The sequence below is a fragment of the Nycticebus coucang genome, chromosome 20, assembly GCF_027406575.1.
Source record: "Nycticebus coucang isolate mNycCou1 chromosome 20, mNycCou1.pri, whole genome shotgun sequence".
Taxonomy (NCBI): domain Eukaryota; kingdom Metazoa; phylum Chordata; class Mammalia; order Primates; family Lorisidae; genus Nycticebus; species Nycticebus coucang.
In genome coordinates this window covers 16,122,725-16,194,813 of record NC_069799.1, presented here as the reverse complement: position 1 = coordinate 16,194,813, position 72,089 = coordinate 16,122,725, and the positions used below count along the sequence as shown (strand labels likewise).

Below are 72,089 nucleotides of genomic sequence, written 5' to 3'. Positions count from 1 at the left end.
CTATCAGAACCTCTGGGACACCGCAAAGGCAGTTCTAAGAGGGAAATTTATAGCACTGGAAGCCTTCCTCAAGAGAACGGAAAGAGAGGAAGTTAACAACTTAATGGGACATCTCACGCAACTGGAAAAGGAAGAACATTCCAACTCCAAACCCAGTAGAAGAAAAGAAATAACCAAAATTAGAGCAGAATTAAATGAAATTGAAAACAAAAGAATAATACAACAGATTAATAAATCAAAAAGCTGGTTTTTTGAAAAGGTCAATAAAATAGATAAACCTCTGGCCAACCTAATCAGAAAAAAAAGAGTAAAATCTCTAATATCATCAATCAGAAACAACAAAGACGAAATAACCACAGACTCATCAGAAATTCAAAAAATCCTTAATGAATATTATAAGAAACTTTATTCTCAGAAATATGAAAATCTGAAGGAAATAGATCGATACTTGGAAGCACGCCACCTTCCAAGACTTAACCAGAATCAAGTGGAAATGTTGAACAGACCCATATCAACTTCAGAAATAGCATCAACTATACAAAACCTCCCTAAAAAGAAAAGCCCGGGGCCAGATGGTTTTACATCAGAATACTACCAAACCTTTAAAGAGGAATTAGTACCTATATTACTCAACCTGTTCCAAAAGGTAGAAAAAGAAGGAAGACTACTCAACACGTTCTATGAAGCAAACATCACCCTGATCCCCAAACCAGGAAAAGACTCAACAAGAAAAGAAAATTATAGACCAATATCACTAATGAATATAGATGCAAAAATATTCAACAAGATCCTAACAAACAGAATCCAGCAACACATCAAACAAATTATACATCATGACCAAGTTGGTTTTATCCCAGGGTCTTAAGGCTGGTTCAATATACATAAATCTATAAATGTAATTCAGCACATAAACAAATTAAAAAACAAAGACCATATGATTCTCTCAATTGATGCAGAAAAAGCTTTTGATAATATCCAGCATCCCTTCATGATCAGAACACTCAAGAAAATTGGTCTAGAAGGGACTTTTCTTAAACTGATAGAGGCTATCTACAGCATACCCACAGCCAATATCATATTGAATGGAGTTAAATTGGAATCATTTCCACTCAGATCAGGAACCAGACAAGGCTGCCCATTGTCTCCATTGCTTTTCAACATTGTAATGGAAGTTTTAGCCGCCGCAATTAGGGAAGAAAATGCGATCAAGGGTATCCATTTAAGGTCAGAAGAGATCAAACTCTTGCTCTTCGCAGATGATATGATTGTATATCTGGAAAACACTAGGGACTCTACTACAAAACTCCTAGAAGTGATCAAGGAATACAGCAGCGTCTCAGGTTACAAAATCAACATTCATAAATCGGTAGCCTTTATGTACACCAACAACAGTCAAATTGAAAGAGCAGTTAAGGACTCTATCCCATTCACAGTAGTGCCTAAGAAGATGAAATATTTGGGAATTTACCTAACAATAGAATGAAAGATCTCTATAAAGAGAACTATGAAACTCTAAGAAAAGAAATAGCTGAAAATGTTAACAAATGGAAAAACATTCCATGCTCATGGCTGGGAAGAATCAACATTATCAAAATGTCCATACTACCCAAAGCAATATATAATTTCAACGCACTCCCTATTAAAGCTCCACTGTCATATTTTAAAGATCTTGAAAAAACATTACTTCGTTTTATATGGAATCAGAAAAAACCTCGAATAGCCAAGACATTATTCAGAAATAAAAACAAAACAGGAGGAATCACACTACCAGACCTCAGACTTTACTACAAATCGATAGTGATCAAAACAACATGGTATTGGCACAAAAACAGAGAAGTAGATATCTGGAACAGACTAGAGAACCAAGAGATGAATCCAGCTACTTACCGCTATTTGATTTTTGACAAGCCAATTAAAAACATTCAGTGGGGAAAAGATTCCCTATTTAACAAATGGTGGTGGGTGAACTGGCTGGCAACCTGCAGAAGACTGAAATTGGACCCACACTTTTCACCATTATCTAAGATAGACTCTCATTGGATTAAAGATTTAAACTTAAAACATGAAACTATAAAAATACTAGAGGAGAATGCAGGGAAAACCCTTGAAGAAATTGGTCTGGGTGAGTTTTTCATGAGGAGAACCCCCCGGGAAATTGAAGCAGCTTCAAAAATACACTACTGGGACTTGATCAAACTAAAAAGCTTCTGCACAGCTAAGAACACAGTAAGCAGAGCAAGCAGACAGCCCTCAGAATGGGAGAAGATATTTGCAGGGTATATCTCTGACAAAGGTTTAATAACCAGAATCCACAGAGAACTCAAACGCATCAGCAAGAAAAAAACAAGGGATCCCATCGCAGGCTGGGCAAGGGATTTGAACAGAAACTTCTCTGAAGAAGACAGGCGCAAGGTCTTCAGACATATGAAAAAATGCTCATCATCTTTAATCATCAGAGAAATGCAAATCAAAACTACTTGAGATATCATCTAACTCCAATGAGACTAGCCTATATCACAAAATCTCAAGACCAGAGACGTTGGCGTGGATGCGGAGAAAAGGGAACACTTCTGCACTGCTGGTGGGTATGCAAATTAATACATTCCTTTTGGAAAGATATATGGGGAACACTCAGAGATCTAAAAATAGATCTGCCATTCAATCCTGTAATTCTTCTGCTGGGCATATACCTAGAAGACCAAAAATCAGAACATAACAAAGATATTTGTACCAGAATGTTTATTGCAGCCCGATTCATAATAGCTAAGTCATGGAAAAAGCCCAAGTGCCCATCGATCCACGAATGGATTAATAAATTGTGGTATATGTATACCATGGAATACTATGCAGCCTTAAAGACAGATGGAGACTTTACCTCTTTCATGTTTACATGGATGGAGCTTTAACATATTCTTAGTAAAGTATCCCAAGAATGGAAGAAAAAGTACCCAATGTACACAGGCCTACTGTGAAACTAATTTGGGACTCTCACATGAAAGCTATAACCCAGCTACAACTTAAGAATAGGGGGAATTGGGAAAGGGGAAGGGGCTGGGTAGAGGGAAGGGGATCGGTGGGATCACACATGTGGTGCATCTTACAGGGGTATTTGCGAAACTCGTTAAATGTAGAATGTAAATGTTTTGGCACGGTAACTGAGATAACGCCGGAAAGGCTATGTTAACCACTGTGATAAAAATGTGTCAAATGGTTTATGAAGCGAGTGTATGATGCCCCATGATCATATCAATGTATACAGTTATGATTTAATAAAAATAAAATAAAATAAAAATAAAATAAAATAAAAAAAAAGAAAGGTATCGGTGTTTGTTAAAAGCTTTGCCACATTCTTGACATCTGTAGGGTTTCTCTCCAGAGTGAATTCTTTGATGTGCAGAAAGTTATGCTTGTTGATGAAAGGCTTTGCCACATTTTTGAAATTTGTAGGGTTTCTCTCCAGAGTGAGTTTTTTGATGTCTAGAGAGGAGTGAGTAATATTTAAAGCCTTTGCCACACTTTTGACATTTGTAGCTTTTCTCTTCAGAATCAATTTGTTTATGGCCAGAAATTTGTGAGTATGCTTTGTAAGTTTGTCACATTCCTTATATTTGTAGGGTTTTTTCCCAGTATTCAAAATCTTATGGTTACAATGCTTTAATTTATGGCTAAGATATTTGCCATCATTTTCATACTTGTTGAGTTTCTCTTCAGTATGGAGTCCTGAAAAAGATTGGAAGACTTGGCTACCTTCTTTGCATTTGTATTGTTTTTCTCCAGTATGAGTTATCTTATGGTCTGTGTTGTGTGAGCAGAGCTTAGATGCTTTCCCATACTTTTCACATTTAAAAGTTTTCTCTAAGGTACATATCATCTAACGGCTATTTAGATTTGACAATTGTCTGAAGACATTCAAACAATTACTACATTGGAAGACTTTGCCATGGGTAGCTGTTACACATTCGTCAAGTCCACAGTAACATACTTTCTGCTGCTTACACTCATACACATCTTCCAAGTCTTTTGTAAAGTTTAAAATCCCAGGGCCACAGGTTTGATATCTGCTCAGGATCCTCTTTGGAAATAAAATATTTGTGCCCAGCTCTTGCAAATTTCTTGGGTAGAAATATTAGATACAGCTGAAAGAAATGTAAACAATAACAATTTTAGCCACTAGCTTTTTATCAGAATCCAGTAAATATACATTACAAATTTTATCTGCAAAATCATGTCAAGAACATTAAAAGATGCCATAATACAGTAGAGAGGAGCTAATTATCTTAAAGATAAATAAATGTTACATATATACACTGCATTTTGGAGAATTCTAAAAATCAGGTAAGAATATGCAGCACAACAGGTAAGCAGAAGTCGTAAAGATAAAGTAGAAGCAGGACAGTGGATTATGTTTTTAATCGTAGAACTCAGCGACACTGAGGTGAATGGATCACTTGAGCACAGGTGTTTGAGATCAACCTGGGCAATAGTGAGATCCTATCTGGTTCGGCACCTGTAGCTCAAGTGACAAAGGCGCCAGCCACGTACACTGAAGATATAAGTTTCAAATCCAGCCCCAGCATACCAAACAACAATGACAACCAAAAAATAGCTGGGCGTTATGGCGGGCGAATGTAATCCTAGCCACTATTGGCGGTAGCAAGAGAATTGCTTAAGCCCAAGAGTTGGAGTTTGCTGTAACCTGTGATGCCATGATACTCTACCCAGGGCGACAGCTTCAGACTCTGTCTCAAAAAAAAAGAAATAAAAAATATTTAGACCCCCAACTCTACCATAAATAGAAAAATTGGTCCAGCATGTTGGCACATGCCTCTAGTCCCAGGAACTCATGAGGCTGAGGTAAGATCTCTTGTGCCCAGAAGACTGAGGATGCTGTGAGCTATGACAACTCAGCACTCTTCCCAGGGTTACAATTACTCAGGCTGAAATAAATGAATAAATAAATCAATACAAACATACATACATTCATAAAGTGTGTATGGGCATATACACATATGTATTTCCAAAATAAAAGGAAAAATCGTCAATAATAATAATAATAATGAAAGAGCAAAGGAAAATAATAAGAAAAGTTTGTCACATTTACCCCAACCACAGAATTTATGACATCATTTTTTTTTTTTAAATCATAACTGTGTACATTAGTGCAAACAAGGGGTACAATGTGCTGGTTTCATATACAATCTGAAATATTCTCATCAAACTGGCATCTTAATAGAGAATGGTGAAAATGGAAGTAATCTTCCAAATCCCAGCTTTGTCCTCAAAAAGAAAAGAGTAACACGTGTGTTAATCCTTCTTGCTTTTGAAGGTGTTTCCAAAGAAAGGTTGTTGAATCCCATCGGTGACATGGCTGAAAGAAATGGTGCTATAGTTTATAAGACAGACTAGGGGTGCTTAATTCAAAGGCAAAATATTATTATAGCAACAGAGAGACTCCAACGTAACAGACAGATTAAGGTATAGCAAGTGATGAGAAACTCTGAGGAGGACGTGTGGAAAATGCTTCCACTACAGTAATAACCACACATTTCCAAAGACAAAACATTATCCAAATGTACAATTCCCCCCTTCTTACTCCAATGTGTGTCAGTCTTGCAGGATACAGCCATATCACAAACTTTGTGAAAGGTGGCTTTTCTAATCCTCAAATTCAATGTGAAAGGGGTGTTGTCTATGGCTCAGTGGGTAGGGTGCCGGCCCCATATTCGGAAGGTGTTGGATTCAAACCCGGCCCTGGCCATAATCCAAGAAAAAAATAGCCAGGTGTTGTGGCAGGAGCCTGTAGCCAAGGCTACTAGGGAGGCTGAGGCAAGAGAATCGCCTAAGCCCAGAAGTTGGAGGTTGCTGTGAGCTGCAACACCAAAGCATTCTACTGAGGTCGATAAAGTGACACTCTGTCTCTACAAAAATGAAAAAGTAAAAGAAAGAAAGAAACTTTATAACATATACAAAATGTTGAGGGGACATAACCCAAAGAATCACACACACACAAAAAAAAAACACACATCTAGAATAAACCACAAAAAATAGAGATTTCTAATTTACTCTACACTTTTATCTGAATATGCTAAATGCATCAAATAGGAATGATACCAACAACTTAGTAAAATCAGAAAAATTAAGGTATCAAACACAATGAAAATGACTGAGCAGTCTCAAATGTAAGTAAAAAGGTATAAAGTATAAAGAAGTCTCACCATACTTCAGCTAGGAGAAACAAACAGTCCCACAAAAGGATAGATGAAGATCAAGGATTTGAAAGTTACATACACAAGGTCGGCACCTGTGGCTCAGTGAGTAGGGCAACCCCATGTACTGAGGTTGGTGGGTTTGAAACTGGCCCCGGCCAAAGTAAAACAAAAATAAGCCTGGCGTTGTGGTAGGTGCTTGTAGTCCAAGCTACTCAGGAGGCTAAAGCAAGAGAATCGCCTAAGCCCAGGAGGTAAAGGTTGCTGTGAGTTGTGATGCCACAGCACTCTACTAAGGATAATAAAGTGAGACTCTCTCTCTAAAAAAAAAAAAAAAAAAACAAAGAAAGAAAGTCACACACAACAAGAGAATTTTAAAAGCAGCAAGAGAAAATAGATCTGTTATCACTAAGGATGCTATTGTCAGATTACTAGTTGATTAATCAACACGAACCTTCCGCATCAAAAAAGAGTTGGCAATATAGTAAAAGTGCCAAAAATAAATAAATAAATAAATAAGTGAAAGCACATACATGATAACTAAGAAAATGCCACGAAGGCTACGTTGAACAGTTTGATGAGAATATTTCAGATTGTATATGAAACTAGCACATTGTACCCCTAGAATGCATTAATGTACAGAGGTATGATTTAACAATAAAAAAAAATAGGATTAAAAAAAAACTTTTTATGAGACAGGTAGTCATAACTGGTAGTTACTATGAGTGTTCATATATGATCGTTTTCTAAATGATTTGTTATACAAATATTAATTAAATGACATGTTTATTCTTTCAAAGGGATAAATACATTTTGTTTAGGTGTAAAGTGTAAGTGCTTTATCATTTTCTTATCTCCTATAAATGTAAACACTGAAAAAATAAAGATAAAATATTTGTGGAGAAAGAAAAAAAAATTGGGATTCTTCAACTGGCAATCTAATGCCCTTGTGAAATAGAGAAAGGACATTTTAGAATATCCTGAAATAATAATCTCAATCAGATTTTCTTGCAGAAAAATCAGAATCTTTAAAAAGTAATTAATGTTGGAACATTCCTAACTCCTCCACTAGCAAAACTACTGAAATCAAATTTGGTGCTAGAAATCACACTTAAAGGTATGAGTAACAATCTCGGCTACAAAATTTCTGAAATTTCCATTAATCTAGTGAAGGATATAAATCAGCTAAAAAGGGGAAGATTAATGGCAAAATAAAACAACTCCAATTTTTCTTTTCTGTACCAAGATATCCTAACGTTTTCCATAGAAACAAGAACCTGATACTCAGTCAATGAATAAACTTAAAAAAACGTTCTGCAAAGAGAGAATATAAATTGTTTAGTGTAGAACTGAAACTGTGTATATAAGTTGTCCTAACCCGGGAAGATCAAGTTTCTGTAGGTCTGTAACATGACTTCTCGATACAAATGCTGCTGAGCAGGGTCCAGGCAGGCCCACTCATCCAGAGAGAATTTAATAGACACATCCTTAAATGTCAACACTCCCTGAAACACAAACATATTTATTAAAAAAACACAGGCATATAGAATTTCACTTTTTTTTTTTATTTGAGACAGAGTCTCAGGCTATCACCCTGGGTAAAGTGCTGTGGTATCACAGCTCACAGAAACCTTAAACTCTTGGGCTTAAGTGATTTTCTTGCCTCAACTTACTAGCTGGGACTACAGGTGTCCTTCACAAGGCCCAGCTAATTTTTTTTGTTGCCATTGTCATTGTTGCTTAGCTGGCTGCGGTGGGGTTCAAATCCACCATCAAGAATGTACATGGCCAGCCCCTTACCACTGTGCTACAGGCACCAAGCCATGAATTTCACCTTAGGGTAAGTGAGTGAAGAGAACTCTTGCTGACTTATAAGAGTAAATGCAATTACCTAACAAGTACAGAAGAACTATATGCCTTCGTGTGTTACCTAACACTGAAGACAGGTGGTGGAATGGCATCCACAAAACTAATGTATAGATTGTACACTTTTGGCTGACACAGTAGAAATAAAAGGCCACCAATACCAACATGCAGAATTTTGTGCTTATTTACACCATATGTTATAATCTGTGTATGTTTCTTATAAGACAATGTCAAGGTGAGATAAATGGTAACTCTAAACTTTTAATGCGTATAAGAAAAAACTGAAGATGTTGAAAAAATGTAGAATGTTATTCAGACAATATGGGGTGAAGATTCCATTTCTAAACTTCCAACTAGCTCAACAGTAATGACAATGCTTCAGTCCCATGATGATATTTTGTCAAACACACAGTGAACTGCAGACACTGGTTTATCCCATTTGATTCCTGAACCAGTAAACAAAGATGACAACCTTTACTTTCCAAAGAAAGGTATGTGGAAGAGAAACCTAGAAGAAAGGGATGCTTCCTAAATAAATGTTTTGATTTGTTCACATGAGTTGATAATCTCCCCCAAGTACTTATTAACAATAGAGAAGATATACTGAACTCTACAATGGAATAGATATCTAAGAGCACCATAAATGAGGGAATAAAATTAACATCAACTGTAACAGGACAAAAAATTAGTATCAGGTGCTGATTAACAAGTAAACCCAACATCACTGCTGTGATAATACTGGCCAGAAAAAGTCAATCATAATGTGATAAAAACTAGTTGAGAAAAACCTAGTTTTGGCAAAATTCCAGTTACAGATATCTGGCATGTCTTCTAATCTCTAATTGTGTCTTTAAATACCTTTCTTTACCATCCCAGAAAGCAACTCTTTTCTAATTATTCTGTTCTTGAGAATTTTGAATTACTCTAACCAGTTAATGCCATCTTCTATAAAAGTGCATGAACGTCATCCTATTTTACATAGAACTGGTGGAGCTTCCAGATGGAAGCTAAACAGTACATATTCCCCTTCGTTGCTGTAATCCAATGACCCAACCTCATCCAGAATGAAAATTTTGGGCATCCACATTTTCCCATTTTCAACAGAGAGAAATGGAACATTTTCACTATTTCAGGAAACAAACTTAAAGTGAGAATATTTTAGGGCATATGGGGAGCCTGGATGGAGAATGGAAAGAAGACTCTGCCATATGAAGAGGAGAAGGAGTTTTGGAGTCTCATGACTATTAAAAGAAAAGAGGGAAAGAATATGTAAAACAAACTCATTCAGCAGGAACATCACATGTGAAGACGTAAAGGATTGCAAAGTTTGATAACATAATATTGCAGGAGAAAAAGTGGGCACAGCCCAGCGCCTTAGACTCAGTTACCAGAGAAGCAATCAGTTTTTTCTTTTTCTCCTTTTTCCCTTGATTTCCTTCTCCTTTTCTTTCTTTTTTTATAATTTTGCTGTTGTTGTTGTTGCAGTTTGGCCAATGTTGGGTTCAAACCCGCCACCCTCGGTATATGGGGCTGGCGCCCTATTCACTAAGCCACAGACACTGCCCCCACTTGATTTCCTTCTCAGATGAGATTATCTGGACACATTACTCCTGTACTTTTACGATACGCCTTTAAAGGCATCAGCACAAACTCTTCACCTGCTACTATTACATCCATAGGCACAGGGACCTTGAAGTCCAGAAAAAAATTTTACTCTTTACTATTCTTGATCAAGCGAGAGAGTCAGGAAGAAGGATGTTCCATATAAAGACCAAAGTGTGAGTTTCTAATTTCTTGGCCTGCAGTGCCATCCCCTGCCAGCAATTTCTGCTATGGAAATGGGAATATGAACTCCCTGACAATTTTCTGGAAAAAAATAAACTCGACTGTCTTAAATTATCTGGAAACCCTCATGCTTGCCAATGGCCTTTGTTTAGTATCACAGGGGGCGATATGAATGACACCAGACACACTAATAGAATCTGTTGGCAGGCAGAATCACAGATGATGGTATTTCTTCAAACTGGTCAAGGAATCTTCCTGGTAAACGGGGCTGAGAAACACTTAGCTAAGCATTGCCAATCAGGCTTTAGTATGCACCCAAGGTATTTCTCAGTATGCCCCCTCTAAGTGTCTGATTTAATAATAGCAGCAGTTACTGTATCTTCAAACAAATAATCAGTTTTATTTCACAGTGCCTATTTTTGTCCTTCCTTAAGAATTTAAGAAAGGCCAGCCAGATGATTCAAGCCTGTAGTCCCAGCACTCTTTGGGGCCCAAGGCAGGTGGCTTGTCTGAGCTCAGGAGTACCAGACCAGCCTGAACAAGACTGAGACCCTTGGGTAGCACGTGCGGCTCAAAGAAGTAGTGTTCTAGCCCCATATACCACAGGTAGTGGATTCAAACCCAGCCCTGGTCAAAAACTGCAAAAAAAAAAAAAAAAAGACTGAGACCCTGACTCCATAATTGCTGGGCATTATGGCAGGTGCCTGTAGTCCCAGCTACTTAAGAGGATGAGGCCAGAGGATGGCTTGAGCCTAGGAATTTTAGTTTGCTGTGAGCGAAGATATCACAGCACTCTATGGAGAATGACTAAGTGAGATTCTGCCTCATAAAAGAATAAATTGCAGGAAGGGTTTTGAGACATTCTGTATAACATTAACATTGCACAACTCCCCACGAAGAAAAATAGTGACCAGTTAACCCCCATTTCTGTTTTGGTCTAGCTGATGTCAGCCAGACAGCCAGATGGCAAGAAACCATTTCAATGAGACATAGTTTTCCAAGCTCCTTTCCCCTTTTACCACCTTCTAATCAGCCCAGGAACATGAGGTGCTCTTTGCAACATTAGTCAGCCATCTCCTCACGTAGCTCTTGAATAAACTGCTTGTTCTTCAACAAAAAACTGCTTACTCACCAACTCTTGCATTGGGGCTTTGGCATTTCAGGAGGGAATAGTCAATCTTGGCTTTGGTTAAAAATTTGCAGGTTTTGAGTGAGTCTAGCAAGTGGCTTCTTTAACAATTCCCCTATTGCTGCTGTTACTTTGTCTGGGACTAAAGCAGCACTCAGCTAGAGAGGAAACACGGCACAGAGTCCCTTCTGCCCAACACTTTCTAACAAAACAAATAACTTTCGTACAAGGAAGACCACCAATCTCAATCTTGAAACAGAATATAGTTTACTGACACTTTAAAGTCTCCAGTGGTCAAAGAAGGCAGCAGTGTCTGAGGAAGGACCTGGACTCAGAATTTGGACATGCTGGCTGAGCGTGGTAGCTCACGCCTATAGTCCCAGTGCTGTGGGAGGCCGAGGCGGGTGGATTGTCTGAGCTCAGAGGTTCAAGACCAGTATGAGCAGCAGTGAGCCAAAGTAAAACCCCGTCTCTACTAACAACATCCAAAAAAAACAGCCAGCACCGCCAGAGGAAGAAGAAAATGAATAAGAAAAGAGTACTACAAACAAAGAATGAACAAGCAAACTGAAAATAAAAATAAAAATAAATTTAAAAAGAATTTGGACATGCCGATTTAGGTCTTGCAATGGTGGGATGCAGCTAGTGCCCTATGTACATTCATGAGAATTAGAGAAACAGAAAAATAGGAATGAGGAAATTCTCAGGTATACTCAATGTATATTTGTCTTCCAGGATCAGTTCCTTGCCTTCTAGTCTCAAGATCTGTTTTAGGTATGAAGATATCAGGATAAGACAAACACACAATGCGTGATTGCTGCCCTATAAAAGTAGAATGTAAAAATTTACAGGTTGTATTCAAAAGTCACCATATGTAAGGAAAACTGAAAATTGTAGCTAAATATACTTTTACAAAATAGTCATTATAAAATATTAGAAAGAGATGGAAAGACACAGAATAATCTGTAAATATTTTGTAAATTTTGTTGTAAATGAAAGTATGTATAGCTGGATCCAGTGGATCACGACTGTAATCCCATCACTTCAGAGGCTGAAGCGTGTAGATTCACTGAGCTCACACTTTGGAGACCGGCCTGAGCCAGAGCGAGACCTCATCTCTGAACAATAGTTGGGCACTGTAGCATGCACCTCATGTCCTAGCTGCTTAGAGGCTGAGGCAAAGAATCATTTGAGCCCAAGACTTTGAAATTGCTGTGAGATGTGAAGCCATGGCACTCTAACCGGTAACAAAGTGAGACTCGGTTTAAAAACAAAAGGTGAATGGCTCAACATTTTACCCTACCCCAGGAATGTCCCACCTGAGAAAGGTAAATGACCCCACCCCAATCCTTACTACAGATGTCCAACCCAGGAAAGGGAATGTCCCAACCCCAACTTCTTCACCTCTAACCCCCTCCCTCCTTCACCATTACTCACATTTAGATTTCTTCCATGTTGGAAATCCTACCCAACCCGCACCCAAGAGGAATAAAGTCAATTTAATTGGAAAAAATAAATAGTACATTTAGCTACAATTTTCCTTTTTCCTTATGTATAGTGACTGTAGTGGCAAATTTTGACACAACACAGACTATAACTACTCAAGAAGGGTGATTGAAAATTGGCAGCTGGCCCTTTGTACCTTCATTATTTGGGACAGCATGTGCTCTGCTGAGAGAGGATACCCAGGAAGGGTGAGGTCTAGGAGGACAGAGATCTTGTTAAGGAGACCCCAAGGATTTCTAGGTAATTGCCCCAGAAAGCCCCTCTCCCAGAAAGCCCCTTCCTGTTTTCAACAGACCAAGACTAGCTGTCTCACTCCTAAAGTTACAGTTCCTTTCCAAGAACAGAGAGTTGCCCTCTGAACAACAGGGAGTTTCCTACCAGACATCTCCTTATTTCCGAGTTGCAAAACTTACCTCATCTCCCTGTCCCTATTACTCGCTGAAAATTTCAAACTTATGGCCTGCCCCTAATGGCTCTTCCCACCAGAACAGTAACTCCTTATTGGCTATTCTACTGTCCCGTCACCATTCTGAGTCTTCCCCTAACTGAACCTATATAAAAGTGCACTTTTTTTGGTCACTCTCTTTTCTCTCCTTCTTGGTGCTGCTCTGCAGCATCCCTTGCCAATAAAGACCTTTCGTACAAATCTTGGTGGTCTATGAGATCTCTACCAGTTGAGTGCTGCCCTTTCAAGAATATACTTGTGGGGTCCAGCCCATGGTGACTAACGTCTTAGCAATTTATAGAAACTTAACTTCCTGGGACCCGGAAATTTCCACTTCTGTGAAATCCTGTAGTGCTATCAGGGCAGGAACAGCTTCTCTCACTTGATTCAAACTAATCAATGAGAAAGGAACCCATGGGCAGGAAGTTTTTGGCTGGGGATGAAAAGAAGGGAGAACATCTTGGGGAGTGTGGCCATTTGGAATTCTTCTGACTTTCCCTCTGCCAGCTGAAATAAATCATTTCATCTTAGAAACATGGTGTTTGGGTGCTCTTTCTCCCAATTGGGCCTCCCTGTGTGGATGCCTTGGGTAGGCAGAGAAAGGACTTCTTTGGCAGGTTTCCAAGGAGTCAAAAACTGGGAGGAACTGGTACCTGCACTGGGAGACATCTAAGACAAGGTAGGACAGATACCAGATTCCCAACATTTGGGTGGAATCTGGTGAGAGGTGTATGAGAGTGTGTGGATGTGCTGTGACTGGAATGAACTCTAAGAGTGGCGGTGGACCTCCCCTCACAGGGCCTACAGGAGTGTTGATTCCGCCTCCTATACCTAAGTGGCAGTTTGAGTGGGAAATCAAGGAGCCCCGGTTAGGAAAATGATCATAATTGTGTGCATGTCAGTATTTGGAGACTGACAGAGACGGGTAACAATAGGTGGGGTTTACCATCCCTTCTTCACAGGGAAAGACAATTGTGTCACTGGCCCCTTTTTCCCTGCTCTAAAATCATCCCCTGGCTATTCTGAGAGAAACTGGAAGTTCTAGATTTTCTGCTTTCCATCTCAGACACAGGCCTAGTCCTTGGCAGCCATGTGGCCATATGAGACTTAGGGGTACATCAAAAGACATCAGAAAGGATGACTGTGTTGTGATTTTGTTACTGGAATTTCTTTATTCAGTGAGTCCTTGATCTCAGGGATTTGAGAATTGAGCCCACAGGCCACAGATTAGTGGTAAAATAGAATTTTGTTGGATGAAGGAGCATGCAGAGGAAGTGGAGAGCACCAGAGAGAGGTGTTCTGTCAGAGGTCAGAGGTCTCCTGCCTGGCCCTAAGAGATATTTGGCCAGTGCCTGGTAGATGGAAAAAATAAATTTACATTTTTTGGGAACTGAGTCTTTGTCAAAGTATAAGATTCTTGCCTTTTAAACCTTCTAATTATCAGTCTAGCCAAGCAAATAATTGACTTCATAGAAAACTGTGGTCCTGTTTTGTGAAAAGTGAGTTTTTGAGAGTGAGAGACATTAGATGTAAAGGAAAATGGCATCATTTAAAAAAAGGATATTGTGTGGTAAATTTTGTCCTGAAATAGAATGGTTATATCAGAAGGTGATAGGCAGGGCAATCCAGAAGGTTCATGTTTGTAGATTGTCTGTACAGGTTAAATGAAACTCATAAAATGGCATTTGTGAAGGTATTTACATGTGATCCAGTTGACTGTATATTTCCTTTAGAATCTTTTGGCTTGTAATCTTACTTGAACAAATAAACGTTTTAAGCCTTTGATATGTGAGAAACCTTCCAAAATAAAAACCCTAAATTCAGTCTTTTTGATATATCAAGACCACTGAAAATCTGAGAAAGGCATATTAGGCTTAATTTGCTTGTTCAAATGTATAGGAAACATTGTCAAATCTCAAATAGTGGTTATTTTTTTACAAATTATGGGCATATGTATTTTCTAATATTTTAAAATATTGGTCTGTGTTAGTGTATATGATCAATAATAGTTTGAATTCAACTCAGAAAGTACTGTTTTATTGTTTTTTACAGACAGAGTCTCACTTTATTGCCCTGGGTAGAGTGCCGTGGTTTTACAGCTCACAGCAACCTTCAACTCCTGGGCTTAGGAGATTCTCTTGCTTCAGCCTCCCAAGTAGCTGAAAGTATAAAAGGCCACCACAACACCCAGCTATTTTTTTGTTGCAGTTTGCCCAGGCCCAGCCCAAACCTGCCATTCTTGGCATATGGGGCTGGTGCCCTACCCACTGAGCCACAGGGGTTGCCCACAGAAAGTATTTTTTATAACTGCCTGAGTCCAAACTTTGTCCTTCAAAAGAAATATTAGGAGAGGCTGATAAAGTCTCTCAAACTCAAATTTCTGATGTCTTTGGAAGTTAAATACCTTCGGCCTAAAATCCTAGAATCCTAATGCTAGAATTTTAATTAAAAAGCAAACATGTTGGGGCAGCACCTGTAGCACAGTGAGTAGGTCGCTGGGCCCCATACACTGAGGGTGACGGGTTCGAACTCAGCCTCAGCCAAACTGCAACCAAAAAATAGCTGGCCGTTGGGGTGGGCACCTGTAGTCCCAACTACTCAGGAGGCTGAGGCAGGAGAATCGCGTGAGCCCAAGGGATGCAGTTTGCTGTGAGGTGTGATGCCACAGCACTCTACCAAGGAGTGAGATGCTGTCTCTAAAAAAAAAAAAACACAGAAAGCCAATATATCCATGAGTATTGCTAATCTAACTTTTAACAGAACAGAAATCAGTTACACGGAGGAACGGGGCTGATTTGTTAAGACTTTTTTGTTTGCAACACTGGTGATAAAGTCTGTGTTCTATTTTACAGAAGTCAAAAAAGCCATTTTCTGTCTCTTCAGCTATTTGTAGCTTTCAACCATGTATGTACTTATAGGTAGAATTTAAAACATTTATTTTTTTCTCTCTCAATTTCTCCAAATTTGAAAGCCATTTGTAAGTATTCTTAATTTCTAATAGTACAGTTATTTGCATAAGTTCAATAAGAATCTGTTTTGTTCTATAGGATGCAATGAAGGCACTGGTTATTTTACCAAGACTGTGACTGGAATAGCATTGTCAGAGGAGACCAAACTGCTAAGGAATTAAGGGTGACTTTACAAGACCAATAAAAAAAGCCCTTTGGAAAAACTGGCCAGATACCCTTCAATAACGTTTCCTGATCTGTGGTAAGTAAAGAAGGTTGCTTTCAGGTTCCGAAATCTGAATTTGCTTGGGGACCTCAAGAGAAGAGGAATTTACCAAATGCATACAGGTATCTAATGTAACAGATGAAACCTGGGCTCATGGAAGGCTTTCAAGTCTAACCTGAGATTTTTATAAAAGGTTTCAGGAAAGCCAATTTTAAAGGGAAGAAAAGCCTAGGTGGCTAATAATTATTCTTGCTGCACTTTATGCAAATACAGACCTAGTATACATAAGGTACAGTTTATTTTGGCAACTAAGTTAGTTCTGCTATAATTTGTCTTTAGTAAAGAGAGAAATTAAAGAGAGAGAAATGGTTCAAGAGAAAAAAACTGTATTAGATTCCAGCATTATCTGCAATAGCATCTCATAAACTGAGACATAGCTGTTTTACTAAACCGATCTGTTCAATGAAATTAAAAGACTGGGCAGAAAGTACAGAATTTTTTTTTGATACACAATCTCGCTGTCACTCTTGGTAGAGTACCATGCTGTCACAAGTCACAGCAACCTCAAAATCTTGGGCTTAGTTGATTCTTGGGCAACGCGTATAGAACAATACCTAGTATTTATATTTGCTCTGAAACTTTAAGGATCAAAAAAGGTCACTTGTTGGCTACACTGCAAAAATCTGTGCTGTATTAAATGTTATACACAGGAGATACCTCAGAAAAATTATAACTTGAATGAGAATTTCCCAGTATATGATGTGAGGATAAAACAACCACGTAAGTGTCTCCACACCCAACTGATGTTCACAAATATTCACTCAAAGTTTCCAGAACTTTGGATGAGTTCTGTATGGAGTCTTAAAACGAGGTATTATCTTAAGAACCGTGCTAATGGGCGGCACCTGTGGCTCAGTGAGTAGGGCACCAGCCCCATATGCCGAGGGTGGCGGGTTCAAACCCAGCCCCAGCCAATTGCAACAAAAAAATAGCCGGGCATTGTGGCGGGCGCCTGTAGTCCCAGCTGCTCGGGAGGCTGAGGCAAGAGAATCGCGTAAGCCCAAGAGTTAGAGGTTGCTGTGAGCCATGTGAGGCCATGGCACTCTACCGAGGGCGGTACAGTGAGACTCTGTCTCTACAAAAAAAAAAAAAAAACAGTGCTAAGTGTTTAGGAATATCCATGCTTTCATTGTGCAAACCTTAGCCTCAAAATCGAGAACTTGTAGATGTCTGTAGGTAACTGCTAAATGGTTTTATTCTCTTACACTGAACCCAATCTTGACTTTGTTCCTGTCAGTGTAAGGGAGCCAGAAGGCCACAAACATACAAAGTGGCTGAGGTGATGCAGAAGCCAGATGAAAGCCCTGAGAATTTCTGTGAAAGACTGTGTGAAACACAGACTGCCAAACCATTGTATGAAGTCACTAAGGGGGAAGAGATTCAATTGAGCAGACAGAAGGCCAGGAAGAGTAACAAGAAAGATCTCCTCTTGGGTAATTAACCATGTTTTGCTTAGCCTTTTGTGTCACTACATCCTTTCTCTCTGGGGGATCAAAGGGATCATGTCTAGGTCAAAGATCAGAACCTGGTCTCCCTGAAACCAAGGTAGAAGGGCCTTTATACCATCATCTTGACCACATGCATGGTAGCAAAGGTGGAAGAAATCCTTGCCTGGATTCATCACAGCTGGCTGAAGGGAGATTTAATCCCCCATCAGAAGCAAAGGTAACTGAAAATGGTCAATGTTGCCTTGTTCCAGCTACACACTGGTTAGTTGGCACACTGCTGAAACCTGAGGAAGCTCCTCGCAGGACTTGTCTTAATTGGACTTTGGGAAAAGGGTAGGATGGATGTAATCTGTGTAACCACATCATTGAGATAGGACAAAGGATGACTCCTTTATAGCTTCTACGAATGCAAAGTCCCCCAGGAGGGAGCTTGTGCTCACAATGAGATACAGTACTCTATGTGTAACACAGGGAAAAGTCAAAACTCGTACTTATATTCACCTATCACCATAGTACAATTAAGGCCTGGGAAGAGAACCCCAGAGGAGTCACAGTCCTGGAAATCTGAATGCTGGTCCAGACCAGAGAAACAGGAAAGCCCTGCCAGGTGACTCTGAAACTCTCTGTGAGGGTGCTATAGCAGAAGAAAGTGGGAAAGAAACTACAGAACAGATCAGAAATAATTCTATGCCTTAGATTTTGTAGAAAAATTATACAAAGTTGAAGGTGAAAATTGATTAATACTGGCTCCCACAGAAACAAGCTGCTATTAAGACCTCAAATCAACATATATATGGAGTCTCAAAAGGGAGGAATGAGAGAGGATACCCGGGAAGCCTGAGATGTAGAACAGGTTTTATCAAGGAGACCACAAGGATACAGCTGCAGAGACCTGGTGCTGGAACAACATCTTCTTTTTTTTTTATTTTTATTGTTAAGTCATAGCTGTGTACATTAGTGCAATCGAACATCTTCTGCTTGATTCAAACTGACCAATTGAAAGGTACCTGTGTTCTGGAACTTTTTGACTGAAGATGAAAAGGGAAAGATCAAGGCAGTTGCAGAATATGGTCAATTTGAATTCTTCTATGCCATATGCTCGACCAGCTGTAATAAATCCCTTCCTCTTATAAACATGGTGTTTGGGTGCTCTTGGGCCTCATCTTCCTGCAATAATGTCTCAGAACAACCTCTCATTTTTGGTCCCAAATCTCCCGCTAAACAATAATGTGTCCCAGAAATGAAGATGGAGGCTGGTATTAAAAACAATTAAAGTCCTGGGTGGTGCCTATAGCTGAATAAGCAGGTCGCTGGCCACATATACCAAGGGTGATGGGTTCCAACCCAGCCTGGGCTAGTTAAAAAACAATGACAACTCCCAAAAAATAGCCAGGCATTGTGGTGGGTGCCTGTAATTCCAGCTACTTGGGAGGCTGAGGCAAGCGAATTGCCTAAACCTAAGAGTTTAAGGTTGATGTGAGCTCGGGCGGCACCTGTGGCTCAAGGAGTAGGGCGCCGGTCCCATATGCCAGAGGTGGCGGGTTCAAACCCAGCCCTGGCCAAAAACAAACAAACAAAAAAAAGGTTGATGTGAGCTGTGACGCCATGACCTAGGGTGAAAGCTTGAGAGTGTCTCCAAAAAAAAAACAAAACAAGTCCCAATAGTTTAGCTGCTTACATGAAGGGTATACAAAGACTACTCTCAAGCTGAAAGGCATTCATTTACTCCCCTGAGAGGCTCCGTCCCCATATTTCAGGCTATCCACTGGACAGGTATGTCCCAGAAATTGATATTTGTGGAATACTCCAGTAAACTGGATGTTTTGGGTGTCTTGGGTCACCCTCAGAAAAGTGCGAAGCCCTAGAATGACAAGTGACAGAAGGTTGACTCAGGACACATTATCCTGTACAGTTACCAATGGCGAGTCTCAATACAAAGACATTCTGGCAAAAAGTGTGCCTCAGCAAGATACAAAGGAGTAAAGGCACAAAGGTGTTGATCGGAGTGTCACAGGATTATTTTCTTCTTTCTTTTTATAAGTCATGTTCAGAAACTTATAAAAAACAACAATTTAGACAACAATCACCCACTGTTACATAAAGAAATGACAAATAAGAACAATACTGCATCTGTTTCAACTGAGAAATAAAGAGAAAAACAATTGATAATTAAAAAGTTACAGAGCCAAAAAAAAAAAAAAAAAGTTACAGAGCCAGGGCGGCGACTGTGGCTCAAGGAGTAGGGCGCTGGTCCCATATGCCGGAGGTGGCGTGTTCAAACCCAGCCCCGGCCAAAAACCACAAAAAAAAAAAAAAAAAGTTACAGAGCCAAAGATGAAAGATTATTCTGAGGCACGAGATAAAAGGATAAAGGAGGCCTGTTTTTTGCAATTAAAATGGCTGTATGGGTGGCGCCTGTGGCTCAAAGGAGTAGTACGCAGGCCCCATATAACAGAAGTGGTGGGTTCAAACCTGACTCAAGCCAAACAAAAAACAAATCAAATCAAATGGCTTTATTCCACTTGGGTGCAGGTGAGGTAAGATTTCCAAACTGCAGGGAATAAATCTACACTTGGGTAATGGCATATGGGGGTGAAAGGTAGGGGATGTTTATAGGTCGGGAAGGTGGGGATCTGGACATTCCCTTCCCTGGGTTGGACATCTGTTGTAAGAGTGGGGGGTGGCCTATTTACTTTCCCAGGTGTGACATCCAGTGAAGTAAGATAGGGGGTTGACCCATTCACCTTTCTTAGGTGGGTCATCCGGGGGGAGAGAGTAAGGGGTTCATTGTTTTAAGGAGGTCCACCATATCTGGGCAGAGTTTAACTCTATCAATAATGTAAATTGGATAAAAAGTTAGCATTTGGAAAAATGAGAAATAAATTGAAAATTTAAGATTTGACTGCAAGACCTCGAAGAGTTAGGCTGAGGAAACAAATGAGGAACATTTACACTTAGCCTGCCAGATTTTTGGAAAATGCAGGGGGAAACCAGTCCTCCTGTAGAGTGTTAAAATATATGGGGGGGAATTAGGCTGAAAGGGATTCAGAGCCTTGCATTCCTAGGTTACGAAAGCAAAATCGAACTCAAATTTATTCTTAAAAATTGCAAGAATCATTGATCTTTAGAGTGAAATCATACAAAAATTAGAGGGGAGGTTGGAGGGAAATTGGTGTGCTCTCACCTAAGAGGCACAATGTAAAAGTATATGGCAGGACGGTGCTTGTGGCTCAATGGATAGGACGCCAGCCCCATACACCAAGGGTGATGGGTTCGAACCGGCCCCAGCCAGCTAAAATGGCAGCGACAACTGCAACAAAACCTAGAGGGGCATTATGGCGGGCGCCTGTAGTCCCAACTACTTATGAGACTGAGGCAAGAGAATCGCCTAAGCCCAAGTGTTGGAGGTTGGTGTCAGCTGTGATGCCACAGCACTCTATGGATTGAGGCAAAGTGAGACTCTATCTAAAAAAAAAAAAAACAGGGCGGTGCCTGTGGCTCAAAGAGATAGGGCACCGGTCCCATATGCCGGAGGTGACGGGTTCAAACCCAGCACTGGCCAAAAACTGGAAAAAAAAGAAAAAAGAAAGAAAGAAAACAAAAACAAATACAAAAACGGCTCAGCGCCCGTGGCTCAAGCGGCTAAGGCACCAGCTACATACACCTGAGCTGGTGGGTTTGAATCCAGCCTGGGCCTGCCAAACAACAATGATGGCTGCAACAAAAAACAGCCAGATGTTGTGGCGGGCACCTGTAGTCCCAGCTACTTGGGAGGCGGAGGCAGGGGAATAGCTTAAGCCCAGGAGTTGGAGATTGCTGTGAGCTGTGATGGCAATTCACTCTACCCAGGGCAACAGCTTGAGGCTCTGTCTCAAAAAAAAAAAAAAAAAAAAAAAAAGGGCGGTGCCTGTGGCTCAGTGGGCAGGGCCCCGGCCCCACATACCAAGAGTGGTGGGTTCAAACCCGGCCCCCGCCAAACTCCAACAAAAAAACAGCCGGGCGTTGTGGGGGACGCCTGTAGTCCCAGTTACTAGAGACGCTGAGGCAACAAAATCGCCTAAACCCAGGAGTTAGAGGTTGCTGTGAGCTGTGTGACACCATGGCACTCTACCGTGGGTGATAAAGTGAAACTCTATCTCTAAAAAAAAAAAAAAAAGAAAAAGAAAGAAAAAAAAGAAAAATATATGGCACACCTCCAAGGTGAAGGGCACATCTTACAGCATGGACTTGACCACGCAAACACGTGTAACCTAATCATTTCTACCCTCATTTTAATCTAAAATTTACAAAGAGAGAGGAGATACAAAAATAAAACAACTGATAAGTATTTTCATTGGTTAAATACCTATTTTGGAGCCAGTGTCTCACTCTATTGCCCCAAACTAGAGTGCAGGAATGTCATAGCTCACAGCAACCTCAAACTCCTAGGCTCAAGCAATCCTCATGTCTCAGCCTCCCAAGTAGCTGGGACTACAGCCCCCCCAACAACAACACTGGCTACTTTTTATATTCTTAGTAGATACAGAGTGTTGCTCTTTCTCATTCTAATTTCCAACTCCTGTGCTAAAGCAATCCACTCATCTCAGCCTTCCAGAGAGATAGGATGGGAGACATGAGCCTTGGCACTCGGCCTCTTTAAATATATGAAAACATCATTTTCATTTCTCAAAGAGTATATACACATATCTGTATATAGACATGTACATACAAACAAATACAAACACACACACATAAATTCATAGGTTTTCAGGAAGGACTAAAATCTCTCAGCCGGCCTACTTTCTCTTGCCTCCAACTCCCTCACCTCTGTGGATTTCTATTTTTACAAACCCAACAAATTAAGCAAAAGAAAATGGAAATTCTTTTTCTTTACATTTTCTGAGCTATTTTGTTTTTCATTATTTGTTCCTTTATGGCTCTAGTGTCCTGAGTTTCCCACATGGAACTATGAACAATCACCGCTAAGGATGAAAAACACCTAGAAAAATGTTTGCCTTCCACCTTTGCTGAGAAAAAATGGACACACCATTCACAGTCACAACACGTTGTGAAATCAGCTGCATTAACTCTCCACTCCGCTTAAATTCAGACACCCATCTGCCCTCAGCCTGGGCATTCTTCCTTGCTTTCTTTGGGATACTACGCTTTGTCTCTTTCCACTCCTATCTTCTCCTCACTAACGACCTGCTCTCTGCTCTTTCTAATGGCTTCCACCCATTCTCTAATATAAAATAACCTTACACTTTTGTATCCTAATGTTGAACTAAAGAAATTCTTCTGTCATCCTATGTTCAGGACCCACTGAGCAACTAAGCTTTTTCACATCTCTTGAAAGTGCATGCAGTGAGAAGAAGATGGAGTCAGTTGGGCTAGAGCCTAGAGGACACAGTCTAGTGGTTTTCAGTCCCATGTGACCTTCCCACCTGTCTCTCATCCTTATTGTTTTTTAAAGTTACCTCCCATCCTAAAGATGTCCATTGAATAGTTGGGGATCTTAACTTTTGAATGAAAAATGCCATAAACTGTCACCACGTTGTGACATTATTTAAAATAAGGTGCTGGCATGTGCAGCTCCCACGAGATAAAGTCAAACACCTCTGAGGCCCTGCACCTCAGACACCAGCTGTGGCAATGGCCACTGCTGCTTGGCAAGCTGGGAGAGGTCCGAGGACCAGTGTTCTGAGCACCCTCAGCAGTTGCACTCCTGGGCCTTCCTGGGCCTCCAGGGCCCCTGCGCCCAACATGTCCACCATCCCCCTTCCCTTCCCTGCAAATCCAGAAACAAAGAAAAGTAGTGGAAAAAAGGGCAGCGACGCTGCCACCTCACTGAGGAAGGAGTAATACAGTTATGGCCACCCAGGTAATGGGGCAGGCTTCTGAAGGAAAAGGGCTGTTCACTGGAAGCAGCAGCACTGGCATGGCGTTACCTAACGACCAATATAATGCACACAATCTCTCCAAAGCTAAGATGGCCGCACCTCAGCTTATCAGGCTGGTAAACGTGGCTTTAACCGGGGAAGTAAATGGCAGCTGCTGCAATTACCTCTGCCATAGCCCACGTGTGGATTTCTCCCGGGTCAGGAATCTCAGCCCACCGGTAATCAAGGTGGAATAAAGGCTGTGTTAACTGTATGAATTGGATCTCCCTTTTCCTTTCGTCTTGCCTCTCGTAATGGTTTTATCCTTGGGTCCAGAACTTTTCACTAAATACATTTTAACCATTTTTGTCAACAATAGCTATTGGACTCAATCTGAAAATCAGTCCACTGGCCTGTGCCATCGTCAAGGCCCTTGATACAACTTCTCAAGCCAAAAACACTCTGAACATTGAATTAAAACAAGTATGAGAAGCTATACTAAAAAATCAAGCAGCCATTATTGATTATTAAAACACAATCATAGATGTAAAAACTTTAAGATCTATATACTGCTTCAATGTATCTAACAGTTTCCAACTCATTAAAAACAAGTTAACATGTATAAAACACATAGTCCAAATAAACAACAAGATTTTTCAGAATATCCATTACTTCCTATCTAAAGAATTGTCATAATTACCCAACATTACCTTTCTGTACCTTTATAGTTATTCTTATGTTATATATTATAAGCATCTTAATAGGTTACAAAATACAATGTATACCATTCATATGTACCCACTGTTTCACAAATTTCTTTTTTCATTTTTTAATTTTATTTTAGATAGAGTTTCACTTTTTCACCATCTGTAAAGTGCCTGGCATCACAGCTCACAGCAACCTCAAACTTTTAGGCTTATATGATTCTCTTACCTCAGACTCCGAAGTAGCTGGGGGTATAGGTGCTGGCTACAATGCCCACCTTTTTTTCTTTTTTTAAGAGATGAGCGGTAGCTCTGGCTCTCACTGGTCTCAAACACATGAACTCAGGCAACCCACCAGCCTTGGCCTCCCAAAGTGCTAGGATTACAGGTCTGAGCCACCATGCTCAGCCATCTTTCACAAATTTCAAAAAAAAAAAATTAACCAGCCCAGCTTGCATGTCAATCTAACTAACCATAACAACTTTAAAATTATTTATAATTATTTTCATTTTAAATCAATTTCATAGATGTGAAAATAAAATAAATAAAAGTAGAGAATGTGGTAGACACACACACACCCACAACATTTCTTAGCTATTTTTGAACTGAGAATTCACTTTAAAATATAGGAAGAGGAAGTCAGTCAAACAGGCCAAACCAGATATAGGGAATAAAGATAATAATCTTGGGGGGGGGGAGAACGAGGAAGTAATGAGGCACTATAGAACAAGTTAATAGCATGTTTAGTAACTTTTTTTTAATTTTTTTATTATTAAATCATATCTGTGTACATTAACGCGATCATGGGGCACCATTCACTGGTTTTATAGACAGGTTGACACATTTTCATCGCACTGGTTAACATAGCCTTCCTGGCATTTTCTTTCTTTTTTTTTTTTTTTTTGTATAGACAGAGTTTCACTTTATTGCCCTCGGTAGAGTGCCATGGCATCACGCAGCTCACAGCAACCTCCAACTCCAGCAACCTCCAGAGAACTTGTAACTTCTCTGTTACAACTTTGGAGTAGAAACCCTCAAGCGATTCTCTTGCCTCAGCCTCCCGAGTAGCTGGAACTACAGGCGCCCGCCACAACGCCCAGCTATTTTTGTTGTTGTTGTTGCAGTTCGGCCGGGGCCGGGTTTGAACCCGCCACTCTCGGTATATGGGGCCGGCGCCCTACCGACTGAGCCACAGCCGCCGCCCGGCATTTTCTTAGTAATTATCTTTTTATTATTGATGATGATATTTGATTATTTTTTTGTTATATGTATTTAACTTGCCTACATGTTGTTAACATATAAGTATATTTCCAGTATAGTTGCGAAATTATTCTATATATAAATTGTTAAAATTTTTACCTATAAAAAACAGCATTTAAAAATTGCTCTCGGGTAGCGCCCGTGGCTCAAAGAAGTAGGGCGCCGGTCCTGTATGCTGGAGGTGGCGGGTTCAAACCCAGCCCCGGCCAAAAACTGCAAAAAAAAAAAAAAAAAATTACTCTCGGTGTTCTCTGGATTACTAGCCTGTCCCATAATAAAGCCTTTTTACGCATCAACTCCCTGTCCCTGTGTTTAACTACACCTACAGGTACCCAACCCACTGCCCGTTAGTCAACAGAGTGAGCCACCCCATCGGGACTTCAGTTTATTTAACAAAAGAATGGAGGGGCTGAGGGCCCCACAGACTACAGCCCTTCTCAGGAACAAACCCCACACACTCATTTGGGATTCTTCCCTGAGGACCCTTCCACTGTCACCAGGAGGGAGGGATGCCGGGTGCTGCAGGCACACAGCTGCTCAGAGACAGCTGTGGGGTGTGGTGCAAGTAACAGCTTCAGAAATGCTTGGAACAACAGGTTCCCAACTCCCTGCCCACCTCCACCTTTTGCCAAGTGGGGCCTGTGGGCCAAGAGGTGCCAGTGGGAAACTTTAGTCTGAAGACTCTAAAACTGAAGGGTAATGGCCCGGTTCCGCCACAGCCACTTCTGGCTCCAACCATACTCCTCCCCCTCTCAGGACACCCAGTCTCCTGTACTCACCATTTCCCAGGGCCGGGGATGTCCCGGTGTCCGCCTTACAGATCTCCCAGTACCTGAAGATCACAGCGTGACAGAGGTTCCTGCACAGACACTTGGGATCTCCAGGAAAGGGAACAGCTGAAGAGGAGGATCCAGCTCAGAGCCCAGTTCCAGAGACAAACCCTGCTCAGAATTGCAGGTGCCACCTTTTACTTTCTGTGCATCTGATTGGACAGTTCATATTGGAACATCGCTGATTGGATAGAGTCTAAAAGCCCACCTCTCTGACTTTGAGTGACAGGAATGCCGTCCAACAAGAGGCTGGAAGAGGCATGGAACTATGCTAATAGTTTCTTCCCCAGGGCACCTTTTTCTTTTTTTTTAATTTAAGGACCGGGATCAGGACTTTATTCATTTCTATACTCCAGGGCCACTGTGCTTGCCATACAGTAACTATTTAACAATTTTCGACCAAAGGAATGAAACTCTGTTTATTGAATCTTCAGTCTGTGTGAGGATTGGTTACCTGTTATTTAAATAGGAGTTAGACTCTGCTATGAAGGTGTTTTCAATACACATGGCCATACCTAGGTAAAAACAAACACACGAATAACTCAGTAATCTGGCGGAGCCTGTGGCTCAGTGGGTAGGGCGCGGGCCCCAAATAACGAGGGTGGTTCCAACGGCCCTTGCCAGCTAAGACCATGACAACTGCAACAAAAACTAGCTGGGCGCCTAATCCCAAGATTTGGAGATGCTGTGAGCTGTGATGATGCCACACCACATAAAAAATAAAGTGACCTCGTTTATATCTATATTCCTTAGCTTTTAAAAACTGCAATAGTCACATTTAATCACTTCTTCTTTAAGCACACCCCTCTTTTATTTGTTTTATTTATTTATTTATTATTTTATTATTGTTATTATTTTTTTTTTTTGCCGTTTTTGGCCAGGGCTGGGTTTGAACCCGCCACCTCCGGCACATGGGGCAGGCGCCCTACTCCTTTGAGCCTCAGGAGCCACCACACCCCTCTTTTAGAAATAAAACATGTTAGATACTGAGTAAAAGTTGCCTCTATCTACCCTATTTTTCCTTTTTTGTTTTTTTTCTTTTTTTTGTAGAGACAGAATCCCACTGTACCGCCCTCGGGTAGAGTGCCGTTGTTGTCACACGGCTCACAGCAACCTCTAACTCTTGGGCTTACGCCTCAGCCTCCCAAGTAGCTGGGACTACAGGCGCCCGCCACAATGCCCGCTATCCTATTTTTCCTTTTATCTTCCACTATACCTTTTTCAAACCACACCTTAATTTTACTTGCCCATTCTGTTTTTCCACAAATTCAGGCACAGACCCAGCACCCCTTTACAACAGTCTTTCAAACTCCTGCCACATTAACTTCTCAGTCAGATTGCTGGTTATTCTGACATCTAGATCATATAAAGGAACTTGAATTTATTTTTATTTCTGCTAATATGAATGCCTGGTGAAACCAATCAGGAAAATGGACGTGTCATGTAGTATCCACAGGCAAAGAAGAAAAAACATACTGCTTCACCAGATAAAAAGACAACTCAACATATAAAAACTTCTGTGAAAAATCAAGAACTATCTCTGTTCAGAGACACATGACAACCAGATGTGAAAGTGTCAGTGAAGAGGAAAAGATACAGCAAACTCCAGGCTGGAAGGTCACAAGTTCTAACCTGACTCTGTCGATAACTCTGCTCTTTTTATGTTGTGATGTAATAAAGTATACAAATGGTTCCCACCCCATTGGTCAAGATGCTATGGACTTGGTTGTCTGACACCCTCCGTTAACAAGTACTCCACCTGGGCAGCGCCTGTGGCTCAATCGGTAAGGCGCCAGCCCCATATACCGAAGGTGGCGAGTTCAAACCCGCCCCGGCTGAACTACAACCAAAAAATAGCTGGGCATTGTGGCGGGCGCCTGTAGTCCCAGCTACTCAGGAGGCTGAGGCAAGAGAATCGCTTAAGCCCAGGAGTTGGAGGTTGCTGTGAGCTGTGTGATGCCATGGCACTCTACCGAGGGCCATAAAGTGAGACTCTGTCTCTACAAAAAAAAACAAGTACTCAACTTTAGGGCGGCACCTGTGGCTCAGTCGGTAAGGTGCCGGCCCCATATGCCGAGGGTGGCGGGTTCAAACCCCGCCCCGGCCAAACTGCAATCAAAAAATAGCCGGGCGTTGTGGTGGGCGCCTGTAGTCCCAGCTACTCGGGAAGCTGAGGCAAGAGAATCGCTTAAGCCCAGGAGTTGGAGGTTGCTGTGAGCTGTGTGAGGTCACAGCACTCTACCGAGGGCCATAAAGTGAGACTCTGTCTCTACAAAAAAAAAAAAAAAAAAAAAACAAGTACTCCACTTTAAATGCCAGTCAAATGACAAACTTGGGCTATTTTTGTTCATAAGGTAGTACCTAATAAACATACAAAACGCACCATTATGAGAAATCCCCTTCTTATAATAATTCAAAGTTCTTTTGAATGATCAAAATCCTTTTCCCAACATTTGGAACTTACAAAATTGAAAGAGCAGTCATGAGGTGGCGCCTGTGGCTCAAGGAGTAGGGCGCCGGTCCCATATGCCGGAGGTAGCAGGTTCAAACCTAACCCCGGCCGAAAACCGCAAAAAAAAAAAAAAGAGCAGGGCGGCACCTGTGGCTCAGCAGGTAGGCGCCGGCCCCATATGCCGAGGGTGGTGGGTTCAAACTCAGCCCCCGCCAAACTGCAACAAAAAAATAGCTGGGCGTTGTGGTGGGCGCCTGTAGTCCCAGCTACTTGGGAGGCTGAGTCAAGAGAATCGCCTAAGCCCAAGGATTTGGAGGTTGCTGTGAGCTGTGTGATGCCACGGCACTCTACCGAGGGCGATAAAGTGAGACTGTCTCTACAAAAAAAAAAAAAAAAAAGAGCAGTCATGAATCTCTCCATAGTAATAGAACAAGAGCTCAAGATCACCACAAGATCTCAAGATCACCATGCAAGCATTGGGACCACTTCAATTAGAGCTTAATAGCCTAGCACCTATTGTAATTCAAAACCACTGCATCCTACATACTTTGACAACTCAACATACAAGAGCTTATACTGTTAATTGGAGAAAAATGTTGTGTTTATGTAAATTAGTTAGAGCAAATAAAGACTGATCTACATCTTTTTTTTTTTTTTTGTAGAGACAGAGTTTCACTTTATCGCCCTCGGTAGAGTGCCGTGGCGTCACACAGCTCACAGTAACCTTCAACTCCTGGGCTTAGGCAATTCTCCTGCCTGAGCCTCCCGAGTAGCTGGGACTACAGGGCCCGCCACAACGCCCGGCTATTTTTTTGTTGCAGTTTGGCCGGGGCCGGGTTTGAACCCGCCACCCTCGGTATATGGGGCCAGCGCCCTGCTCACTGAGCCACAGGCACCGCCCTGATCTACATCTTTTAAGGACAAGATAAATATTCTTCACCAAATTAATGAAACCATTCCATTGGACTGATTCATTCCCAGGAATGAGAGATTTGTTTAGTGGGCTGTGGGGAAATGTGCTCAGATCTATTCTTTTCTGTTTATTTATGCTCATCATAATTTACATTCTTGTATCTCTTTTCAAACATCTTATGACTAGTTACTCCGCCGCACTCTCTCTCCTCAGGTGCCAACTCAGCTCTTAACATGTGAAACTTCTAGGGAAATTCCAGTTGAGGGAAATGAAGGACCTAAGGAAATTTCACCCCAAAATATGACTCCTTGTATTGTCCCCAGGAGTTCAACAAAGACCACACTGCCAAAGTAGTTGAATTCATACCAGAGTGCTTTTATTGAAGAGCCAATTGGTAACTGCCTCAGTGTCACATGGTGTTTCTGAGAGCAGCCCCGAGTGTTTAAGGGGTTGGGTTTGTAAGGCTTGGTCTGCATCCTGGTTGGTACTCAGGCTGTCCAGGTGTATCTGGGTAGAATAGCAAGCAAGCATTTTACAGAAGCAGAATTTGGGGGTTAGTTATATGTCATACACCCCATAGACATATTAGTTTCATACATCTTTGCCTCAGTATTTGCTGCACCTGGTATTGTTTAAAGGTCATTCCAAGGACAGTTGGTTTGTCTCCCAGGGAGTTAGCCAAGTGAAAAACTGGGAGCGAACTAAAAGTAAGAAAACAATTAGTACTTTCTCATTTATCTTGGGGTTGAATTAGACTTATTTCATTTCTTTTTTGAAAAATTGCAGTCTGGAAATTTGCCAGGAGTTAACTGGTATTTTTCCATTATAGCCTAGGCCTGACACTTATCTGCTTTAGCCTAGGCCCACTTAGGCCTAACACTTGGTATAAAGAATATTTTCAAATAAAGCCCAGTCAAGGGGTGGTGCCTGTGGCTCAGTGGGTAGGGTGCCAGCCCCATATACAGAGAGTGGCGGGTTCAAACACAGCCCCTGCCAAATGGCAACAAAAAAATCGCTGGGCGTTATGGCTGGCACCTATCGTCCCAGCTCCTCAGGAGGCTAAGGCAAGAGAATCGCTTAAGCCCAAGAGTTGGAGGTTGCTGTGATATGTGATGCCCCGACACTCTACCAAGGATGATAAAGTGACTGTCTCTAATAAAAAAAAAAAAGAAAGAAAGAAAAAAGCAATAAAAGCCAGTCATGATCAGGAAGCATTGAATAGGCCTTTTTAATATGTACATAAAACCTGAGTAACCTGATTGAGAATCAAAAGGGACTGCTAACTTCCTTATTACATGCTATAGATCTGGCCCCAAGATCATTTCAAGCAGGATACCTGTCTCTGAGGTTAATCTACAGATAAATCTGTTTCCACCCATCTACACACAGTCTCCCCCAGCAACTACTTTTTGCACCTGCACTTTCCACATTCTTCTCCCCTCCCTTCCAAAAGGCATCTATAAAAGTCTCTGATCACCCAATCTATGGGTAATCATTCATGTGCTTCTACCATACACATGGTATTTAGAATTAAACCTTTTTCTTATTTATTGTTATTTTTTTTTAAATAGAGTCTCAAACTGTCTTCCTGGGTAGAATGTCATTGTGTCACAGCTCACAGTCACCTCCAACACTTGGCCTTCAGCGATTCTCCTCCCTAGCTTCTCAAGTAGCAGGGACTACAGGAGCGTCCCATAATGCCTAGCTATTTTTTTTTTTTTGCTATTGTTGTTTTAGCTGGCCCACACTGGGTTAGAAACTGCCATCCTGGCTTGGTGCCCGTAGCTCAGTGGTTGAGGCACCAGACACATACAACAAGACTGGCAGGTTCGAATCCGGCCTGGGCCTGCTCAATAACAATGATAACTGCAAGAACAACAATAAAAACAGCCAGGTATTGTGGCGGGTGCCTGTAGTCCCAGCTACTTGGAGGCTGAGGCAGAAGAATAGCTTGAGCCCAGGAATTTGAGGTTGCTGTGAGCTGTGATGCCACAGCTCTCTTACCAAGGGTGATATACTGAGACTCTGTCTCAAAAAAAAAAACCTGGGCGGCGCCTGTGGCCCAAGGAGTAGGGCGTTGGTCCCATATGCCAGAGGTGGCGGGTTCAAACCCAGCCCCGGCCAAAAACCACACACACAAAAAAGAACCTACCAGCCTTAGTGTTTGTGGCCAGTGCCCCACCTACTGAGCTACGGGCACCACCCGACCTTTTTTTTTTTTTTGTAGAGACAGAGTCTCACTGTACCGCCCTCGGGTAGAGTGCCCTGATGTCACACGGCTCACAGCAACCTCTAACTCTTGGGCTTACGCAATTCTCTTGCCTCAGCCTCCCAAGCAGCTGGGACTACAGGAGCCCACCACAACGCCCTGCTATTTTTTGGATGCAGTTTGGCCGGGGCTGGGTTTGAACCCACCACCCTCGGCATATGGGGCCAGCGCCTTACTCACTGAGCCACAGGTGCCGCCCTCCCGACCTTTCTCTTATTAATCTACCACAATTACAAAAACACACACAAAAAAAATTAAAAAAAAAAAACTACAATTGTGAGTTAATCTTTTAATGAAGCAACCAAGGGAAAAAGGCAGGTTTTGTCATGATCCCTACATCGCCAAGGGCATTTCTTACATTGTCACATTTTGTATGTCTATAAAGTACCACCTTAGGAACAAAGGAGGCCAACTTTGTAATTCGACTGGCATTTATAGTGGAGTACTTGGTAGCAGAGGGTGTCAAATGACTAAGTCTACAGCGTGCTGACCATTCAGGTGGGAACCATTTGTATATGTTACTATTACAGAAGATGAAAAACACCAGTGGTATTTATAGACAGAGTGAAGTTAAAACCTGAGTTTACATCGTGGAGTTTGCTGTGTCTTCTCCTTCTCACTGGCACTTTCACATACCCAGTTGTCATGTGCCCCTGAGAAATTTTTCGTTTTTTTGAGACAGTCTCACTTTGTCACCCTTAGTAGAGAGCTGTGGCATCACAGCTCACAGCAACCTCAACCTCCAGGGCTTAAGTGATTCTCTTGCCTCAGCCTCCCAAGTAGCTGGGACTATAGGCGCCCCGCACAATGCTCAGTTATTTCTTGTTGCAGTTGTTACTTCTGTTTTAGCCAGGGCCTGGTTTGAACCTGCCAACTTTGATATTTGGAGCCAGCTCCCTACCCACTGAGACACAGGCTCTGCCCTTTAGGTTTTTCAATGAAAATAGGGGTGTTCACCTGGTGTGGTGGCTCACAACTGTCATCCCAACACTTGGGAGGCTGAGGTGGATAGACTGGTTGAGCTCATAGGTTCAAGGTCAGCCTAAGCCAGAGCTAGACATCTCTAAAAAATATCCGGGTGTGTGGCCAGCACCAGTATTCCCAGGTACTTGGGAGGCTGAGGTAAGAAAATTGATTGAGCCCAATAGATTAATGTTGATGTGATCTGTGATCCCACAGCACTCTAATGAGGGTTACCAAGTTAGACTCTGTCCCCAACCAAAACAATTTATAAATGGCGGCTTTATATAAAGATTCACCGAGCCTTATAGGTCCACATCTCATGAAGTTTTAATCAAAGGGGCTATGTCTATTATTGCTTCATGCTTCAAAAGTATAGATTTTTTGTGGTGGTTGAGCTTCTGATTTTAAGTGGGCTTCAACTGGGGTGATCCTGAGGGATTTCCTAGCGGTATCCTCTTCCTGGATGTTGATTTCTTCTGACCATTTGTCCTCAGCCTCCAGATGCTTGAGTAGCTCCTACCAGACATGTTCATGCTGTAACTTCATTGGAAGGCTACTGTTTTCTGGACAGAGGTAATCTGAGTACATAATTTAGACAAGACTCTCCCCAGCAAGACAAGGAAATCAATCAAAGATATATCAATGAGGTATATCTTTTTCTCCAATCCATCATGTAAGAGGTTTAAGAAAGAATTTGTATTCTGGCTGAACTGTCACTCCTGCTACAGAACCAGGTCGTTTAGTCATAGGAGAGAGTTGCAGTATGAAGCACTAAATATGCAGCCCTAGCATTTGTTAGAAAGTCTTGACCCACAGCTTTGCACAGGTAGAGAAGAGAGGATAGACTACCCATCAGACAAGGCATCCCTACAGACATTGAGGCAAATAGTCGCTGTCCAGAAAGGCATCATTGTTGTGGACGAAGTAATACCTGTGGACAATGCTGGGCCCATCTCAGGTTCTCCAGGCCCAGCATTTCCCACCCAAAATCACAATGTCAGTTTCCAGGTGCAGGAGGCATCTGCTACCAACTATCTAACCACATTCTACCCTGAATACCTGAGTTTCATACCTATCTGTACTTGGGCACCTCTGTTTAGCCTTTGCCTCACCCAGTCCTCTTGCTCAGATGATGCCCCTGTCTGCTCTGATTCTTACCTGTGACCATAGTGAAAAGGCTGCCCATTGATTCAACCTGAGAGGAGTCTGGAGTGTCTTCCTGGATCTTTCTCAGGGAGTCTGTGAAGAGGTTTATCACAGACCATTTGCCTCCAGTTGAGGGGTGGCTAACGAGAGGTTTTATAAAGCCAAGACAAAAGCAAGGCTGTAGGGGGCGGCGCCTGTGGCTCAGTCGGTAGGGCGCCGGACCCATATACCCAGGGTGGCGGGTTCAAACCCAGCCCCGGCCAAACTGCAACCAAAAAATAGCCGGACGTTGTGGCAGGCGCCTGTAGTCCCAGCTACTCGGGAGGCTGAGGCAAGAGAATCGCTCAAGCCCAGGAGTTGGAGGTTGCTGTGAGCTGTGTGAGGCCACGGCACTCTACCGAGGGCCATAGGGTGAGACTCTTGTCTCTACAAAAAAAAAAAAACAAGGCTGTAGGTTTATAAAAGACCACAGTGATGCAGTAGGTAAAAAATCTAGTCCAAACACCTTGAAAATGTCACAACTCAAAAAGTGCAGCAATAAGGGCATGGAGTCCCCATTTTGTCCCACAACCAGAAAAGGTGCAGTGTGGCCAGAGTACACATTTGTGAAAGAAAAAATTGTTGTTGTTCAAGTGTGGCAGAAGTTACATGTACGTGTTCTATCATCTTAGCTTAGCAACAAAAATCCAAGAGGTGTGAAGAGTGAATTAAAGACACAGAGGAACGAGTGAAAATGTCAGACAGCTGAGAAAAAGAGAGTGGAATTTTAAAGGATAAAGTTGGCTCCTTTTGTTCTTCCTTTGGTTTCAAAGGAGTGACTGATAACCTTGAATAGAAAGAACAGCTTAATAATAATGTTGATCTCAACACCCATAACTAATCACATACAGCTGCAGGCAGGCAGAAAACATACAGAGAGGGAGATTTATTTTCACACCATAGTGGAAGATTGATGCTGAATAATTGATGCAATTTATTTGCCAGTTTCAAGAGGTTTTAAACAAGGTCTCATAACAAAAAGAACACTTGATGGTCTTATTATTATTATTTTTTGAGATAGAGCTGTCACCCTGGGTAGAGTGCTGTGGCATCACAGCTCACAGCAACCTCCAATTCCTGGACTCAAGCGATTTTCCTACCTCCACCTCCCAAGTAGCTGGGACAACAGGTACCCGCCACAATGCCTGGCTAATTTTTTGGTTGCAGCCATTATTGTTGTTTGGGCTAGATTGGAACCCTCCAGCTCAGGTGTATTGTGGCTGGCACCTTAGCTACTTGAGCCACAGGTGCCAAGCCTGTGGTCTTATTTTTTTATTTTTATTCCTTTGAGACAGAATCTCAAGCTGTCACCCTGGGTACAGTGCTGTGGCATAATAGTTCACAGCACCTCCAACCCCTAGGCTCAAGAGATCCTCTTGCCTCAGCATTTCTATTTTTGTTAGAGACGGGTATCGGTTGTGTTCAGGCATGTCTCAATCTCCTAAGTTCAAGCAATGCAGCCAACTTTGCCTCCCAGAGGGGCAGAACTACAGGCCTGAGCCAAGGCCCCCAGCCCACTTTGTTGTTTTAATTAGAGATTTCCTTTCAATTAGACCAACTTGTTAACATACAAAATGTTAATAAATCCACCTTTGCAAATATCATGCCTTACAGACTATTTTTGACATACTGAAGCCCTGTGTTTATCCCAAATTTTTCTTATCAAACCATGATTTATTTTAGGAAAAACATTGCTATATGAGTTTTATGCCCTCGCCAAATTTATTCCCTTACCCTTTAAAGTTCCTTATGACCCATTGTTTTTCATAGTTGTGACTTTCTTCACATTTCACACCTACATTTTGGATACTTCTTGCTTCTTTTTTCTACTTTGAAATAAAATTGCATCCTAATTGTCTTTTCTTTATAAAGACATGAGAAAGGAGGCCTGTGGATTTAAAGGATTTAGGTCTCTAGCCTGAAGAGGAGACTTCGTCCAAACAAAGGGTTAAGGCAGTTGAAAAGCATCAAAAGGGTTAAACAAAGACATCATCAACCAATGAGCAGTGGGACTTTAGGGATCACAGGGGTTTGCATTTCACCTTCCATTTTGAAGAGAGATATAGAAGAGGGAAACAGAGGCCCTGAATGTCCAGGGAGAGCAGAGTAGAGGCTCTAATGTTATGCACACCAATTTGTTTACTATGATGGAGAGAGAAAGCTTGCCAACACTCAGCCTTCCCAGCTGAGCCTGTTCTGAAGTTGCAGTTTGTTCATCAGACTGAGAGATTCAGTTACTCAGGAGACTGAGGCAGGATAGTCATTTAGGCCCAGAGGTTGGGAGGTTGCTGTGAACAGTGATGACAGAACTCTACCCAGGGTGACAGCTTGAGGCCATCTCAAAAAAAAAAAAAAAAGAAAAGAAAGAAAGGTATGATTGCTGGTTAAAAGATTTGCCACATTGTTGACATTTGAAGGGTTTCTCTCCAGAGTGAATTCTTTGATGCACTGAAAGGTTTGAGTATGAGTTGAAGGCTTTACCACATTATTGACATTTGTAGGTTTTCTCTCTAGAGTGAATTCTTTGATGTACAGAAAGGTGTGAGTTCAGCTTAAAGGCTTTGCCGCATTCTTGACACTTGTATGGTTTCTCTCCAGAGTGAATTCTTTGATGTCTAGTAAGGCATGAACTAACATTAAAGGTTTTGCCACACTCTTGACATTTGTAGGGTTTCTCCCCAGAGTGAATTCTTTGATGTACAGAAAGGTCTGAGCACCGGGTAAAGGGTTTGCCACATTCTTGACATTTGTAGGGTTTCTCTCCAGAGTGAATTCTTCGATGTATAGAAAGGTGTGAGTGCTGATTAAAGGTTTTGTCACATTCTTGACATTTGTAGGGCTTCTCCCCTGAATGAATTCTTTGATGTACAGAAAGGTGTGACTTCAGCTTAAAGGCTTTGCCACATTCTTGACATTTGTAGGGTTTTTCCCCAGAGTGAACTCTTTGATGTATAGAAAGGTCTGAGCCCCAGTTAAAGGCTTTGCCACATTCTTGACATTGATAGGGTTTCTCTCCAGAATGAATTCTTTGATGTGCAGAAAGGTGTGAATGCTGGTTAAAAGCTTTGCCACATTCTTGACATTTATACGGTTTCTCTTCAGAGTGAATTCTTTGATGTCTAGAAAGGTGTGAGTTCAACCTAAAGGCTTTGCCACATTCTTGACATTTGTATGGTTTCTCTCCAGAGTGAATTCTTTGATGTCTAGTAAGGCATGAACTAACATTAAAGGTTTTGCCACACTCTTGACATTTGTAAGGTTTCTCCCCAGAGTGAATTCTTTGATGTACAGAAAGGTCTGAGCACCAGGTAAAGGGTTTGCCACATTCTTGACATTTGTAGGGTTTCTCTCCAGAGTGAATTCTTTGATGTATAGAAAGGTGTGAGTGCTGATTAAAGGCTTTGTCACATTCTTGACATTTGTAGGGCTTCTCTCCTGAATGAATTCTTTGATGTACAGAAAGGTGTGACTTCAGCTTAAAGGCTTTGCCACATTCTTGACATTTGTAGGGTTTTTCCCCAGAGTGAACTCTTTGATGTATAGAAAGGTCTGAGCCCCAGTTAAAGGCTTTGCCACATTCTTGACATTGATAGGGTTTCTCTCCAGAATGAATTCTTTGATGTGCAGAAAGGTGTGAATGCTGGTTAAAAGCTTTGCCACATTCTTGACATTTATACGGTTTCTCTTCAGAGTGAATTCTTTGATGTCTAGAAAGGTGTGAGTTCAACCTAAAGGCTTTGCCACATTCTTGACATTTGTAGGGTTTCTCCCCAGAGTGAACTCTTTGATGTACAGAAAGTTCTGAGCACCAGTTAAAGGCTTTGCCACATTCTTGACATTTGTAGGGTTTCTCTCCTGAGTGAATTCTTTGATGTGCAGAAAGGTGTGAATGCTGATTAAAGGCTTTGCCACATTCTTGACACTTGTAGGGTTTCTCTCTAGAATGAATTCTTTGATGTCTACAAAGGTTTGTGTGCTGGTTAAAGGCTTTGCCACATTCTGAACATTTGTAGGGCTTCTCTCCTGAGTGAATTCTTTGATGTCTAGAAAGGTGTGAGTTCAGCTTAAACTCTTTGCCACATTCTTGACATTTGTAGGGTTTTACTCCAGAGTGAATTCTTTGATGTGTAGAAAGATGTGAGTGCTGGTTAAAGAATTTTTCACATTCTTGACATTTGTAGGGTTTCTCTCCAGAATGAATTCTTTGATGTTCAGAAAGGTGTGAGTGCCAGTTAAAGGCTTTGCCACCTTCTTCATATTTGTAGAGTTTCTCTCCAGAGTGAATACTTTTAGTAAAGGATGAACTAATATTAAAGGCGCTGCCACATTCTTGACATTTGTAGGGTTTCTCTCCTGAGTGAATTCTATGATGTACAGAGGGGCTTAAGTACTGTTTGAAGGCTTTGCCACACTCTTGATATTTGTAAGGTTTTTCTCCTGAATGAAATCTTTGAGGTCTAGAGAGGAGTGAGTGCCTGATAAAGGCTTTGCCACATTCTTCACATTTGTAGGGTTTCCCTCCAGAATGAAGTACTTTATGAACGGAAAGGCTTGAGTAATGTTTAAAGGCTTTGCCACAGTCTTGACATTTGTAGCATTTCTCTCCAGAATGAATTCTTTTATGGCCATAAATGTGTGAATACTGCTTGGTAAGTTTGTCACATTCCTTATATTTGTAGGTTTTTTCTCCAGTATTCAAAATCTTATGGTTATAACACTTTGATCTGTGGCTAAGACTTTTGCCATCATTTTCATACTTGTTGAGTTTCTCTCCAGTATGGAGTCTTGAGCAAGATTGGAAGACTTGGCTACCTTCTTTGCATTTGTATTGTTTTTCTCCAGTATTTGTTACCTTATGTTCTGTGAAGTGTGAGCAGAGCTTAGAGGCTTTCCCATACTTTTTACATTTCAAAGTTTTCTCTAAGGTATGTATCATCTTATGTCTATTTAGATTTGACAACTGTCTGAAGACATTCAAACATTTACTACATTGGAAGACTTTGCCATGGGTAGCTGTTAAACATTGGTCATGTCCACTGTAACATACTTTCTGCTTCTTACACTCATACACACCTTCCCAGTCTTTTGTTAAGTTTAAATTCTCAGGGCCACAGCTTTGATATCTGCTGAGGATCATCTCTGGAAATAAAATATTTGTGTCCAGCTCTTGCGTAGAATGATTATATAGAGCTGAAAGAAATTTAAGCAATAATAATTTTAGCCACTAGCTTTTTATCAGAATCCAGTAAATATTCATTACAAATTGTATCTGCAAAATCATGTCAAGAACATTAGGAAGATGCCATAATGCAGTAGAGAGGCACCAATTATCTTAAATAAATGTTGCATGTATACACTGCATTTTTGAGGAACTCTGAAAACCAGGTAGAATATGCAGCACAACAGGTAAGCAAAAGTTGTAGAGATAATGTAGAGGCAGGGCATTCGATCATGTATTTAATTTTAGAACTCAGGGACACAGAGGGGAATGGATCACTTGAGCACAGGTGTTTGAGATCAACCTGAGCAAAAGTGAGACCCCATCTGAATCGGCGCCTGTAGCTTAAGCGACTAAAGTGCCAGCCACATACACTGGAGATGTAAGGTTCAAATACAGCCTCACTGCCAAACAACGACAATCAACAACTAGCTGGGTGTTGGGGTGGGTGAATGTAATTCCAGCTACTCCTGGTTGTGGCTAGAGAATTGCTTAAGCCTAAAAGTTGGAGATTGCTGTAACCTGTGAGGCCATGGCACTCTACCCAGGGTGACAGCTTGAGACTCAGTCTCATTAAAAAAAAAGAGAGAGAGACCCCCCCCAACTCTACCACAAATAGAAAAATTAGTTCAGCATGGTGACACAGGTCTCTAGTTATAACAACTCATGAGGCTGAGGCAAGAAGATTTCTTGTGCTCACAAGATTGAGGCTTCTGTAAGCTATGACAATACAGCACTCTTCCCAGGGTGACAATTACATAGGCTGAAATAAATGAATAAATAATTAGATACATACATACATACAGTGTGTATGTGCATAAACACAAATATATTTCTAAAATTCAAGAAAAAATTGTCAAAAATAATAATAATGAAAAAGCCAAGGAGAACAATAAGAAAAGTTTCTCATATTTACCCCACTACAGAATTTATGTCATCCTAATAGAGAATGGTGAAAATGGAAGTAATCTTCTAAATCCGAGCTTTGTCCTCAAAAGGAAAAAAGTAACACATGTTTTAATTCTTCTTGCTTTTGAAGGTGTTTCCAAAGAAAGGTTGGTGAGAGTGCTGAAAGGAATGATGCTATGGTTTGTAAGATAGACTGGGGATGCTGAATTTAAAGGTAAAATATTATTATAGCAGCAGAGAGACTCCAATATAACAGAGATTCAAGTCTAGCAAGTGATGAGAAACTCTTAAGAGTACATGTGGAAAAAAGCTTCCACTAGAAAGGGACCACACATTTCCACAGGCAAAACACTGAATGTACAGTTCGCCCTTTCTTAGTACAATGTGTGTCAGAGTCTTGCAGGATACAGCCATATCACAAAGTTTGTGAAAGTTGGCTTTTCTTTTCTTTTTTTTTTTTTTTTTTTGTAGAGACAGAGTCTTACTTTATGGCCCTCGGTAGAGTGCCGTGGCCTCACACAGCTCATAGCAACCTCCAACTCCTGGGCTTAAGCGATTCTCTTGCCTCAGCCTCCCGAGTAGCTGGGACTACAGGCGTCACAACGCCCAGCTATTTTTTGGTTACAGTTCAGCCGGGGCCAGGTTTGAACCCGCCACCCTCGGTATATGGGGCCGGCGCCTTACCGACTAAGCCACAGGCGCCGCCCAAAGGTGGCTTTTCTAATCCTCATAAATCACTGAAAGCTTATAACATACACAAAATGTAAATACACAGGCGTAGCCTTGGGCGCCTGTAGTCTCAGCTACTCGGGAGGATGAGGCAAGAGAATCGCTTAAGCCCAATGGTATGATGTTGCTGTGAGCTGTGATGCCATGGCAGTGTATCAAGAGACAGCTTGAGACTCTGTCTCAAAAAAAAAAAAGAATAGAAAGAAAAATTTTTATTCAGACACAGTCACATTCAGTTTTTCAGTCAACAGTGTCATAAAATCAGCCTAACTGATACCAATCTCAAACTCCTGGGTTCAAGCAATTCTCCAGCCTCATCCCCACCATCTGGCCCCAGTAGGTGGGACAACACGGAACCACTACAATGACTGGATATTTTTTCCCTTTTTAGTAGAGATGCGGTGTCAATCGTGTTCAGGTTGGTCTCACACTCTTGAGCTCAAGCAATAGTCCCACCTTGGGTCCCAGAGAGCTAGGATTAGAGGTGTGAGCCACCACACCCAGCCTAAAGAATATTTAAAAAAATTTCACAGGTATACTAAAAAATACACACATATTTCATGTCCTTAAAAGCAATGGAAGAACACTCACATCCTGCACTCACATGTAAGTGACAGGAAGTTTTTTCATTCTCAGTGTAACCTATAAGGAATATCAGTGAAAAGTAAGGTCCTTCTGGAAATTAAAACCAAGAACAGGCATAGTGGCTCACAACAATATGCCTAGCACTCTGGGAAAGCAAGGAGGAAGGACTGCTTCAGCTTGCAAGTTCGAGACTAGCCTGAGTAAGTATGAGAACTCACCTGTACTAAAAAAAATAAAAATAACATTAGCCAGGCAATGTAGAAAATCTGTAGTCCCGACTATTTAAGGGCTGAGATAGAAAAATCGCTTGATACCTGTAGTTTAAGGTTGCTCTGAGCTAGGCTGATGTCATGGCACTCTAGTGTGAGGCAAGAGTGAGACTCTTTACCAATAAGAAAATAAAAATTAAACAATAATAGAAACAAAAAGAAAGATGCCTTCATGTAAGAACAAGCGAAAGAAACCCAGGCTTCTCAGAAATCATTTCCAATTAAGCTGAGCTTCCCTAATCACACTATCTTGTGTGATTTCCTCCCAGAACTTGGACCTATTACCTGGTGTTACCTGCATCACTCACTCTAACCTACCTGGGTGCTTGACTAGTGTCGGCTGAGTCTTCACCTTCCAGGGTCCTTTGCTTTGCTCCAGACAGGTGATGAGGTCTGGCTTAGAGACAGCAAGACCTGTTTTATTAGAAAAAAAAATTGGGATTCTTCATTTGTCAATCTAATGCCTTGGTGAAGAGAGAAAAGGACATTTTAGAATATTCTGAAATAATAATCCCAAACAGATTTCCTTGCAGAAACTTCAGAGTCTTTAAAAAGTATTTAAAGTTGGAACATTCCTAACTCCTCCAACTACCAAAACTAGTGAAATCAAATTTGGTGCTAGATATCAGACTTAAAGGTATGTGTAACAATCTAGGCCATGAAATTTCCATTAATTTCGTAAAGGATACAAATCAGCTCAAAAAAGGTAAGATTAATGCCAAAATAAAATAATTTTTCTTTTCTATACCAAGATATCCTAAAGTTTTCCATAGAAACAAGAACATGATACTCAGTCAATGAATAAACTGAATAAAAACCTTCTACAAAGGGAGAATATGAATTGTTTAGTGTAGCCCTGGAACTGCGTATATAACTTGTCCTCACCCAGGAAGACCAGGTTTCTGTAGGTCTCTATCATGACTTCCCGATACAAATGCTGCTGAGCAGGGTCCAGGCAGGCCCACTCATCCACAGAGAATTCAATAGACACGTCCTTAAATGTCAACACTCCCTGAAAAACAAACATATTTACCAAAAAAACACAAGCATATAGAATTTCACTTTTTTTTTTTTTTTTTAGATAGAGTCTCAAGCTGTCACCCTGGTAAAATGCTGTGCCATCACAGCTCACAGCAGCCTTAAACTCTTTGGCTTAAGTTATTCTTGCCTCAGTCTGCTAGCTGGGACTACAGGTGCCTTCCACAATGCCAAGCTATTATTTTGTTGCCACTGTCATTGTTGTTTAGCTGGCCCGGGCTGGGTTCGAACCCACTAGCCTGGGTGTATGTGGCTAGTGCCTTAACCAATGTGCTAAAGACACCAAGCCATGAATTTCACTTTAGGTTAAGTGAGTGAAGAGAACTCTTTCTGACTTATAAGAGTAAATGCAGTTACCTAATAAGTATAGAAGGGATATATTCCTTCATGTGTTGTCTAACACTGAACAAAGGGGATGGAATGGCATCGACAAAACCAGTATACACATCAGACACTTTTGGTCAAATATAGTAGAAATAAAAGGCCACCAATACAAACATGTAGAATTTTATGCCTTATTTACATCATACGTTATAATGTGTGTATATTTTTTATATGACAATGTCATGGTGAGATAAATGGTAACTCTAAAGTTTTAATGTGCAGAAGAATTGGAAATCTTGAAAAAATGCAGATTGATATTCAGATGATGTGGGGTGAAGTTTTTATTTCTAAATGTCCAACAAGCTCAACAGGAATGACGATGCTTCAGTCCAATGATAATGTTTTGTCAAACAGGCAGTGAGCTCGGCGCCTGTAGTTCAAGCAGCTAAGGCGCCAGCCACTTACATGACAGCTGGTGGGTTCAAGTCCAGCCCAGGCCCGCCAAACAATAATGACAACTAAAACCAAACAAAAAAATGGCCAGACACTGTGGCGGGCGCCTGTAGTCCCAGCTACTTGGGTGGCGGAGGCAAGAGAATCGTTTGAGCCCAGGAGTTGCAGGTTCCTGTGATGCCAGGGCACTCTACCCAGGGTGACAGCTTGAGACTCTGTCTAAAAAGAAAAAAAAAAAGAACATGCAGTGAACTGCAGACACTGGATTTACCCCGGTTGATTCCTGAACCAGTAAACAAAGATGACAACCCTTACTTTCCAAACAAAGGTACATGAAAGAGAATCTAAGAAGAACGTGTGCTTCCTCAATAAATGTTTTGATTTGTTCACATTAGTTGATAATCTCCCCAAATTTTTTTGTGGTTTGTTTGTTTGTTTTCTGCAGTTTTGGGCCAGGGCTGGGTTTGAACCCACCACCTCCGGCATATGGGGCCAGGGACCTACTCCGTTGAGCCACAGGCACCGCCCGCTCCCCAAGTTCTTATTAACAGTACAGAAGATATGCTGAACCTTACAATGTAATATGTGTCAATGAACACTGTAACTGGCTTGGCGCCTGTGGCCCAGCGCCTAGGGTGCCAGTCACATACACGGGAGCTGGCGGGTTCGAATCCCCTTGGTCCCTGTCAAAGAATAATGACGACTACAAACAAAAAACAGCTGGGTGTTGTGGCGGGCACCTGTAGTCCCAGTTATTTTGGAGGCTGAGGGAAGAGAATCACTTGAGCCCCGGAGTTTGAGGTTTCTGTGAGCTGTGATGCCATGAAACTCTACCCAGTGAGAAAGCTTGAGACTGTTTAAAAACAAAACAAACAAACAAACAAAAGAAAGAACACACACAAAAAAACAAGAACACTATTACTGAGTGAATAAAATTAATATCAACTGTTAGTGGATAAATTAGTATCAAGTGTTGATTCACAAGTACAAACCCAACATCTGTGCTGAGATAGTACTGGCCAGAAAAGTCAATCATAATCTGATAAAAGCTAGTTGAGAAAAACCCAGTTTGGGCAAAGTTCCAGTTTCAGAAATCTGGCATGTCTTCTAATCTCTAATGATGTCTTTAAATAGCCTTCTTAACCATCTAATTATTCTGTTTTTGAGAACTCTGAAACTCCTATCCTGATTTCTGTAAAAGTGGGTTTTGGAGATTAAGAGGCCTAACCAATGGTTCTCAACCTTCCTAATGCCACAACCCTTTAATACAGTTCCTGTGAGTCACAACCCACAGGTTGAGAACCACTGCATTAGACCAAAAAAAAAAAAAAAAATGGCATTGTGTAAGAAAGGGATCTTGGATGGAAAATGTTCTCCTGAAACAGAATGGTTATTTAAGAAAGTGATAGGCAGGGCAACCCAGGAGATTTATAGTGTATGTAGATTGTCTGTGCAGGTTAAATGAACCTCATAAAAGGAATTTTGTGAAGGAATTTACATGTGATCCAGTTCACGATGTATTGCCTTTATAATCTTTTGGCGTGTAATCTTGCTTGAACAAATATTTGAAGACTTTGACAAACCTTCCAAAATTAAAACTCTAAATTTGGTCTTTTTAATATATCAAGACCACTGAAAAGCTGAGAAAGACATAGTAGGCTTAATTGGTTTGTTAAAAATGTATAGGAAACATTGTCAAATATGAAATGGTGGTTAATTTTGTGTGACTTAGGTTTATATATATTTTCCAATATTATAAAATATTGGTCTGCCTTAGTATATGCTGTCAGTAATAATTTTAATTCAACTCAGAAAGTATTTTTTTATAACTACATGAATCCAAACTTTGCACTTCAAAAGAAATATTAGGAGAGGCTGATGAATTATCTCAAATTCAAATTTCTTTTTTTTTTTTTTTTGGTTTTTGGCCGGGGCTAGGTTTGAACCCGCCACCTCTGGCATATGGGACCGGCGCCCTACTCCTTGAGCCACAGGCGCCGCCATCAAATTCAAATTTCTGATGTCTTTGGAAATTAAATGGCTTTGGGCTAAAAGCAAACTAACTGCTATAACTTTAATTAGAATGCTAACATGTCCATGAGTATTGCTAACCTAACTTTAAACACAACAGAAATCAGTTACATAGAATAGGGCTGATAATTGTTAAGGTTTTGTGTTACAAATATTGCCGATCCTGTCTGTATTCTGTTTTCCAGAAGTCACAAAAGCCATTTTCTGTATCGTCAGCTATTTGTAGCTTTCAACAATGTATGCACTTATACCCAGAATTTAAAACATTTATTTTCTCTCTCCTGATTTCTCTGGAATTTCAAAGCCATTTGTAAGTATTCTTAATTTCTGACAATACAGTTATTTGCATAAGTTCAATAAGTAATTCTTGGGCAAAGAGTATAGAATTATATATAGTAGTTATATTTGCTCTGAAACTTTAAGGCTCAACAAAGGTTGCCTGTTGGCTACACTAGAAAATCTGTGCAGTATTAAACATTGTCTGCTGTATCTGTACAGGTACCTCAGGAAAATTAGAACCTGAATGAGAATTTCCCATTATATAGTGAGTGTAACAACCTCATAGGTGGCTTCACAGCCAACTGATGTCCTGAAACATTCACTCGAAGTTTCCAGGACTTTGGATTAGTCTTTATAGACTCTTAAAATCAGGTATTATCTTAAGAACTGCACTAAGTCTGTAAGTAGTAATACTAATGTCCTCATGATGTAAACCTTACCCTTAAAATCCAGAACTTGCACATGTTTGTACATAAGTGCTAAATGGTTTCATTCTTTTACTCTGAACCCAACCTTGATTTGGTCCCTGTCAGTGTAAGGGAGCCAGAAGGCCACAGACATATGTAATGTGGCTGAGTCATGTCGATGCCAGATGAAAGCCCTGAGAATTTCTGTGATAGACTATGTGAAACATACAGACTGCCAAACCATTGTATGAAGTTACTAAGGGGAGAGAGACTGAATTGAGCAGACAGAATCCCTAGGAGAAGTAACCAAGAAAGATCTCCACTTGGGTAGTTAACCATGTCTTTAGTGTCAGTACATCCTTTCTTTGGGGGATTAAGGGGATCAAGTCTAGGTCAAAGATCAGAACCTGGTCCCTCTCAAACCAAGGTAGAAGGGACTTTACACCATCATCCTGACCACATGCATGGCAGTAAAGGTGGAAAGAATCCTTGGCTGGATTCATCATCTCTTGGCTGAAGAGAGCTTCACTGCCCTGTGGGACGCAAAGGTAACTTTTAAGATGGTCAACATGGGGCGGCGCCTGTGGCTCAGTCGGTAAGGCGCCGGCCCCATATACCGAGGGTGGCGGGTTCAAACCCAGCCCCGGCCAAACTGCAAAAAAAATAGCCGGGCGTTGTGGCGGGCGCCTGTAGTCCCAGCTACTCGGGAGGCTGAGGCAGGAGAATTGCCTAAGCCCAGGAGTTGGAGGTTGCTGTGAGCTGTGTGACGCCACGGCACTCTACCGAGGGCGATAAAGTAAAACTCTGTCTCTACAAAAAAAAAAAAAAAAAAAAAGATGGTCAACATGCCCTGGTCCAGCCACATACTGGGAGCTGGCTAGTTGACACACAGATGAAGCCTGAGGAAGCTCCTCGCAGGATTTGTCTTAATTGAACTTTGGGAAGAGGAGGAATGTAATCTTTGTAAACACACCACTGAGACAGGACAAAGGGTAACTCATTTATAGCTTCTATAAATGCAAAGTCACCCAGGAGGGAGCTTGTACTTATAATCAGATACACTACTCTAAGTGTAACACAGGGAAAAGTCAAAACTCATACATATATTGACCTATCACCATGGTACAATTAAGGCCTGGGTAGAGAACCCGAGAGGAAGTCACAGACCCTGAAATCTGAATGCTGGTCCAGACCAGAGAAGTAGGAAAGCCCAGCCTGATGACTCTAAAGCTTACTGCCTGTAGCCATGCGAGGGTGGTACAGCAGAAGTAACTGGGACAAAACTATAGGATAGATCAGAGATGCTTCCATGCCTTGGATTTTGTAGAAAAGTTATGCAAAATTGAATATGAAAAGTTATTAATATCGGCTCCCACAGAAGCAAGGTTATTGAGATCCCAAATTAACATATATATGGCATCTCAAAAATTGAGGAATGAGAGAGGATATTTGGGAAGAATGATGTCTTGGAGAACAGGTCTCTTATGAAAGAGACCACAAGGATACATCTGCAGAGTCCTCTCCATGGTGACTCAGCTCTTGGAAATTTGTAGTCTTAAATTTCTGAAACTTGGAAATTTCCACTTCTATGGGAACTGGAACAGCATTTTCTGCTTGATTCAAACTGACCAATAAGAAAGGTACCTGTGGGCTGGAACTTTCTGACTGGAGATGAAAATAGGAAGACCAAGCCAGTTGGAGAACATGACCATTTTGAATTCTTCTATACCTTAAGCCACATCAGCTGAAGTAAAGCCCTTCCTCTTATAAACATGTTGTTTGTGTGCTCTTTCTCTCCATTGGGCCTCGTCTTCCCGAAATAATGTCTTAAAATAATACCTTATTGTTGGTCCTGAATCTCTCACTAAACACTAATGTGTCCCAGAAATGAAGACTGAGGCTGGTATTTTCTTTTTTTTTCTTTCTTTTTTTTTTTGTTAGAGGCTGGTATTAAAAACAATTAAAGTCCCAATGGATTAGCTGTGTACAGGAAGGGTATACTAAGAGACTACTCTCAAGCTGAAAGGCATTCATTTACTCCCCTGAGAGGCTCCATCCCCATATTTCAGTCTATCCACTGGACAGGTATGTCCTAGGAATTGATATTTGTGTAACACTCCAGTAAACATGGATGCTACAGGCATCATGGGTCATCCTCAGACAAGTGTGAAGCCCTGAAATGATAAAGGACAGAAGGTTGACTCAGACCACATCATCCTGTACAGTTACCAATGGGGAGTCTCAATGCAAAGACATTCTGGCAAGGAGTGTGTGCCTCAGCAAGATGTAAGGATAAAGGCACAAAGATTTTGATCAGTGTCACAGGATTATTGTCTGCTTTCTTCTTATGAGTCATGTTCAGAAACTTATAAAAACCAACAATTTAGAAAACAATCACCCACCCACATATAAAGAAATGACAAATGACAAAAGTAATGCATCTGAATGAACTGAGAAATAAAGAAAAAAAAATTGACAATTGAATGGTTATGGAGCCAAAATTCCAAGGCATGAGATGAAAGGAAAACAGAGGCCTGGTTTATGAAATTAAAATGGCTTAATTCCACCTGGGTGCAGGGGGTAAGATTTCCAACCTGTAAGGAATAAATCTAAGCTTGGTAATAGCGAACGGGGGAGTGGGTGGAGGGTGTTTAAAGGTCACGAAGGTGGGGATGGGGACATTCCCTTTCCTGAGTTGGGCATCTGCAGTAAGGTTGGGGGTTGGACCATTTACATTTCCCAGGTGTGACATCAGTGAAGTAGGATAGGGGGTTGACCCATTCACCTTTCTTAGGTGGGTCATCTGGTAGGAGAGGGTAAGGGGTTGATTCTCTTAGGCAGGACCACCCTATTTGTGTGGGGTTTGACTACCAATACTGTAAATTAGATGGAAAATTAACATTTGAAAAAATGAAAAAGAAATTGAAAATTTAAGATTTGAAAACAAGACCTAGACGAGTTAGGCTGAGGAAAAAATGAGGTACATTTACACTCAGCTTGCTATACTTTTGGAAAATGCAGGGTGAAACCAGTCATCCTGTAGAGTGTTAAAATATACAGGAGGGCAGCTGGGCACCTGTGGCTCAAGTGGCTAAGGTGTCTGCCACATACACCTGAGCTGGCAGGTTCAAATCCAGCCGGGGCCTGCCAAAACAACAATGATGGCTGAAACCAAAAAATAGCCAGGAGTTGCAGCATATGGAATTAGGCTGAAAGGGATCCAGAGCCTTGCTTTCCTAGGTTACAAAATCAAAATCAAATTTATTCTTATAACTTGCAAGAATTTATACAGGAGTCCACCACTCAGGGCTAGACAAGGGAGCCCCATTCTCTAGGCCCAGGTGAGGTCAGAAGAGATGAGACCCCCATTTCCAAGCACAAGCAGAGTGACTTTTTTGGTACACACCCTCTGGGCTCTGATAAGATCAAGAACAAAGGAGCCTGAGATGGTTTTTTGTATGGTCCACCTTGAGTAGAAGCACACTGTCCTAATTCCTTCTCAGAGACAAAGATTGTAAAGGACCTGATAACCTCACCCTAGAGGAGGAGGAACTACATTCATTCATTTGTTAACACACTCACTAACTTTGAAAAGATGTTTTTTCCATCTACCAACTGCCTGGCCACATGTAATTCTCAAGACCTAAGACCCCTAGATAAAGAGCCCATGTAGAGACTCTCCAGCTAGTTCAGTTCTTTCTCCTTCCAGAAGTTCGTGCTTTTTACTTCTTCTGTATTCCTTTCTAACTTCTAATAAAAATCCTATCTTACCACTGATCTGTGGTCCCTGGGTTCATTCTTTGAATTCCTGAGAAGAACGACCTACTGAAGAGCAAAAAGCAAAATTCCAATATCAGAATGGTTGGTCTTTAGAGTGAATCATACAAAAATTAGAGAGGAGGTGGGAGGGAGATTGGTTTGCTCTTACCTAAGAGGCATAATGTAAAAGTATATGGCATACCTCCCAAAACAGACTTGAACACACAAATACAAACCATGTAACTTCAACATTTATTTCTACCTTCATGTTAATCTGAAATTTACAAGGAAAGAGGAGATGCAAAAATAGAACAACTGAGAAGTATTTTCATTGTTTAAATATCTATTTTGGAGTCAGTGTCTCACTCTATTGCCCCAGACCAGATTGCAGGAATGTCATAATTCACAGCAAGGTCAAACTCCTGGGCTCAACCAATCCTCATGGCTCAGCCTCCCAAGTAGCTGGGACTACAGCCACCACCAAAAACACTGGCTAATTTTTGTATTCTTAGTAGAGACAGGGTCTTGCTCTTACTCAGACTGATCTTCAACTCCTAAGCTAAAGCAATCCACTCACATCAGCCTCTCAGACAGACAGGATGGTAGACATGAGCCTCAGCACTTGGCCTCTTTGAATATATGAAAACATCATTTTCATTTCTCAAAAAGTGTATATACGTATTGAAGGAAAGTACTACAAAATCCAAAAAGGGGGGGTGACCAGATATGTAGCAGCACCCCTAGCCCCCTACCATAAGAATGTGACCTTTTGTAACTGTCCTAGGAAATAGCCCTGGGCTGAAGCAGATAACCGGTAACAGGTTCTGAAAGAAAAAAAGCTAAGCAAATGTTTAACTGCTGATCTTGTCTTAAGATAGATGAGTAATGAACCAGAGTTCTTCTTATCTGGAGAAGCCCCTAGGTCTGCTACCCCTCCCTAAAGCCCCTGCTATGTCTGCTACCCCTCCCTAAAGCCCCTGCTATGTCTGCTACCCCTCCCTAAAGCCCCTGCTATGTCTGCTACTCCTCCCTACTTGGTTTTTGCCTTTATAAGCTTGTAAAAACTGCTGTTCACGGCTTGACTCCTCTCCTCGGCTCCTAAAAGAGTTGCGAGTCAGGCCCCAGCATGCTGGAATAAAATCCTCTTGCTGTTTGCATCAAGCGCCATCTCTTGCGGTTGATTGGGGTCGCCAGAGCTCAGGGCAGAGTGGGGGGTCCTGCCCCAAGTCTTTCAGTATCTGTATACAGATATGTACTTACAACCATATACACACATGCACACACAAATTCATCGTTTTTCAGGAAGAACTAAAATCTCTCAGCCTGCCTCCTTTCTCTTGCCTCCAGCTCCTTCACCTCCGTGGATTTCTGGTTTTTTTTTATTAACTTTTTTATTGTTAAATCATAGCTGTGTACATTAGTGCAATCAAGGGGTACAATGTGTGGGTTTCATATACAATCTGAAATATTCTCATCAAACTGTTCAACATAGCCTTCATGGCATTTTCTTAGTTACTGTATGTAGGTATTTATATTCTGCATTTAGTAAGTTTCGCCTGTACCCATTCTAAGATGCACTGTAGATGTGGCCCCACCCATTACCCTCCCTCCACCAAAACATACCGCCTCCCTTCCCCTTCCTTGTCCCTTTCCCCATAGTTTTGTGCTATAGTTGGGTTATAGCCTCCATGTGAAAGCTATAATTTAGCTTCATAGTAGGGCTGAGTACATTGGATACTTTTTCTTCCATTCCTGAGATACTTTGCTAAGAAGAATATGTTCCAGCTCCATACATGTAAACATGAAAGAGGTAAAGTCTCCATCTTTCGTGCATTTCTGTTTTTACAAACCATTAATAAACCCAACAAACCAACCAAAAGAAAATGGAAATTCTTGGGCGGCGCCAGTGGCTCAGTCGGTTAGGCGCCGGCCCCATTATACTGAGGGTGGCGGGTTCAAACCCAGCCCTGGCTGAACTGCAACCAAAAAATAGCCGGACATTCTGGCGGGCGCCTGTAGTCCCAGCTACTCGGGAGGCTGAGGCAGGAGAATCGCTTAAGCCCAGGAGTTGGAGATTGCTGTGAGCTGTATGATGCCATGGCACTCTACCAAGGGCCATAAAGTGAAACTCTGTCTTTATAAAAAAAAAAAAAAAAAAGAAAATGGAAATTCTTTTTCTTTACATTTTCTGAGCTATTTTGTCTTTCAGTCTTTGTTCCTTTACCTCCAGTTATTCCTGAGTGTCCCATGTGGAACAATAGAGTATGAACAATCACCACTAAGAATGGAAAATACCTGGAAAAATGTTTGTCTTCAACCTTTGCTGAGGTAAAATGGACACACCGTACACAGTCACAACATATTGTGAAATCGGCTGCATTAACTTCCCCCTCAGCTTAAATCCAGACACCCATCTGCCCTCAGCCTGGGCATTCTTCCTGGCTTTCTTTGGGATACTACGCTTTGTATTTTGCTTTGTGTCTTTCCACTCCTATCTTCTCCTCACTCACGACCTGCTCTCTGCTCTTTCTAATGGCTTCCACCCATTCTCTAATATAAAGTAACCTTACACTTTTGTATCCTAATGTTGACCTAAAGAAATTCTTCTGTCACCCTATGTGCAGGACCCACTGAGCAACTAAGCTTTTTCACACCTCTTGAAAGGGCATGTAGTGAGAAGAAGATGGAGTCAGCTGGGCTAGAGCCTAGAGGACACTGACAGTCTGGTGGTTTTAGGTCCCATATGACCTTCTAACATGTCTCTCATCCTTATTGTTTGTTAAAGTTAGCTCCCACCCTAAAGATGCCCATCTTGGATAGTTGGGAATCTTAACTTTTGATTGAAAAAGTCATAAACTGTCACCACATTGTGACATATTATTCAAAATAAGGCGCTAGCATGTGCAGCTTTCACGAGGTAAAGGTGAGCACCACCAAGGCCCCGGCCCCAGACAATGGCTGTGGTGATGGCTGCTCAGCCGGCTAGGAGATTGCCGGAAGATTGCAAGGGCCAGGTATCTGAGAACCCTCAGCAATTGCACTCCTTGGCCTCCAGGGCCCCTGTGCCCAACATGTCCACTGTCCCCTACCCTCCCCTGCAACTCCAACAACAAAGAAAAGTAGTGGGAGAAAGAGCTGCAACCCTGGGTGGCCCGCCCCACCTCGCTGAGGTGGGTGACCACTTACGGCCACCCAGGTGATGGGGCAGTCTTCTGGAGAAGAAGGGCTGTTCATTGGCAGCAGCAGCATTGGCATGGCATTGCCTAATAACCTGTATGAGGCACACAACCCTCCAAAGCTGAGATGGCCACACCTCAGCTTATCATGCTGGCAAATGTGGCTTCAACTGGGGAAGTAAATGGCAGCTGCTGGGAATACCTGGTGGGTGAAGAAAGACAGATGGAAGAACTGATGACTGTTGGGAATAACATTTCAGACAGCGATGGAGAAGGAATTGAGGAGTCCAGATAAAAGGTGAACCCAATGGACTTGTAAACATGGAGCTGAGAAATTCACAACTCAGTGTTGTACATCTCAGCCTTTATTTGAGGCATCACCTTCCCCAGAAGTTTACAGCTCAAATAAAGATCTTCCTTCAGAAACACCAGGAGCAGAGGACAAATGCAAGAACTTGAAGACCAAACCCTTTTGCTGTAAGCCACGCCACAATGAAGCAAAACCTGAAGAACGGTTTTTACATCACATCAGAGTACACAGTGCCAAAAAACATTTTGTTGAAGGAAGTGCAGAGAAGCAAGTAAAAGCCAGGGACTCTGGCTCTTCCGCTTCAGAAGTAGGAGGTTCCTCCAAGGGTCCCATTAACTGCGATCACTGTGGCTACAATACCAATCGATATGAACACTGCACTGCACATCTGAAACACCAGACCAGAGCTGGGGATAACAAGCAAGTTTACAAGTGCATCATTTGTACATATACAACATTTAGTAAGTATCCCTAGAGAAAACACTGGAGAAACCATTTTCCAAGGAAAGTATACATGTGTGGGAAATACAACTATTTTTCAGACAGAAAAAACAATTATAGTTAGCATCTTAGAACTCATACAGGAGAACAAATATAGAAATGTCAACTTTGTCCTTATTTAAATTCTCAGATGACTCGTGTAGCTAGACATATGCGTACTCATTCAGATGAGAACCCATTTAGATGTGCAGTTACAGGGCATCTATTCCAAGTGAAGTAAGTCTCCATCCAAGACAGGTTCAAAATGGGCCTAAACCTCTTTACTGCCCACACTGTGACTACAAAACAGCAGACAGAAACAACTTCAAAAAGACATGTGGAGCTCCTTCTTAGCCCACAGCAGTTTAATTGTCCTGTATGTGATTACACAGCTTCCAAGAAGTGAAATCTACAGCATCACTTCAAATCTAAGCATTCTACTTGTCCAAAACAAAAAACAAACAAACAAACAAACAAAAAAAAAACTGATTTCTCAAAAGTGAACCTAAAGAAGACCAAAAAGCGAGAGGCTGACTTGCCTAATAACAATACTACCAATGAAAAATCATAAACAGAGCAGACAAAAATAAAGGGAGATGTAGCTAGAAAGAAAAATGAGAAGTCTGTAAAAGTGAAGTAAAAAATGTTTTAAAAGAGAAAAAGCCAGGCAGTACCTGTGGCTCAGTGGGTAGGGCATGGGCCCCATATACCAAGGGTAGTAGGTTTGAACCCAGCCCCGGGAAAACCATAACCAAAAATACCCAGGTGTAGTGGCAGGCCCCTGTAGTCCCAGCTACTTTGGAGGCTGAGGCAAGAGAATTGCCTAAGCGCAGGACTTGGAGGTTGCTGTGAGCTGTAACACCGTGGCTCTCTACCTAGGGCAATAAAGTATAACTCTGTCTCAAAAAAAAAGAGGGCAGCACCTGTGGCTCAAGGAGTAGGGCGCTGGTCCCATATGCTGGAGGTGGTGGGTTCGAACCCAGCCCCGGACAAAAATCACAAAAAAACAAAAAAAAAAGAAAGAAAGAAAGAAAGAGCCTTGCAGTAGCATCTCAATGACCCAAGTGACTACCAGAACTCCCAAATTAACAAGAGAAAGTAAAGAGATGGATGGATCTACAGGAAGTAATTCAGAAAAGTTCTGTAAAACCAAGAAAAGCAAAAGGAAGATGGAAGCTGAAGCCTAATCCTTACATGATCCTGTGAATGATGAGGAGTTTGTGACAAAGAATAACAAAAAAATAGAAAGAGAATCCAGTAGTCAGGAAGTGCCAAAGGGTGACAACAAAGTGTAGCACAGTAGGATGCAAAATGCCTGCATGAAAAAAAGTACAAGAAGATCCCTCAAATATAAGTCAAGTAAAAGAAGCAGCAAGCCTGCTCAGAAGGAGCTGGTTTAGAAAGGCCCTGCTCCTATGGAGGTTGTTCAGAAGGGGCCTGCTCAGAAGGGGCCTGCTCTGATGGAGTCTGGTTAGAAGAGTTCTGCTCATATGGGGTCTGTTCAGAAGGGGCCTGCTTAGAGGAGGCCTGCTCCTCTGGAGGTTGAGGAGGACTGTGATCAAGTGCAGCTGTATCCTCCCATGAAGACTGGAAGAAGTCTGCTGAGCTGGGGCCTCCTCCCATGGAAGTGGTTCAGAAGAGGACTCAGATGGAACTACCTCCAACCACAGAACCCACTTTTCACATGAAACTAATTCTCAAAAAATCTCCTCTTCGAAAAGATAAAAGGGAAAAGTCTAACATGAAGAGTGAAATGGCACAGAAGGAGCAAGTCCTTAGTGAAGTTTGCTTAGTGCCTGTGAAAGACAACTGACTTCTAAAGGAAAGGACAAGGACACAAGGTATCTTACCACCATCACCAGCACTCCTGAAGGAAAGATTTAAAGAAGAGGCATCAGACTCATTGCCCTTAGGACAGTGATTATGGTGCCAGATACATACACCAAGGCTGGCGGTTTTGAACCCAGTCTGGGCCAGCTAAACAACAATGACAACTACAATAATAATAATAATAATAATAATAATAATAATAATATAGCCAGGCATTGTGGCAGGCGCCTGTAGTCCCAGCTACATGGGAGGCTGAGGCAGTAGAATCACTTAAGCCATAGAGTTGGAGGTTACTGTGAGATGTGATGCCACAGCACTCTACTGAGGGCTACATAGTGAGACTCTGTCTCAAAACAAAACAAAACAAAACAAAACCATGAAAAAAGTAGACTTAGTACCTGCAGCTCAGTGGCTAAAGTGATGGCCACATACACCGCGGTTGTGGGGTTTGAACCCAGCCTGGGTCTGCCAAACAATGGCCACTACAACAAAAAAGTAGCCAAGCTTTGTGGCAGGTGCAAGGAGTTCTAGCTGCTTGGGGGGCTGAGGCAAGAGAATCATGTAAGCCCAAGAGTTTGAGGTTGTTGTGAGCTGTGACACCACAGCACTCTACCCAGGGAGACATAGTGAGATTCTGTCTTAAGAAAAATTAATTTGGCTCAGCACCCATAGCTCAGTGAGTAGGGCGTCAGCCACATACACCAAAGCTGGTGGGTTTGAGCCCTGGCTGGGTCTGCTAAAGCACAATGACTACTACAACAAAAAGAAAGAATAGTAGATGGGCATTGTGGTGGGTGCTTGCAATCCCAGATACTCTGGAGGTTGAGGCAAGAGAATTGCTTGAACTCAAGAGTTTGAGGTTGTTGTGAGCTGGGACGCCACCATACTCTACCTAGGGCAACATAGTTAGACTCTGTCTCAAAAAACAAAAAAAAAAAAAAAAAAAAGAAGAGGCATCAAAAGACCAAAAATCACTCTCAGAAGGTTAAGGGAATAAAGAAGCCCCTCTTCAGAGAGCAGGAGCAGAAGAGGTAGATTCCAGCCCAGCTGGTCATGGTGCTTATACCAAGGAATCCACCACTATTTCATCCTCTGGACAAAACCTGCATATAACAGAGGGTGAAGCTTTAGATGGTAAATATCAGACTGACAATATTCCTTGTGAAATGGAAATGGACACTGATTAGAACACAACAGAGAATCCCCCTGACAAGACTCAGCAGTTGAAGACCCAGTTTCAACGTTCCTCCCTGCCCCACCACTGGAAGAAAGTGAAGCAGCGTCCAAAACTACTCTGACATCACCTCCTATTACCGTGGCAGTAAATGACTCTCAGGAAATTGATGAACATAAAGGCATACACAGTCATGATGGAAGCAACTTCAGTAACAATAGGTCAGAGGGTAGTGATGATTCAGGATTGCATGGGGTTTGGCCAGCTGCATAAGAAACTAGTAGAAAAAATGCAAAGGAAGCCTTGGCAGTCAAAGCATCAAAGGTAGATTTTTGTTTGTATCTTCTAAGATCATTCTTTCAGACAGGAGAAAGATTTCAGAAAGCAACTTCATAGCCATTTTGGTTAATTTACACTATCTGGAAAAAGCAGCTCAAGGACAGGAGTAATGAACATTTTTAAATTACTTTTTTTATAAATATTTTATAAAACATTTTTATATTACTTCCTTTAGATCCATCTGTCTCTTTACTTTCTGTTGCTAATTTGCAAGTTCTGGTAGTCACTTGGGTCATTGACATGCTACTATAAGGCTTTTTCTTTCTTTCTTTCTTTCTTCCTTTTTTTCTTTTTTTTGAGACAGAGTTATACTTTATTGCCCTAGGTAGATTTTATATATCCATTTATAATAGCCGACAGCCTTTTAATATTGTTTTAATTAGTGTCCAATGTTGACTTTTTTTTGAAACAGAGTCACACTTTGTCACCCTTGGTACAGTGCCATGGCATCACAGCTCACAGCAATTTCAAACTCTTGGGCTTAAGGGATTCTCCTGCCTCAGCTTCCCAAGTAGGTGGGACTACAAGCATCTGACACAACGCCCGCAGATTTTTTCATTGTAGTTTGCCCAGGCTAGATTCAAATCCAACAGCTCTGGTGTATGTGGCTGGCACCCTAGCCACTGAGGTACAGGTGCTGAACATCCAATGTTGAGTTTTTTCTTTTTCTTTTTTTTTTTTTTTTTGAGACAGAGTCTCAAGCTGTCACCCTGGGCAGAGAGCTATGATGTCACAGCTCACAGCAACGTCAAACTCTTGGGCTTAAGCGATTCTCTTGCCTCAGCCTTGCAAGTAGCTGGGACTATAGTTGTCTGTTACAATGCCTAGCTATTTTTAAGTTGTAGTAGTCATTGTTATTTGGTGGCCCCGGGCTGGATTCAAACCAAGTGTATGTGGCTAGAGCCCTAGTCACTTTGGCTACAGTTGCCAAGCCTCCAACATTGATTTTTAGGTGGCATTTTTTTCCTTAGGACTTTGTATATACCTGTTGATTGTTGTATACATTTAAGCCAATCCAAGGGAGTTAGTGTACTAAACCAGCAGATGCCTAAACCTGTTAGCTTATGTGTTTAATTGATATAAAATGGCCAACATGGTCTAAGCATTCTGTTGCTTTGCCCAGTTACAGCTTGTCCATTTTTTCTCCATGTCTACCTTCCAATTTTACTTTTAGCGCGTAGTTTATTTCTTTTTTTTTTTTTTTTGTAGAGACAGAGTCTCACTTTATGGCCCTCGGTAGAGTGCCGCGGCCTCACACAGCTCACAGCAACCTCCAAATCCTGGGCTTAGGCGATTCTCTTGCCTCAGCCTCCCGAGTTGCTGGGACTACAGGCGCCCACCACAACGCCCGGCTATTTTTTTGGTTGCAGTTTGGCCGGGGCCGGGTTTGAACCCGCCACCCTCGGTATATGGGGCCGGCGCCTTACCGACTAAGCCACAGGTGCCGCCCCGTAGTTTATTTCTATAAAAATAGGCTTACTTAACAGTAAAGTAATTGAAGAATTTGCCTACTTTATATAAATTTAGCACTTTAAACTTATTTTTTCTTAGAGATGACATTTATTTATTTATTTATTTTGAGACAGAGGCTCAAGTTGTCACCCTGGGTAGAGTGCCATGGCATCACAGCTCACAGCAACCTCCAATTCCCAGGCTCAAGTGAGTCTCTTGCCTCTGCCTCCCAAGTAGCTGGGACTACAGGAGCCTGCCACAACACCTGGCTATTTTTTGGTTGCAGTGGTCATTGTTGTTTGGTGGGCCTGGGCTGGATTCACACCGTCAGCTCAGGTATATGTGGCCGGTGCCTTATCTGCTTAAGCCACAGGCTCAAGCCCAGAGATAACATTTAAATTGAAGAGAAATTCTCTCAGTGGACATTCTAGCCATCCAGTTATTTACTTACTGAGTTTTGATCAACATTTCTAATTTTTGTTTGTTTATTGTCATAAAAAACAGTAATTTTGATGTGTGTGTGTTTTCTTTTCAGGGTTGTTAAATGGCTTAAGATGATGCACTTTGCTTTCTTTTTTTATTTTAAACCTACGAAGTTAAATATTTTCTAGAAATAGAATTTGTGTTGACAGTAACGCTTTATAAATACTACATGTTTATTTTGGCCTCAGTGGAGGAATATTTTAGGTTTGTTTGCAAAAGAGCAGTTTCCTTTTTCTTCGCTGCATTTGTCTTTTTTGCAGAATAGTGTGTGCGAGTTTGTGAGTAAATGAAACATGTTACATGCAGCTTCAATTTTTTGATTTTGATTTTCACATATTGTATCTATGCCAGAATCTCTATTTCATATAAGTTATTTATTTTGAATGGATGTAGTAAATGTATAGGTCTCACTTTTGATTTTGTAGCAAATTAACCACAAGGCTCCATATTGACCAAATGTTTATCTCAAACACTAACTATAGAGTGTTAAATCACATCTTGGAAGAAAACCTTTTCTCATACATGGGTGGTGTCCATTACAGCTACTTAAACTGAATAAAGAACAGTTAAGTAGTGAAAATTGCAAACCTGGAATCAGGATACATAATTATTCCTTCAAGTTTTTACAGAGTATCACTGGGGAGATTGCAAAGCCATTGCTATTATACAGGAAACCTATAGGTAGTAAGAGTGCTGGCAGACCAGCAGCAGCTTCCTGTAAGTACAGTGAAAAGGCTGGTGAAATGGCTCAGTACCTGTAGAACACTGGTAGTTACACTGCCAGCCACATATACCGAAGGTGGCTGGTTAAAACCTGGCTTGGGACAGCTAAAAAACTGCAACAACAACAAATAGCCAGGCATTCTGGCCAGCACCTCTACTACCTGCTACTTGGGAGTCTGAGATAAGAGAATCACATAAGCCCAAGAGTTTGAAGTTGCTGTGAGCTGTGATTTCATAGAACTCTACCAGGGGTGACATAGTGAGACTCTGTCTCAAAAAAAAAAAAAAAAAGACTTGTAAAACTGAAGTACATTCCAGATTTCTTTCTCGGGGATCTGCACAAACTTCTGGGTCCCATGACTGTTCTTGTGACAGACTTTATACAGGTGAGGCCTCAAATGAATTATAGCTATTCTGGTGCTATATCGGGTACTTCTTTGTATGAAAAAGGGCGTGTACTCCAAAACTTTTTCTTTGACATTCTTTGGTTAGTTGCCACAGAGTATGAAAGAATCCAACCTAGGACTTTTCTTACCGATGGTCCTTATTTTATTTATTTATTTTTTTGAGACAGAGCCTCAAGCTGTCACCCTGGGTACAGTACCGTGGCATTACAGCTCACAGCAACCTCCAACTCCTGGAGGAGTTGGGCTCAAGCGATTCTGGGCTCAAGCGATTCTCCTGCCTCATCTCCCAAGTAGCTGGGATTACAGGTGCCTGCCATAATGCCCGGTTATTTTTTGGTTGCAGCCATCATTGTTGTTTGGCGGGCACCGGCTGGATTCCAACCCACCAGCTCAGGTGTATGTGGCTGGTGCCTTAGATGCTTGAGCCACAGGCGCCGAGCCTTATGGTCCTTATTTATTGCAGTAAGTTAGTAGATACTCACTGCAGTAAAATAAAGTATAATCCCAATAGGGAATCTGGAATTCTGACATCCCGTATGCAATGTAGATATAACCACTTTATGTTTTATTTACAGTTTTTTCAATCTGGTGATCTCTGTGAGGTAGGTACAACAAAAGAAAGAATAAAAAAGGGTCAATGATGTGTGAGTGGGGGCTGGCGTTGTTCTTCAGCCTGTGATCCCAGCACTTGGGAGGTCAAGGCAGCACCAGAGCAACTGAACTCAAAGGTTCACGACCAGCCTGAGTCACAGCAAGACCTCATCTTGAAAATAGTTGGGCGTTGTTGTGGGTGCCTGTACTCTCAGCTACTTGGGAAGCTTAGGTGAAAGAATCTCTTAAGCCCAGGAGTTTGAGGTTGCTGTCTGCTATGATGCTACAGCATTCTACCAAAGGTGACAAAATGTGACTGTCTCAAAAAAAAATAAATAAATTGATGCAAGAGTGGAAAAGTCGTTAAAAATCTAAGTGAAAAGTCTGAGCTGAAAGTTGTTTGGACTTGGGAGGTCAAATATTTAAGGAAAAAGATTTTCTCAAGACAAGAGTGAGTTGTGTGATAATGGTGCATGCTTTGTATGCATGAACAGAAATTTGTAAATGTTGAATTCTAGTCTCCAACAACCATTGTCAACAAAAGATCAAGTTGCAAATATTAATGTTTTAAAACTTAAATTATAGGCTTGGCGGCTATAGCTCAGCAGCTAGGGCACCAGCCACATGCACCAAACATGGGTTTGACCCAGCCCGGGCCTGCCAAACACAATGACAATTACAACCAAAATTAAAATAAAAATAGCTGGGCATTGTGGAGAGTGCCTTTGGTCCAAGCTATTTGGAAAGCTGAAGCAAGAGAATCTCTTAAGCCCAGGAGTTTGAGTTTGCTGTGACACCATAGCACTCTACCAAAAGGTACATAGTGAGAATCTTCTGCAAAAAAACAAACAAAAAACCTTACATTATAAAGGTAGTAAAATCTTTCTAATGAGTAGTTTAATGTTCATGGCTATGCTTTACCTAAGTTATAGTTTACATTAGATAGAAAAAGATTCATCTGAAGCATAGAATGGATAATGAGAATCAAACTGGGGAAGAGATTTTTGTGGATTCTTTCATACTACAAATGCAAAAAAAATTACCTTCTGGGAAATTGAACTAGTTTTTTTTTTTTCAGTTTTTTTGGCCAGGGCTAGGTTTGAACCCGTCACCTCCGGCATATGGGACCGGCGCCCTACTCCTTAAGCCACAGGCGCAGCCCTGTAAAAACACTCTTACTGAAAAGTGATTGGGACTGAGGCCTTTCTTCCAGAAAATAAGGACTTAATTGTCCGGTCTCTTTTAATTTCTGAACCTTATTGCATATATTTGTACTTATTATGTTTTATTTTTTTCCTTCAGACAGTTTCAGTATGTCACCGTCGGTAGAGTGCCATGGCGTTACAGCTCACAACAACCTCAAACTCTTGGGCTTAAGTAACTCTCTTGCCTCCGCATCCCAAGTAGCTGGAAATAGGGCAGTGCCTGTGGCTCAAGGAGTAGGGTGCTGGTCCCATATGCCAGAGGTAGCAGGTTCAAACCTAGGGCCAGTCAAAAACCAAAAAAAAAGAGTAGCTGGAACCAAGTAGCTGGAAATATATGCCTCCACCACAATGCCTGGCTATTTTTTGGTTGTAGTTGTCTTTGTTGTTTGGCAGGCCCAGGCTGGATTCAAACCCACCTGGTCCCATGTATGTGGCTGGTGCCCCAGCCATTGAACTACAAGCGCCAAGCCTATTTCTACTTATTAAGTACTGAAAGACCAAGCTAACTCAATTTTGTTAAAACTAACTCCATTTTGTCTCACAGACTTCACTGACCCCACTTTGCCCCACAGCCTTCAATTTGCAGCTGCATACCAAAGGTGATAGGCAACCTGCTTGCATGCCAAAGGGGATAGGCAACCTGCTTCCTCCCCCACCCCTGGCTCCAGTATGTATGCCCCAAGCAATAATGGCACCCACCCTTGGTCCTAGTAGTAAATCTTTCCCCTAAGCAATCAGCCCAACTCAAACATTGTTTAGGTCCCTAAGCCCCTATCCCTCCTCCCTTTTTCCTTTCTGTATCCTTAAAACTGCTCTTCCCTCTGTGGTCAGGGCTTCTCTGCTCTCCTGCTGCACCAGGAATGAGAAGTCCAGACCCAGGCTTGTGAATAAACTACCTCTTGCTTTTGCATCGGACTTGGTTTTCGGGTAATTTATGAGGGGTACCCCACTACCTGGGCACAACAGTACTGCCCTCTTTGACCAAAATTATAAGTGGAGAGTCCACGTAATCTGGCCAAACCTACTCTGGGTGGACAGTTTAAGGTAATTCTGTCCAGTGAACCAGGTTCACTCATCTAGCATCTTCCTAGAGGCCTAGATTCGGCTGACAATCAAAGGCAGAGGACACCCTCTGTGTTTGCAGTCTTAATCATTTTATTGCAGTCTCGGTTGTTTTATTGGTCCCTAAATTCCCTTTACTTTCCCCGAACAGCCTCCTCATGTTAGCTTTAATCTTATTTGTTTTCTTCCCCCAGTCTTCACTATGGGCAGCACTCAATCAAAATTCCCCCTTCTTCACCTCTAAGCTGTCTCCTAAATCACCTGAAACCTCTACATCTCTATCCTGACCTCAAACCTAAATGTCTCATTTTTCTATATAACACTGCTTGGCCTATGTACAAACTTGGCAATGATTCACATTGACCTAAACATGGCATCTTTCGATATCTCAAGTCTCACTAATCACAAAAATTACTGTCACAAATTAGCCAAATGGTCAGACATTCTTTACTTTCATGCATTCCTCACACTCCAAAATATTCCTTCCCTGTGTTCATCCAGTAAATCCTCTCAAATTCTCCTTGAGCAATACCTCCAAATTGTACAGACTTGTCTGACTCTGCATTGTCTTCATTGAATCTGGCAGATAACCCTCCCCTCTACTTCCTCCCTAGGGGTAAACTTCCACCCCTCCCCCTTCTCCAATTCCCCAACAGGTGGTAAACAAACAAACAAACAAAAAACAGTGTTTCTACTCCCTACTGACCAGCTTCCGCCCCTCCTCGCCCTTCTCCCACTTCCACTCCTCCCCGACCTTCTCCAATTCCCCGACCAGGACTAAGAGAGAAAGGATGGTGGATCTGGGATGGAAAAAAACATTCCAGACTCAGCTCCCCACCCCTTACTAGGTCTGGCCACATCTTTAGACCTCCCACTTCCAAAATACCCCAACTCTTATACCCCCTCAGAGAGGTTATGGGAATGGAAGGCATTGTCAGGGTTCATGTTCCATTTCCTCTCTCAGACCTCTCCCACATAATCAAAGTATAGGCTCATTCTCTACGGATCACAAAAAATACTCTCAAGAATTTAGATATCGGGCAGCACCTGTGGCTCAAAGGAGTAAAACGTCAGCCCTATATGCTGGAGGCGGCAGGTTCAAACAACCCAGACGCAGACAAAAACAGCAAAAAAAAAAAAAAAAATCAGATATCTAACTCAATCATATGATTTAACCTGGCATGATTTATATGTTATCCTCACCTCCACTCTAACTTCGGAGGGAAGAGAACAACTCTGGAGCCAATCAAGCCCAAATTTATGCTGAAAACCTATGCAGAATAGATCAAAATCTGCCAGAAGGCATTAGGGCTCTTCCCCGAGAGCAACTCAATTGGAATTACCAAACTGATGCTACTAGAATCCGCCTCTATAAGCACATGGTCCACTGTCTCTTAGAAGGACTAAAGAAACCAGCCCATAAAGCTGTCAATTATTAAAAGTTAAAAGAAACTACGCAAAGATGGGATGAAAATCCTGCCCAGTTTTAGCTCATCTTAATGAAGCTCTCCAGCTATAAACTACCCTATCTCCAGAGAGCTACAAAGGCAGACTCATCGTTAACATGTATTTTTATCTCAGTCTGCACCTGACATCTGGAAAAAACTCCAAAAATCTCCCTAAAATGACCAAACCCCTCAATGAAATCTATTAACCGGGCTTTTAAAGTTTTAAAAAATTGTGAGGATGCTTTTAAAAGGCAGCGGCTCTCAAGATTCCAGTTACTGCCTTGTGCCATTAGGCAAAACCCAGCAGTTTCTCAGAATTCCCCAGGGTACTCTAAAAAAATGAGATTTCCCCCAGGACTGTGTTTTAAGGGCAGCAGGACCAGGCTTTGTGGCAGGAGCCTGTAGTCCCAGCTACTCGGGAGGCTGAGGCAAAAGAATCGCCTAAACATGGGCGGCGCCTGTGGCTCAGTGAGTAGGGCGCCGGCCCCATATACCGAGGGTGGCGGGTTCAAACCCAACCCCGGCCAAACTGCAACAAAAAAATAGCCGGGCGTTGTGGCGGGCACCTGTAGTTCCAGCTACTCAGGAGGCTGAGGCAAGAGAATCGTGTAAGCCCAAGAGCTGGAGGTTGCTGTGAGCCGTTTGACGCCACAGCACTCTACCGAGGGCGGTAAATTGAGACTCTGTCCCTACAAAAAAAAAAAGAATCGCCTAAACCCACGAGTTGAAGGTTGCTGTGACCTGTGACACCACAGCACTCTACCAAGGGTGATAAAGTGAGACTCTATCTCTAATAATAATAATAATAAAAATAAAAGTGCCAGGCCAGGTCACTAGGCAAAACTATGCCCAAACCAAAACCCTGCCCTCAAACTATGTCCAACCTGCAGAAGGCTTCACTGGAAGTTTACCAAACCAAGTCCTTCTGAGAATTTGGTTTGCAGACATTTCCAAAATAAGGCAAAATTCTCCCCAACTCCTTCCTGGGGACCTGGTTCATGGATGCACCCAAAACGTGCCTAAATTTCCCAACCTTCTGGGCCTAGCAGTTCTCGGAGCATCATAGTGTCCCCTGGATAATTACAAAGTCTTAACTCCGGAGGGATTTGCTACTGGAAAATAAGCCAATTTCTTTATTATTCACTGTAAAGGACACCACATTATTTCTAGATTCCATCTCCCCAGCTCTATTCAGAGCAACAAAAGCCCAGCTTTCATTAGCCACATCACCTCCCAAATCTCACAAGCCCTAGGAATTCACTGGCATCTACATGTGCCTTACAGACCCCAATCATCAGGAAAAGTAGAACAAACGAATAGCATCCTTATACAACAGCTCACAAAATTAGTGCCCTGCAAGACTTTACCTCCTTGTTGAACAGGCCCTCACATGGTTCTTTACAGCAACCCCATGGCTGTTCACCTTGTGGGCCCCCCCGTTAGGATTCACTGATCCTGAATAAAACTGTCCCACAGGAAAACTTCCAACACTGAAGAACTATCCCTGGAAATCACAAGTACTGTCCCCCGCCATCTCAAACTCACCAGGATCCCTGAAGAATCCTCTTCCTAATAAATGTATAACATTCTTCCCCATTATTTTCCTTTTCTCTATAACTTTTCTCAGGATGCCTGGCTACTCTCACACGTTCAAAGTTGGAACAACCTCCTTGGAGCCTCTAAAAATTTGTGATAACAGGGCACCTCCCGAGACTTTCTCCATAATAAAACAATTTTCTTATTCTTTCTTTTTCTCCTTCTGGCTACCCCTCCTACCGATTCTGGCTTTTCTCCCCATCAATCGCAACTGATGATAAAATCACTAATCATAATTCTTCTCATTCTCGGTTACAGATCAGCAATTCCTTGCTTCATCTCTAGATTTATTGAACAGTCACCTGAAAACTATCATATTATAACCCTACTAAATACAAACCTCGGCTTGGCGCCTGTGGCTCAAGCTGCTAAGGCGCCAGCCACATGCACCTGAGCTGGTGGGTTCGAATCCAGCCCAGGCCCCCCAAACAACAATGATGGCTGGAACAAAAAATAGCCGGGCGTTGTGGCCGGCGCCTGTAGTCCAGCTATTTGGGAGGCGGAGAAAGGAGACTTGCTTGAGCCCAAGAGTTTGAGGTTGCTATGAGCTATGATGCCATGGCACTTTACCCAGGGCAATAGCTTGAGTCTCTGTCTCAAAAATAAATAAATAAATAAATAAAATAAAAAATAAAAAAATACCAACCTCCTCAAACTGAAGAAAAACTGAACAGTTCCTGTAAGCACCATGCCTCTTCCCCTCCAATTCTTTTTTACAGGCAGCCCACACCCCCCTGCAAAAAGCTGTCAAAAAGAGTCTACACCCATCACTCTACCTCCTTAGAATAAACTAAAGAGGCTGGTCTGATAGATCAACTGCCCAAATAAATTTACCCCGCCCAGACAGGCTCAGGTTCATGGCCCATCCAAGTAAGGTCAAACTCATGTCCCTCCCAGGAAAACAGGAATGCCAAAAGTCTTGACTGCCCAAACCCTTTAAACCATGGTCTGCCATAGCACAGTGTGGATTTCTCCCCAGCCAGGAATCTCAGCCAACCTGTACTTGAGGTGCAATGAAGGACACGTTAACTGCAAAAATTGGATCTCCCTTTTTCTTTCATCTTGCGTCTTAGAATTATTTTATTTTTGTGTCTGGAACCTTTCACTAAATACACCACTTTAGCCATTTTTGTCATACCAAGAATAGATATTGGATTCAATCCGAAAATTAGGCCATTGGCCTGTGCCATCGTCAAGGTCCTTAATACAACTTCTCAAGCCAAAAACACACTGAGCATTAAATTAAAACAAGTATAAGAAGCTATACTAAAAAAAATCAAGCAGCCATTATTGATTATTAAAACACAATCATAGATATAAAAACATTAAAATCTACATACTACTTCAATTTATTTAACAGTTCCCAACTCATTAAAAGCAAGTAAAGTGATATAAAACACATAATCCAGGTGGCGCCTGTGACTCAAAGGGGTAGGGTGCCGGTTCAAACCCAACCCCGGCCAAAAACTAAAAAGAAAAACAAAACAAAACAAAACACATAATCCGAATAAACAAAAAAGATTTTTCAGAATATCCAATACTTCCTATCTAAAGAATTGTCGTAACTACCCAACATTACCTAAGTCTGTACCTTTATAGTTATTCTTACGTTATATATTATAAGCTTCTTAATATGTTACAAAATGCAATGTATACCATTCATATGTACCCGCTGTTTCACAAATTTCTTTTTATTTTATTTTAGACAGAGTGCCACTTTGTCATCATCTGTAGAGTGTCAGGCGTCACAGCTCACAGCAACCTCAAACTCTTGGGCTTATGTCATCCTCTTGCTTAGGACTCCCAAGTAGTTGGTACTACAGGTTCTGGCTACAACACCGGGCTTTTTTTTTTCTTCTTTTTTCTTTAGAGATTAGGTGTCCCTCTGGCTCAGGCTGGTCTTAAAGTCATGAGCTCAGGCAATCCACCTGCCTCGGCCTCCCAGAGTGCTAGAATTACAAGCCTGAGCCACCATGTTCAGCCACGTTTCACAAATTTCAGAAACAAAATTAACCAGCACAGCCCACATGTCAATTTAACTAACCATAACAAATTTAAAATTATTTAAAATTATTTCATTTTAAATCACTTTCATAGATGTGAAAATAAAATAAATAAAAGTAGAGAATGTGAGGGTGGCGCCTGTGGCTCAGTGAGTAGGGCTCTGGCCCCATATACCTGGGGTGGTGGGTTCGAACCCAGCCCCAGCCAAACTGCAGCAAAAAAATAGCCTGAGGTTGTGGCAGGCGCCTGTACTCCCAGCTACTTGGGAGGCTGAGGCAAGAGAATCGCCTAAGCCCAAGAGCTGGAGGTTGCTGTGAGCTGTGGCCACGACAGTACCAAGGGCGACAAAGTGAAACTCTCGTCTCTAAAAAGAAAAGTAGAGAATGTGGTAGACAGAGGCAACCCCACAGCCTTTTTTAGCTATTTTTGAAGTGAGAATTCACTTTAAAACATAGGAAGAGTAAGTCAGTCAAACAGGCCAAACCAGAAATAGGGAATAAAGATAATAATCTTGGGGAAAAAAAAAAAACGAGAAAGTAATGAGGCATTATAGAACAAGTTGATAGCATGTTTAATGATGTTTTATTGATGAATTCTGATCAGTTTAAAATTGTGATATGTATTTAACTTGCCTACATGTTGTTAATCATATAAGTATATTTCTAGTATGCTTGTGAAATTATTCCCTATATGAATTATTAAAATGTGTTACATAGAAAAAACAGCATTTAAAAAATTAGTCTCTTGGCGGCGCCTGTGGCTCAGTGGGCAGGGGTCGGCCCCTATACCGAAAGTGGTGGATTCAAACCTGTTCCGGCCAAACTGCAACAAAAACACAGCGGGGCGTTGTGAGGGCTGCCTGTAGTCCCAGCTACTCAGGAGGCTGAAGCAAGAGAATCGCCTAAGTCCCAAAAGCCGGAGATTTCTGTGAGCTGTGTGACCCCACGGCACTCTACCGTGGGCGATAAAGTGAAACTCTGTCTCCACAAATAAAAAAAAAAAAATTACTCTCTCGATGTTCTCCAGAATTGCTAGCCTGTCTTATAATAAAGTCTTTTTGCGCATCAACTCCCTGTCCCCGTGTTTAACTACGATAGGTAACTGAGCCACTTCCGGTTCCGCAACAGAGTGAGCTACCGCACAGGTTTTCAGTTTGTTGAACAAAAGATTGGAGGGTTTGAGGGCCCCATAGACTACAGCCCCTCTCATGAACAAACCTCTCACTCTCAGTTGGGATTCTTCCCTGAGGACACTTCTAATGTCACCACGAGAGAGGGATGCCGGGCGTTGCAGGCACACAGCTGCTCAGAGAGCTCTGGGCCGTAGTGCAAGTAACAAGTTCAGAAAACCTTGGAGCAACAGGGTCCCAACTCCCTGCCCCACTCCACCTTTTGCCAAGTGGGGTCCGTGGGCCAAGGGGTGCCATTTGCAAACTTTAGTCTGAAGATTCTAAAACTGAAGGGAAATTGCCCGGTCAGCTATAGCCACTTCTGTCTCCAACCACGACCCTCACCCTCTCAGGACACCCAGTCTCCTATACTCACCATTTCCCAGCTCCCAGGATGTCCCGATATCCTCCCTACAGATCTCCCAGTACCTGCAGTCACAGGGTGACAGAGGCTGCTACACAGACACTTGGGATCTCCAGGAATGAAACCGGTGAAGAGGACCCCACAGCTCACAGCCCAGCTCAAGTGACAAATCGCTCAGAATTCCCGGTGCCTTCTTCTTTCTGGCTGTGCATCTGATTGGACAGTTCATATTGAACCATCCCCGATTGGATAGGGCCTAAGAGCCCACCTCTCTGACTTTGAGTGACGGGAATGCAATCCAATAAGAGGCTGGAAGAGGCCAGAATGCTAATAGTTTCTTCCCTACAGCACTTTTTTCTTTTTCTTTTTTTTTTAATTTAAGGGCAGGGATCATGAATTTATCTCCATATTCCAGGGCCACAGTGCTTGCCCGACAGTAACTGTTTAACAAATTTCCACAAAAGGAATGAAACTATTTACTGAATGTTTAGTCTTTGGAGGCTTGGGCACCTATTATTTAAATAGCAGTTAGACTCTGCTGTGAAGGTGTTTTCAATATACATGGTGATGTCTAGGTAAAAACATGCACGTAAGGAACTCAGGAACCCAGCGGCGCCTGTGGTTCAGTGGGTAGAGCACCGGTCCCATATACTGATGGTGACAGGTTCCAACCCAGCCCGCCTGACCAGCTAAAACAGTAGTGAAAACCGCAACAAAAAATGGCCCGTTGTTCTGGCGGGTGAGACAAGACAATCGCCTAAGCCCAAGAGTTGGAGGGTGCTGGGAGCCTGGACATCATGGAGCTCTACGGAGGGCGACAAAGTGAGATTCTGTCTCAAAAAAAATCAGTAACCTTGCAGACAGATGAATACCATTGTCTATGCCAGTTCAGAGAAGGGTGAAATTACCAGTCATCTCTAGGGCGCTGGCATTGCAGGAAGCTTCATGCAGGAGGTGATGTTTAAGCTCCCAACTAACAGCCGCTACATAGGACTAAGTGATACAACTCTTGGGTGCAAGGGCTGAGCTACAATGTGAATATTTCCTAGCAAACTCTTTAGGTCTTTTAACACAGGGCGTTGTTCCCTGGCAGGCAGCTCTGCCTGAGGGGTATTTGTATTTAGGGCTGAATAGAAATTATATCCTTTTATTAATTTTAGTTATAGATGCATACATGTGTTTATATATAAACAGAAAGTAAATACATGTTCTCCACTCAGGGAAACAACATGTTAACAATTATATATATGGGCGGTGCCTCTGGCTCAAGGAGTAGGGCGCTGGTCCCATATGCCGGAGGTGGAGGGTTCAAACCTAGCCCCCCGCCAAAAACCAAAAAAAAAAAAAAAAAAAAAAAAAAATTATATATATATTATGGTGAAAAGTTATATAAACGGTGGTCATAAAGCTTGTGTGTAATTTACTATAGTTTTCTATTTAAACTTAAAATTTCAGGGTGGGCTGGGCACATGCACAGAGGCTGGTGGGTTCTAATTAGAACAGGGCCTGCTAAACAAAACAAACAAATGAAAAAATAGCCCAGTGTTGTGACGATGGGCTGTAGTCCCACCTACTAGGTAGGCTGAGGGAAGAGAATCTCTTGAACCCAGGAGATTGATGTTCCTGTGAGCTGTTGATACAGAATTCCACCACTCAGTGCAAGACAGGGAGCCCCCGTTCCCTAGGCCCAGGTGAGCTCAGAAGTCAGACCCCCATTTCCAGGCACAAGCAGATTGCCTTCTTTGGGACACACCCTCTGGGCTCTGATAAGACCATGAACAAAGCAGCCTGTGATGGTTTTTTGGGCGGTTCCACCTTGGGTAAGACCACACACCCTAATCCCTTCTAAGGACAAAGACAGTAAAGGACCAACTGCCAGCCATGTGTAATCCTCTAGACTTAAGACTCCTAGATGGGGCGGCGCCTGTGGCTCAGTCGGTAAGTCGCCGGCCCCATATACCGAGGGTGGCGGGTTCAAACCCGGCCCCCAGCTGAACTGCAACAAAAAAATAAAATAGCCGGGCGTTGTGGCGAGCTCCTGTAGTCCCAGCTACTCGGGAGGCTGAGGCAAGAGAATCGCTTAAGCCCAGGAGTTGGAGGTTGCTGTGAGCTGTCTGATGCCACGGCACTCTACCAAGGGCCATAAAAAGTGAAACTCTGTCTCTACAAAAAAAAAAAAAAAAAGACTCCTAGATGAAAGAGCTAACGTGGAGACTGCCAAGA

General features: G+C 41.9%; 1 protein-coding gene and 1 pseudogene across 2 annotated transcripts; one reads left to right on the top strand and one right to left on the bottom strand.

Annotated features, from left to right (window-relative positions):
- Positions 1-23,467: 23,467 nt before the first annotated feature.
- LOC128572873 (RE1-silencing transcription factor-like) lies at positions 23,468-54,591 on the top strand (annotated as a pseudogene).
- On the bottom strand, positions 29,991-70,190 carry LOC128572867 (zinc finger protein 91-like). 2 transcript variants are annotated; one of them, XM_053572992.1, is made up of 4 exons: positions 69,879-70,190; positions 42,649-42,775; positions 42,082-42,177; positions 29,991-39,243 (listed from the first exon to the last, which is right to left on the bottom strand). In XM_053572992.1, the coding sequence occupies exons 1-4, from the start codon at positions 69,879-69,881 to the stop codon at positions 36,539-36,541; spliced, it is 2,931 nt and encodes a 976-aa protein (XP_053428967.1). In that variant the 5' UTR covers positions 69,882-70,190; the 3' UTR covers positions 29,991-36,538. The 2 variants fall into 2 exon arrangements, with proteins under 2 accessions (XP_053428967.1, XP_053428968.1); XM_053572993.1 differs by having other exon boundaries at positions 69,932-70,190.
- Positions 70,191-72,089: the final 1,899 nt, after the last annotated feature.

Bases quoted from the DNA above. Each gene is read 5' to 3' on its own strand.
- LOC128572867 (XM_053572992.1), bottom strand. The intron at 42,178-42,648 runs GTGAGGACAAGT...CTAATAAAACAG, and splicing joins CAGAAACCTGGTCTTCCTGG to GTCTTGCTGTCTCTAAGCCA. The intron at 39,244-42,081 runs GTAGGTTAGAGT...AATTTCTTTCAG, and splicing joins GACACTAGTCAAGCACCCAG to CTCTATATAATCATTCTACG.